The 72,089-nt window shown below is 42.5% G+C and overlaps 1 protein-coding gene and 1 non-coding gene across 2 annotated transcripts; both read right to left on the minus strand.

Annotated features, from left to right (window-relative positions):
- Positions 1–7,926: 7,926 nt before the first annotated feature.
- On the minus strand, positions 7,927–8,117 carry LOC129706572 (U2 spliceosomal RNA). Its single transcript, XR_008725075.1, has one exon. It is a non-coding gene; the product is annotated as a U2 spliceosomal RNA (small nuclear RNA).
- A 3,734-nt stretch (positions 8,118–11,851) lies between these two features.
- Positions 11,852–56,032, minus strand: LOC129706510 (F-actin-capping protein subunit alpha-2). The gene is made up of 10 exons (XM_055650865.1): positions 55,926–56,032; positions 35,002–35,065; positions 33,771–33,822; positions 33,026–33,089; positions 31,049–31,255; positions 26,666–26,745; positions 25,988–26,066; positions 23,538–23,609; positions 15,479–15,541; positions 11,852–12,800 (listed from the first exon to the last, which is right to left on the minus strand). Exons 1-10 carry the CDS (start codon positions 55,962–55,964, stop codon positions 12,660–12,662), a joined length of 861 nt encoding a protein of 286 aa, XP_055506840.1. The 5' UTR covers positions 55,965–56,032; the 3' UTR covers positions 11,852–12,659.
- Between the last annotated feature and the right edge of the window lie 16,057 nt (positions 56,033–72,089).

Raw genomic sequence — 72,089 nt, forward strand, 5'->3', positions numbered from 1 at the left:
TCCCGCCCCTCCCTCCCCACCCCCTGTCCCCTCCTCTCCCCCTTCCCCACCACTCCCCCTCCCTCCCCTCTACCCCTCTCCCCCCTCCCCTCTCTCTCTCTCCCTCTCCCCCCCTTACCTCCCCCTCTCCCTCCCCTCTTTACACCCCCCCCCCCTCCCTCCTCTCTTTCCCCCCCCGCTCCCTTCCCCAACCCCCTGTCCCCTCTTTCCACCACTCCCCCTACCTCCCCACTCTTCCACTTCTCTCCCCTTACCCCACCCCTCTCCCTCTCCTGCCCCCCACCTCCCCCCCTCTGTCTCCCCGTCCCTCCCCTCTCTCCCCCACACCCTCCCCTACACCTCCCCCCCCTCTTCCACCACCCTCTGTCCCTCTTCCTCCACCACTCCCCCTAGCCCTCCCTCCCTCCCCACGCTTCCCTCACTTCTCTCCCCCCTCCCCCACCCACCATTTCCCCTCTCCCCTACCCCTCTCTCCCTCCCTCCATACTCCATACTCTTCTCCCTCCTCACATCCCTCCCCCCACCCCTCTCCTCCCATCCCCCCCCCCTCCTCCTCCTCTCACCCCTCCCCACCACTCTCTCCCCCCGCCCCCATCCTCCCCTTCCCCCCTCTCTCCTCACCTCCCCCTCCCCCCCCCTCCCCCCCCCACCCACTTCCCCTCTCTCTTGCACCACTCCCCGCTACCTCTCCCATCCCCCTACCCCTCTCCCCCCTTCCTGCCCTCCCCACTCTCCTCCCCCTTCCCATCTCCCTCTCACTCCCCCTTACACTCTGCTCTCCCTCCCAAATCGCTCCCATTTCCCCCTCTCCCCTCTCACCCTCCGCCTACCTGTGTGTTTGGGGGGTGGTTAGTGTGAGTGTGATGCCGCAGCTCCCCCCCCACCCCCACAAACGCACGTTGGGGAAAGACCCAACGGGTCTGCACTTGGTCTAGTCAATACTAAAATCAAGGATTTATTCTGAACTGAGAAAAAACAGAATGGGTCAAAGTGCAAAGAGTTTTGGCAATGTGTGGGAAGTTGTCTATTTCTCCAGTGACTAATTTTAACCTAACATTCTTGCAGAAGAAATTTATCCCATAACGCAGGGAATTCCTTTGTAAACAACTCAAGTTAACACATGACACAAAGAATGTCAAATGTATCCAGTCACAATCAAGCAGCTGGTTTATCTACCATTGTCACTTTTATCTCATCTTTTTTTTACCTTAATTTTATCCTTGTAACATCATTGCTGAGGTGACCTGTTGTCTTGTCAAACACATTTCATTGTACCGTTGACCCTGTGTTAACCAACATATGATAAATAAAACTGAACTGAACTGGAAGAATTCAGCAGTTGAGCATTAGTGGAGGAAAAGGAATTGTCAACATTTCTGGTTGAAATCCTACCTCAGGATCTCCCAAAGATTTTTTTGTGACATTTTATCACTATTTAGTAAAGATTCAGTAGGGGCTGTGGACAGGTATGAGGAGTGAACCTTAAAATAACACGATCATTGGAAAATGGCTGGTTTCTACAAGGATGAATTAGACAGGTTCAGTTGATTTGTACAATTTTGCACCACATGGTGGAGCTGCAGTTTCAGTATTGTAGAAAACGACACCATTCCTCAACATCAATTGTGATTTGTTGCATTGTACATCCATATCCATCAATACCTTTAATGAGGAAAATGTTAGCAATCTTTGAGCATTTAAAGTTTCTTATAGAAAAATAGTTCCAAGATATTTGTGTGAATTCATAATTTCACTTCATTCAAATATCCTATTTTCGTGCAATTTGATTTCCATTTCTAACCGTGCCATGTTAGAAATACAACATTGCCACAGAAGGCTGTGGAGGCCGTCAATGTATATTTGTAAGGTGGAGATAGATAGATAGATTCTTGATTAATATGGGTGTCAGGGGTTATGGGGTGAAGGCAGGAGAATGGGGTAAGGAGGGAGAGATAGATCAGCCATGATTGAATGATGTAGACTTGATGGACTGAATGGCCTAACTGCTGCTATCCCTTATGAACTCAAGACTACTGGCCCTGTACTGCAACACTTGGCAAAAAAAGGGTGGGAGTCCAATATCTACACATTTCCTCCCATACATCAATGCTAAAACACCAGATCTGACACGAGTCTTGCTGGTATGTTTTGTTTTGGATCAATCCCGAGAAAAATCTGATTTGCAATTTATCAGAATAACTATTTAATTATTGACTAAGATTTTAAATATTGAGACGCCTGTTAAATTATTTATTATTCTTTGATCAACATTCATTTGGAATAAATCATGTTTAAGTAACTAATGATATTAGAATATTAAAATAATCTGTCCCATTTCCAGCAGAAAACAATGTTTGAGGTCAATGACCAGGATGCATGTTACAAAATAGAAAAGCAATAGACAGGATACACATAACCGGCCAAAATATGACCTTTAGTGCTGAAATAACTATTTTGGCCCAGGGTCGACTCTTCTAGGCAAATTATTCTATAATACAGAAGATCTTGAATTTGTAGTGGTGGCTTTTGCCCCTTTTACAGTAGCTCATGTTTTTGCATTTACTTAAATCTTACTTAAAAGTATTTACAAATCACAAAAATGTACTTAAGACCAAGAAAGTTTTAACACCGTGTGTTAAGAATACCTAAAAAAGTGGTATCTGCAAATAGAAATTGAATATGGATACACAGTGTGAACATTGGATGTAATAATACTGGATACACTAAATTTGAGAGCATATTTAAATGTCATCCGTCATAGAGTGCTATCAGATGACTTTGGACCTGTGCCTGGAGAAGTTGTAAACTACGATGGTCATGAATAGTCACCGACTTATTACATCATGCCAGATGGCAGAATATGAAACAGATGGACCCAGGGTCCTATTTTATCCAGCAACCTATGTGCTTCTAAACATACTGTACCAATGCCTCTCAGTGTAACTTCATATTCACAAGTTAAAAGATAGCACAAATTACAATGGGCATTTGAATGCTGATGCTTGGGTGGTGGATTTAGAGGTTAACATCTGTAAAAGGCCAGCAACATGAGGATGGTGATCCTGGGACTAAGCATTAGTTGAACTGTTGTTCACCTGACCGGAAGATCCTATGAGCAGAGGGTTTCTTCATTAAATTGGTATGTTGATCGCAACTGTTGCGTGCAGCCATTTACAACCACATTTAACCTTTCATGGAGCTAAGGTTTCTGTCAACATGTGATCATTTTGCCCATATTGGGCCAAAGTTGGCCACACTGGACTGCAATCACACTCCTGCACTCTGGGACGTTGTATTTAGAATGGAACAGCATGTTTTTTGGCAATATGTACTGTAAAAAATTCTTCAATATTTATTACCAAGTATGCTTCTGGGAGATGTTCTTGTTACGGTACATGTTATCCATTTCATGATCTTTGTAAACAGCCAATTTAAACTTCACAAGCTTAGAAAGAAATGAGAGGGAATTATGCTATCCAAATCCAAAAAGTCATGAATAAAATTAAATTGCTGACAGTAAAGCCACGCTATAGGGGAGAATATTACTGTTTTGAAAGCTAATAAGAGCAATGGTGATAGGGTACAGTAAAAGCTATAACTGGGACACCCAAGTTTTAAGACCCTTCAATTACTAATTAATGAGTTGCTCATTCAAAATGAAGAGAGCAGATCAGCTCGCAATTGTTTAAACAAGTTATACAATGGGTGGTAGAGGCAATTCAACGTCAGTATAGAATATAATTTGCAATCATACAACCTCCAATACATCAGAACTTTTCAAAATGCTTCAAGTCAGTGAAGGATTATGATTTTTCAAGTTCCAGTGGTAAAACAGCTAACTTTTAAAACCAAATCCCACAAATAAGATACAGATTAAACATAGAAAATAGGTGCAGGAGGCCATTCGAACCAGCACCGCCATTCATTGTGATCACATGGCTGATCGGCCCCAATCAATAACCCGTGCCTGCCTTCTCCGCATATCCCTTGATTCCACTAGCCCCTAGAGCTCTATCTAACTCTCTTAAATCCATCCAGTGGCTTCCACTGCCCTCTGTGGCAGGGAATTCCACAAATTCACAACTTTCTGGGTGAAAACGTTTTTTCTCACCTCCGTCTTAAATGGCCTCCCCTTTATTCTAAGAATTTAATAATTCATTAAAAGAGATTGAGAATCCAGGAACAGCAGCTGCTGGAATCTTGACCATGTTGCTGCAGGTCAGCCTGCATCTGCGGAGAGATATGTAGACATTGCTTTGGTTCAGGACCCTTCAGATTGCTGATGTAATTGGACATTCTTAGGAAGTTCGGCGTGTCCCCGATAACTCTCACCAACTTCTACAGATACACCATAGAAAACATTTTATCAGGATGCATCACAGCGTGGCTCGGAAACAGCCCCATCCAAGACCGTAAGGAATTGCAGTGAATCGTGGACACAGCCCAGACCATCACACAAACCAACCTCCCTTTTCCAGACTCCATTCATATTTCACGCTGCCTCGGCAAGACCAGCAGCATAATCAAGAACGAGTCGCACCCTGGCCATTCACTCTTCTCCCCTCTCCCATCAGGCAAAACGTATAGAAGTGTGAAAACGCACACCAACAGATTCAGGGACAGTTTCTTCCCAGCTGTTATCGGGCAACTGAATTATCACATCGCAACCAGAGAACAGTCCTGGACACTGATCTACCTCATTGATGACCCTCAGACTATCCTTGTTCGGACTGCTGACTTTACCTTGCACTAAATGTTATTCCTTTATCATGTATCTATACACTGTAAATTGCTCGATTGTAATCATGTATTGTCTATCCACTGGCTGGATAGCATACAACAAAAACATTGTACCTCGGTACACATGATACACTAAACTGTTAATTTGTTGCGTGATATACCTTATCCAGGCTTTCCCTGTTCTTTCATAATATCAGGATATCTTTTGAGTACATGTTAGAAGGACAAAGCCAGTGGTCTAGTTTGTGTACTTATATTCTGGAGAAGGTCCCCTGTGAATTCTGTCATAGAGCCAACCTGATTATTTTAAAGTCAATTGCAGCAAAAACAGACAGAAAAAGTCAAAATGCATGTCTGGCACATTCTGTAAGCAAAACATAAGTTGGCCACACTATATAAAACTAGTCGAGTTAGACTAGTCAAGAGCTCAGATATGCAGTCAGAGGACTTTATTTCAAGGAACAGGAAAGGGCTATTTAATGAGCTGGTCAGTTTAATTTTACAGAGACCCTTTAAAATCATGCCAAACCCATTTTGAAAATGACCATTTATACAGTCTGAAGAAGGGTCTCGACCCAAAACGTCGCCTATTCTTCTCTCCGTAGATGCTGCCTCAGCCGCTGAGTTTCCCCGGCATTTATACAATGGACTTTGCATTTACTACCCAGATCCAATCTTTAATCTGATCACTAGAAAATAAATCTTGTAGCAGAGAATACAATCAACTGTGTCAATTTTATCAGATATTTTTCTGTAAAGCTTCCGTCCCCAGAAAAAGCATGAAATCATTGTAATGTCTTTCTAGAGTACACAGTACTCAGATTTATTTTGAATAACATCACTCAATCTGTGGGGTGGGAGATTGCATTTGTCGAAACAGGGCGGACCACGAAAGTTGCAATCAACCCGGCGTGCACAATCAAATAGTAAGATTAAACGAGAACATACCAGTTTGAAGCTTGATCTGTATTTTATGAGGAGTTACGATGAGGGATTACGTGAAGAACCCGCTCAGTGCGCAGGCGCGGCATACTTCAAAGCAGCGGTGTGGAATCAGATAGACAGTTATTGAAATAAACATAGTAAGACAAGGAGACATCAGTTTATCAGTTTGATCCATATTATTGAGGGTGGGAGCGGAGGGCACGTAATCCCTCATCGTAACTCCTCATAAAATACAGATCAAACTTTAAACTGGTAAGTTCTCGTTTAATCTTACTATTTTACTTTGGAGTCACGTGAGTGACTACGTGAAGACTTCAAAGCTCTGTGATTTCAAACCGTGTAACAGTTCATACTTCACTCGCTGCCAAAGTCATTCGAGGGAGGAAGTATGTTATCGTAATCAACCATGAATCTGTTTGTAAAAACAATAATGGTGTTATTAACAACAACAAGACCAATTGCTCCCCCGGGCTTAAATTATATATTTTTTGCAGATTCTTTTTCTGCAAATGATACAGGTTCTGTCAGTGGTTTGTTATAAAGGTTTGGAACGTATACTCCCTAGACCACCCTGCAGTCGCCAGTCCATCCTCTTAGTTACCAACGTGGAAGCTGCCCTGGTGGAATAAGATGTTATACACGTTAGTATTTACTCCAGCAACTCCCAGTACCTGCTTGAGCCACTAAAGATAGTTTAGCTCATCACTCAACCATGAGGTTTATTGTGGCTGACCCATAAGGCTTTTTTCTCTCCCTCGGTATTCCTTATTGTGTCGATGTAGATCTCGAAGTGGGTCATGACACATAAAACGTGGTTCAGGTGGGTATGCCCGGAATTTCATGACTGGACCTGATGTTCCTGGTCTGTTCTGTTTGGCCAACCCTTGAATGGGAATGTGACACTATCTGGTGTTATAACCATGTTGTCCAATCGCAGTAGATGGGAGAACTGGCTCATTGTGTTGAGGTAAGGCCACCAGCATGTCCATCTTCAGGGTAGGCTGTTCCAGGGTGAGTGACCTGGCTGGTGATCATCCGCTAAGGTATGTCAGGATTTCACTGACATCCCAATTTGGGTGTACCTATTTCTGGGGAATGGATTGATATACCTCTCCTGTATCTGATCACCAGTGAGCGGTACCCAAGTTGAGTAGGCTGACAGAACATTTCCTTAATTGTGGTGAAGACCTGCCAGGAGCTCCAGTACAGTTTTTTGTTGTAGTTGAATGTGTAATTCCTGTTTTGGAAAACAGTGTCCCATTTCTAATGTTCCTCAGGTATGTTCCTTAGGATATGCGACGGAATGCTGTCATCATGTTGATAGTGCTGCTGATCCAAGCACAGCAGTGGTCTTCCCAATTCTGCAATTCTTTTAATGACCATATCGAGGATCACTGGGAACCATGCCTGTGGACTTGGTCCACTGTAATTTGCGTAGTACCCGACTGATGAAGCCATAGTACCTATTGAAGAGGTAGAAGGAAAGGAAAACATAGAGATTAGGTTCCCCCCACCCCTCAATACGCGGGAATGTCTCCCTTGCCGCTGCCTTGAGATTGGTTTCATTTGACGCAAGTTAGTACGTGGTGATTTAATTGGATATAAGGAATCGATATCTGGTGTCCATATTGCTTAGTAATTTCAGCAAATATTTTTGGTTTAAATGTATGTTTACAGTATTTAGCTCACCTGATAGGTGAGTTACTGATGGTCAAACATGTTTGACGACATACGGTTTCCAATTGTTAATAAATTGTCACCTAATATCGATGTTCTCCGCCCAAGTGGTTTGGTATATGCCACCACTGTGATGTTGTTAACTTATAAACGAACATGCAAATTTGGTGGATTACTGAGCAAATGCTTCACTAGAATTAAGTAAGTTAATATATAACACATTTAAGTCAATTCACATTGGCATTAAGTATTACAAGCTCAGTAACACATCAGGACACATAAGATGTTACTCAAAACAGGTGGAAGTGTACAACCATAATCCTTCCTGCCGAAAAATTCCATGATAACACTCCAGATTAATCCATTTGACCCCATATTACAGGTATGGAGATAGTTTTGAACACAGCTCATAGGAAAGGTACAATGTTCAGTAGCTGGTAATGCTGCTATTATCCCAATTACTTTGCCACATAGTTGATTGGTGGTTAATGCACCATAACTGATAGTCTTAATGAATACCAGATAACAAAGTTGTGGATGGTCAACGTAAATATCTGGATATATATTTTGTGCACCGTTCCAGAGGCACTGCAATACTGGGTCGATGCGTGGAGTGGACGGAGCAAGCCCTTATTCCATCTCCCTGTTCCAAAATTCAATTTAATATATGGTCCCTAGATAAGGGACGTATCAGATTATTAAACTGATAAGAACAGATACTACACTTGATCTTAGCCAAAAGGCCAAGAAGCGATGCAGCTAAAGCTGTATCCAAGGATAGTCTGTCGTTAATATATAGACATGCCATGACGGAATGTTTTTAAGTGTCAGGGCTAGTTGATTCTGGATAGCTTCGACTTAAATGCCGCAACGCTCACCATGGTTACTCCATCCAGGTAATTGCGGTATATCCGAAACTTATACGAGAAGGTAATGAATAGTATGCATCTTCAAGGCCGATGTCTACCATAAAGTATCCTTGGATCCATGGTAGTAGTTACAAATCCCATGAATGGGTATACCTGGTGAAATACTCAAGTGGTTTATCAACGATGGTGCGACATTCATCATCGTGGGAGGGTAGACCCCTTGGGGTGCTTGCTGAATTGGTGGCAAAATATTAATTCTATTCCCCTTGTATTTATTTTTTGGTATATAACTACCAAGAATGATAGCTTCCTAACCAGGCGTGATTCACCCACCCCTTGTTAGTACAACCCTTCACCTTTATGTGATGGTAGGAACCATACTTATCTGTCTTCATTATTGTTTTCTTCGGTTTCTGGTTCCTTGTTCTTGTAGGGAAGATGTTTGTTGGGGGGGTGGTGCATTTTCCATGGGGCCCGCTCTGGGCCGTGGCCTAAAAATGCTACGGGTTTGGCATGCAGGCCCCGAGCTTTCACCAGTACCATGAGGTAGACACCCCTGGTGGACGCGTAGAGGTACTGCTGTCTGGTTTAGTGCGGTGCTCATTCCAGACTCTGCCCTCTTGTGCCGAATAGTTTGAACACTTCGTCCAGTTTTTTAGGACTGGTTTGGTAAGTGCCAGGTAGCAGGATCTGTGCTTGTGAGGTCGGCATTCTCATAGTCCTGTTAATTTCATAGATTGAGGGCAGGTTTGTGACTTCACTTGAGAAGTTATGGGGTATACCGTTGAACAGTAGGGTCAGGTGTTTTGCCATACTACCCTGCCCTTCTGGAATGAGCAGGTGGACATGATAGCCGACGTCAGGGTATCAAATGCATTTTTTAAATATTTAGGTTAAATGCGCTGCTCAATGTATCCCCCAATAATGGCGGGCACTTTGAGTAAATGCAATTTAGGGGAGGCGTGATAAAACCAACGCCTCATGGCTACCTGTCTTGGAGAGGTTTTTTGGAAAAGACAGGTAGTAGGCTGGCCATCAGTTGAGACTGAAAAGCCATCTCGTTAGTGGTGGAGCCACATAGCGGCCACACCCAGCAGCTCTTCCTGATCCTGTACCTCAAGCATACTCCCGATGTTGTTCAGCCAGTGACCCCTCTTCATGACCAGCCCAGCCACTGGTCACCCCAAAGCTAACCGCACTAAGGAGGAAGCGATGGGCAGTGCCTAGGCACTGTGGAGGGTATGCCTGAACCCTCCAGCGAGACTGCCCCTCACATAGCGTGTCTTGCAGGAGCTCCTACTCCAGCGGCTCAGGCGGCTGTCTCTCTCCCATGTGGGTGGAGAGACGTTCCCTCCGACAAGTCGGAAGCCACTGGCCGGATGGCTAAACATCCAAGCCGCAGCTCAGGTACTAGTGGAGCTCGGCGCGGTGATGGGGATAGCGGAGCACCCGGTAATTGTTCCTACCGCCTGTTGCTGCCCCCGCTGCAATGGAACACTCCTCCGCTAGAGTCGAGCGTGGGACAGGTTCTTCTAGAGCTTTTGTGCCTTGTAGAAGCGAGAGCGCCCCATAGCAGCGCGTCTCGCAGGCACCTGCTCCGAGAGCCGCTTCAGCGGCTCTCTCCCCCCGTGCGGGTGGAGAGACGTCCAGTCCAAAATCGGGAACACCTGCCAGATGCCTCTTCAGGTGGCTATGCATCCAGCCCGCTGCTCAGGTACTAGCGGGCTGGGCTCGGCACGGTGTCGGAGAATAGCGGAACACCGGGTAAACGCTCCTACCGCCTGTTGCTGCCCCCCGTCACTGACGGAAAACGCTCCTCCTCGAACAGGGGCAGTTTTGTTCCAGAGCCTTTTTCTCTGCCTGTAAAACACAAGCAGAAAAAAGGCTCCCCTGTAATAGAAACCCGACCTCAGGGTACTCACCTGACGGTCCGTTTCATTCTGTAGCGGGAGCGCCTAACTCCCGCTGCAGCCGCTGTTGCACTGCTGGCGTTAATGCCGCACCTGCGCACCGAGCGGGTTCTTCACGTAGTCACTCACGTGACTCCGAAGTAAAATAGAACAAGTTGTCCTACAACATTGGGCTGTGCACGCCATTCGCAAGTTGACTCAATCTGTACTGCTGCAGTTTTTCCTCCTACTCACTTCCCCCTCTGTTCTAGTCATCTTCCCTCCCTCATCCTTGAAACCATCTCTCCCCACACTGCCATCATATGCACACACGGTTTGTCTCTTCTAGTCTTTGTGGTGATACTGTGGTGGGAAACTTGTATTACCCAACTCTGGTGGAGTCAACTCTTTGGTTTGTTAAACACAATTTTGGGAAACTAGAATGCAAGTCTACAGACTACTATTAGTTTTGTGGACTAGAGAAACACTCACCCTGGAACAGAACTCAGTGGGTGAGGCAGCATCTATGGAGAGAAGGAATAGGCGACGTTTCGGGTCGAGACCCAGCAGTATAGATCAAGTCTGAAGAAGTGTATCGACCCGAAACGTCGCCTATTCCTTCTATCCATAGATGCTGCCTCACCCGCTGAGTTCCTCCAACATTATTGTCTAACATTTTTTCCAGCATCTGCATTTCTTTCTTAAACAACCCTGGGACAGAGATCAGTTTCACATTAGGCAATGTTATTCCCCACTTAATGCATTACTTTGCTATTTAATTGTCTGGTTTTATTTAAATTGAAGGTTGCACATAGTTTGCATTTTTCAAATGCACTTTGTTTTCAGTGCATCTTGTTTGCCGTCATTTTTTTAGGATTGGCAATATTTAAGTAATGTAGGAGCGAAGTGGGGCCTTCAGCCAGCATGCTTATGCTGACCTTTTTTGCCCATTTAAAATAAAATTTCAAGATTTAATAGAAGTGCAAACGGGAAGGTTAAACAGTAAGCCAATAAGGACTTAAGTGGCAGTTAATTTATAATGGTTTTGTTATTTTGCTGCGGTATTATTTGGTGCTAATAGTCAGGGTTAATGTAGCGCCATTTGCAATTGTCAAGCTGCTTGTATACTATTTTAACAGCCAAAATCAAAGATATACTATTAGCCATGCTTCCTTTTACATTGACCAAAGCAAGTCAGCACACGGCTACTGTGTAAAATCACAATGCCAGCACATTTTCACATATTGGCAAATAAGCCCAACTTATTTACAACCATAACACTATTCCGATTCATATAAAAGACTCATGGACTACCTTTATACATACCGCTTCATTCTAGACCAGAGGGATAGAGTGTAAACCAAGTTCTTCGTTGCAACCTCTTCAAGGAAGTTTCTTTATCTCTTAGTTGAAAATTACTCCAGTAATATTGGGACAAGTTTCCCGATTTTATTAAAACAGTCAAGGTGCATCCTAAAGTCTTTCATTAACAGTACAAATTCAGCCTTGATTTCTAGATTGCTAAAATAATATTTACATCAAACTACAGCAAACTTGGGAAAGGGTACTTGGCACTGCAATTGTTACCATGTCCATGCATTTCTTTCAGAAATGTATTCTAGATTTATCAAATGACATTTTTAATTGTCATTTACAAATGTATTATATACAAAGCACATTTAAGGGTAATTGAATGTCATTGCGATGAAATAAAACAGGCTGGCACACAAATTAATGAATACAGGTTTATATTACAATGTGTCTTGTTCTGGTACAGTTGTGTCTGTTTCATAAAAAATAACTCATGGGTAACTTTTAATACACAGCTCATTGAAGGAGGAGTTTATGTGGGTACAAAGCAGGAACTGCATTTTATGTATATTTTTGCAAGAAATATTAACTACATCTGAGACAGTTCATGTCAGTAAAGCGTAAACATTACTAACCATCTTGAATTATTTGCCCATTAATTCAGTATTTTCTGCCCCATGTCATTTACCCCTTGAACAGAATATCTCTATGGAGAATAAAGGCAAGTTCAGAAATTAACGTGGAAGTAACTGCAATCTATGATGGGATACATCTTAGATATAAATGATCAGTAACCGTTCACCTAAATAAAGTTCCTGGGAAGAAGTCGGCCAAATCTGTTCAAATTAAAATTTGCTTCCATCCTCAGCAACATAATGTAAAGCAGGATCAAAAAAAAGGCATGGTCTCACCATGGTACTGTAAACAAATATGGCAACTAATTGTGATGCTTAAGAAAGGAACAAACATTAAAAATGAAAAGAGTCACATTGAGTAAACCATAAGTATTTTAACATTGTTAGAAAGGAAAATGCTGCTTTGAAAGCCATGTGCTTTGTGCACAGTAAATCTGTCATGAGCGCTAATGGTGTTCAACTGAAAGTGTATTAAAAAAAGGTTATGAGGCAATTTCCCAAATTATTTATAAATGTAATTCAACAATTTCACACGTGAGACCAGACCTTTTTAAAACAGACACGAAAATTATCCAGTCATGCGAAACTGCCTCTTAAAGATTTTGCATCTCTTTGCCAATCTTGTAGCTCAGGATCTTGTTCCAGTCGATTTTGGTGCGGGTGACTGGGAGTTGTCGGCGCAAGGCTTTAAATGTAGTGTCTGACATGGTCTGATAGTTTTCATTGATGGCAGTCTGAAAAAAAAAAAAAAAAAAAAAAAAAAAAAAAATTTAAGGTTCCACAAATGAAAGTAGTCCACAAGAATAATTTGCCAGGTCATTTACAAATAAAGTATGAATGATGGGTCAAAATGGACCAATCTACAAGCCAATGTCCTATAGAGAAGCACCAACTAATAGCAGTGTGCCAGCCAGTGGCCTTCTGACATGTGTTGAAATGTACAGGTGCCGAGCTCAGGAATGTTCCAGATGTCAGAGATTGGTACATCTCAATATTTGTTCAGCCACTCAACTCAGCATTGAATCTAAGGGTGAATCACAAACATCCTGATGACCATGGCCAATGCATGAAAAGCTTATTCATTTGAAAGAGGTTGCTGGCCTTAAGTTAAATACATTTTTATTTTATTTTGTCTTCATGCCCAATAGAATATAGAGCAGAGCAGCACAGAAATGGCCCTTCAATCCATAAGGATTGTGCCGAACATGATCCCAAGATGACATATCTAATCTGCCTGCACATGGTCCATTTCCCTCAATTCCTTGAACTTCCATGTGCCCATCCAGCCTCTTAAAAGCCACTATCATTTGTGCTTTCACCACCACCCCTGCCAATGTGTTCCACGCCCCAACTTGTCCCGCACAACTCCATTAAATTTCCCCCCTCACCTTATAGCTACGCCATCTAGTGTTAACATTTCCACCAAGGAAAAAGGTTCTGACCGTCTATCCTATCTATGCCTCTCATAATTTCATATACTTTTATCAAGTCTCCCCTCAACCTCCAACGTTCTAAAGAAAACAATCCAAATCTGTCAGACCTCTCCTTGTAGCCGAAACCCTCTAATCCAGGCAGCATTCTGGTAAACCTCTGCACCTCTCCAAAGCCGCAACATCTTTTCTGTAATGGGGTAATCAGAACCGCATGCAATATTCCAAACGCGCCCTAAGCAAAGTCTATAGAGCTGCATCATTACCACTCTATCCCATTGTGCTGCCACCTTTAGTGAGCTATGAACTCCATGCTCCCTCTGAACCTTGATGCTATTAAGGGCTTTGCCATTAATTGCATACACTCTCCTTATATTCAATCTCCCAAAGTGCAAGACCTCACACCTACACGGGTTAAACTCCATCTGCCATTTCTTCACCTATTTGTGCATCTGATTATATCCCACTGCATCTTCCAACAACCTTCCTCACTGTCTGCACTCCGTCAATGTGTGTCATTAGCAAACTTATGCTGCTGGCTGGGCCGAGGCAGCGCGAGGCATAATTGAATTCAATGGAAAGGATGTTCGATCGTATGGTTGTCTGGGCTGCGTCTACAATTCTCTGCAATTTCTTGCGATCTAGGATGGAGATTTGAGAGTTGTTGGGGAGAAAAACTGAGTTAACATTTTAGTTTAAAGAACTTTTTATCACAACTGGAAAAGTGAGAAAATAAACTAGCTTTAAATTGGAGACTTTGAATCTCTCCGATCAGGTGAAGCCTGGATGGCTGAGGTGATCCTATTGTCTATAGAGCTATCTAGACGATTAGAGAGAAATTAAGGGGAGGTTAAGGCAGTGAAACACAGGTAAAACAAAACAAAGAGAAGAATGCTGGAAATGTGCAACAAATCAAACAGTGGAGAGAAAAACTGGGTTTATATTCCAGATGGATACAGTCCTAATTCTGATAGAAATTGAAAAAGCAAGCCGTCTGAAATTTTTGAATTTGATATTTGGTCTCAAAGCTGCAACATGTCCAGATCAAAGATGAGATGTTGTTCATTGGGATAGCACAGGAGGCCACAGACTGACAGGTTAATGTGGGTGTGTGATGGAGAATTAAAGCGACAGCCTACCAGACGTTCAGGGTTGCTCTTTGGACCGACCAGTGATGGTCTGCAAAGTAGTTACAGGACAAATATTGCCCGACTTGCTGGGAATTTCCAGCATTCCCTTTGGGTTTCAGGTATTAACAGCTCTGACCCCATTTCACAGCTTTAACATGATAGCCAGTTTGTTTTCTCAAACTTCCCTCACCATCTGATTTCAGAGAGGGATCACTTTGACGACCCTGGCCTGCTCCTATTAGGTTGTATCTATTCCTACTCCACAGCTTTAAATTAACATTTTCTCACTGGCCCACTTCTGATTGAAGTGGCTTCAACCTGAAACATTAACCTCTTCCTGCAGCTGTATTTTTTAAATTTCAGATTTCCAGCATCTGCTGTCTTTTCATTTTCAGTTTATCATGAAAATTCTAAAAGTTAATCATGCAAATAGAAAGAATAAATAATTAGAAAATCAGTTAAAAATGCTCATAAGCACTACTTATTTCCACTCATCACTGGAAGACAAAAATGCTGGAGAAACTCAGCGGGTGAGACAGTATCTATGGAGCGAAGGAAATAGGCAACGTTCGCTCCATAGATGCTGCCTCACCAGCTCAGTTTGTCCAGCATTGTCTATCTTCGATTTTCCAGCATCTGCAGTCCCTTCTTAAACATTACTCATTATTGCCCCAGATTTAAAAAATACAGAGGCAAGTTCCAAACAAGTAAAAGCTTGACAACTGCAAAATTTGTGTTTTGACTGTCTGGACAGAATGTCAGCCAGAAATTGATGCCAAACAGATCTGCAACAAGAAGAAATCAGTTCAAATATCTATTGCGATGACCAAATATTCATTTAATCATTCATACCTGGTATTCATTTTCTACAGCTTCTACAAGTTTTGTGAATTCTTTAGCCATCTGGGCTTCATTCTGTAAAAGAGAGCAAGACAATTTAGATGTTTACTAGAAGCAGCCAGTAGATAAAGTCACGATTTTGGCAGGTGCCCCCAAAGAGAGCAGGCACCCACAAATAGAGCAAAAGGCAGTGATATGGATTACAACAGAAGAGGATCTTAGAAGAGGTAAAATGGTGAGTATAGGTCACGTAGTAATAGTGGTGACTAAGCAGAGTGTAAAAACATGTACAGCCAGGATGCTATTATTATTATTTGGGGTTTGGGGAAGGGGATACAGTGGGGAGAAGACCAAATTACAGACTGGATGAGGAAGGCTAGCTCATGTTTGCTATTTAAGATTAAGAAACTATGAAATTCTAGACAAATTAACGTCTATTTTCAGGATATTACATGCATAGAATGTTAGTTATTGAACGCTTTGAAAGTTTTCAGTTGGTCACATTATGTAAGCCTTTATTTGTAAATGGTAGGGCAAAACTGGCTAACCACATTGAATTTTTGATCTTAAGTCTTTGAAAAAGCAGACAAGAGAATGCTTATGGTTGTAATTTATAAGAATATGCAGAAAATATATATTTTAAATTGAGATTCCTAACCAATATTGAACCAGAGGGAAAAGACAACATATTTTTTGACCCAGTTAGAACAATGGTCAAGCAGGTGACAGTAGAGCTAAGCAGATAATGAATTTACAGGATGTCAATGTTTACGATTTAATAAATAATAGCAGCTGTGAATGAAAGCTAATTATAACAGTTTGTGAGCAAGACAAAAAGTTTCATTTCTTAGAAACCTTCTGTATGGAAAATAATGTTACAAAGATGAAAATCATGTTACAAATACATGTTAATAGAAAAACCAGGGTTTAGAGGCTTCAGTTTCAGATTTGCAATAACGAATATATAGGTATTATCCCGACATAGACATTACGTTAATTTGTTTATAATTTCCTGGTTTCTCAGTCATCTAAAATAGCCATGATGAGACACTTCACATGTGATAAAGTGCAATTCATTCAGTCTATATATTCTCCGTGGATTGCCACCTTGTCGTGGTGGAGCTACGCTCCTGGTAGGGCCACCCATGGCAGTAAGGTCGAGGGGGAGGTCTCTGACAAAGAGCAATCCAACCAAGACATCAACGGTGGAACAGGCGGAGGACAATGGCTGACCTTAGTGGAGAGTCACAATGGCTGGGAAGGCGGATGAAGGCTGCAGCAGAAAAGGGTCTCGGGTCGTCTTGTACTACATTCCACCAGGTCCTGACCCAGATCTGTCAAGGACCGTGGGGTGGCTGCCTGTACACCAGTCTCCCCACGTTAAACAAAGTCACGCACAGGCGTCCTCCATATAGCACCCTGGAGGGGTGAAGGTAAACACCAAATGCAAACCTCCACTGCCTTGTGGCTATTACCTTATTCAGGAAAGGTGAAGACTGGATACAATACAATACAATTTATTTGTCATTGTCATCTTGAATAGGCAGAGGAGACCACCATTTGGGTAGGAAGGTGGACCCAGCAAAGCGTCGCAGAGCACAATTAGGGCACAATGATCACGCAGAACACTGGTGGCCGTCCACTGCATCCTGACCTGTCGCCAGCCGCCTTGACTATGTCTTGCCACTGGATCCAGATAGGCCGGGACGAGAGAGTGAGGCTGACGATTTGCGCAACTCTCCCTCACTTTAATCCAAGTCAAGCGCACGTCATAACTTCAGGACCCGTACCGCCCAACTGGGCGAAGCAAGATCACCACAGGAGCACGTGCAGCTGTGAAGAAGCGCACAGCAGAAGCTCAGAACCGTGCGCATAGATTGAAGTGAACAAAACTATGCCAAATGGATTTCCGAGAAGATCATGAAGATATAATTATCTTTGGATCATAGTGCTTTCTATGTAGTGGCTGAAATGCTAGTGAACAATGGAGGTCCAAAGAAATTTCCTGATTTGTGTAACTGGATACCATGTAATATTAGAAAAAGGCAATGGAATGCTTGCTTATACTACTAGGCAACATTTGTCCCCTTGTACTCTAGTCACGTCACAACCAAAGGCCAGCTTAGACTACTCCAGGAATATTGCAAGTAGCTGAGCACCACATTGTCAGCAGATGTTGCCCTTGGAAGAATCCAGTGCAGAATTACTAAAATTAAATCAGGACCAGGACCAAGACCTATTGTACGCGAACGTTTCACTGAACACCTCTGCTCAATCCGCCTGAACCCATCTGATCTCCCGGTTGCTGGACACTAACTCTTCCTCCCATTCTCACACTGACCTGGGCCTCCTCCATTGTCAAGAGTAAGGCCGAGCGCGAATTGGAGGAACAGCACCTCATATTTCACTTGGGCAGCTTACACCCCAGCAGTATGAACATTGACTTCTCCAACATCAAGTAACCCTTGCTTTTCCCTCTCTCTATCCCTCTCCCTTCAGTTGTCCAACATATTTCTGTCTCCAACTACATTATCTCTGTTTGCTTTCTTGTCACCTTCGCCCAGCTAACAATGATCTATTCTACATTTTCCTTGATCTCCATTCCTTTGCCCTGTTTTCATACCTTCACACTTCCTTATCTAGCTATCTCCCACCTGACCAGTCTGAAGAAGGGTCTCGCTGTGACGGGATCAGTCAAAGTCAACATGGATTTATGAAGGGGAAACCATGCTTTTGGAATTTTTTGAGGATGTAACAATTCGAATGGATAAGAGAGAGCCAGTGGATGTGGTGTATCTGGACTTTCAAAAAGCCTTTGACAAGTCCCACACAAGGGATTAGTGTGCAAAATTAGTGCACATGGTATTGGGGGTAGGGTATTGACATGGATAGAGAACTGGTTGGCAGACAATTTCCCTCTAACAGTCTACTCTGCTGGTCCTCACCCTCAACAACTTTTCCCTTGACTCCTCCCACTTCCTCCAAGAGCAAGGCATAGCCGTGCACATCAGGATAAAAGTTAAAGCACATCCACAAAACAAAGTAGTAACTGATACAAAGTTGATTTTTAATTTTATGATGCAGTATATTATTGACAACAACATTTACAGAAAATAGAAAAATCAGAAGTAAAATTAGCACAACATTCATAATTTCATTAAATGGGTAACTGGTTTCAATAGGTTAAATGATCTATTTTCATTCCTATGTCAAAAAAATATAAAATTACGTCGACCAAAGGTACATCCTGGAAATGTTAAATAAAAAGATCTTAATTAGGTTCAGAGACATTCCTGATAATCCAAGTTGTACGTACTACCCAGATCGATACTCAGATAGCTGGTTTAAACATACAGTGCCCTCCATAATGATTGGGACAAAGACCCATCATTTATTTATTTGCCTCTGTACTCCACAATTTGAGATTTTAAATAAAAAAAAAAAAAAAAAAAATCACATATAGTTAAAGTGCACATTACCATTTTTATACATAGAAACATAGAAATTAGGTGCAGGAGTAGGCCATTTGGCCCTTCGAGCCTGCACCGCCATCAATATGATCATGTAGATCATCCAACTCAGTATCCCGTACCTGCCTTCTCTCCATACCCCCTGATCCCCTTAGCCACAAGGGCCACATAACTCCCTCTTAAATATAGCCAATGAAGGCCTCAATACCCTCTGTGGCAAAGAGTTCCAGAGATTCACCACTCTCTGTGTGAAAAATACATTTTAGTTTCACCATGTAGAAATTACAGCTGTTTTTATACATAGTCCCCCCATTTCAGGGCACCATAATGTTTGGGACACATGGCATCACAGGCGTTTGTAATTGCTCCGGTGTGTTTAATTGCCTCCTTAATGCAGGTATAAGAGATCTCTCAGCACCTAGTTTTTCCCCCAGTCTTTCCATCACCTTTGGGAACTTTAATTGCTGTTTATCAACATGAGGATCAAAGTTGTGCCAATGAAAGTCAAAGAAGCCATTTTGAGACTGAGAAACAAGAATAAATCTGTTAGAGACATCGGCCAAATCTTAGGCTTACCAAAAATCAACTGTTTGGAACATCATTAATAAGAATGAGAGCACTGGTGAGCTTACTAATCACAAAGGGACTGGCAGGCCAAGGAAGACCTCCACAGCTGATGACAGAAGAATTCCCTCTATAATAAGGAAAAATCCCCAAACACCTGTCTGACAGATCAGAAACACTCTTCAGGAGTCAATGACCACTGTCCGCAGAAGACTTCATGAACAGTAATACAGAGGCTACACTGTAAGATGCAAACCACTGGTTAGCCGCAAAAATAGGATGGCTGGGTTACAGTTTGCCACAAATGTACTTAAAAGAGCAACCACAGTTCTGGAAAAGGTCTTGTGGACAGATGTGACAAAGATTAAATTATATTAGAGTGATGGCAAGAGCAAAGTACAGAGGAGAGAAGGAACTGCCCAAGGTCCAAAGCATACCACTTCATCTGGGGTTATGGCCTGGGCATGTATGGCTGCTGAAGGTACTGGCTCATTTATCTTCATTGATGATACAACTGCTGTTGGTAGTAGCATAATGAATTCTGAAGTTTATAGACGCATCCCATCTGCTTAAGTTCAAACAAATGTCTCAAAACTCATTGACCGGCGGTTCATTTTACAGCAAGACAATGATCCCAAACATATTGCTAAAGCAACAAAGGAGTTTTTCGAAGCTAAAAAATGGTCAATTCTTGAGTGACCAAGTCAATCTCCCGATCTGAACTCAAATGAGCATGCCTTTTATATGCTGAAGTGAAAACTGAAGGGGACTTGCCCCCAAAACAAGCATAAGTTAAAGATGGCTGCAATACAGGCCTGACAGAGCATCACCAGAGAAGACACCCAGCAACTGGTGATGTCCATGAATCACAGACTTCAAGCAGTCATTGCATGCAAAGGATATGCAACACAATACTAAACATGACTACTTTCATTTACATGACATTGCTGTGGCCCAAACATTATGGTGCCCTGAAATGGGGGGGACTATGTATAAACCAGGGCTCGAAATCAACAGTTGCCCGGGAGTCACTGACCACTCAAAGCGCCGCCGGGCAACCTAAACACCGAGTCATTTTGCCCGGCTTGGCAACCAGATACTGGTTTGTACCGAAGACAGACACAAAAAACTGGAGTAACTCCGCGGGTCAGGCAGCATCTCTGGAGAAAAGGAACGCAACGTTTTGTGTCGGGGGTGACGGCTGTATTTCATGGGAAAGATACTAGGTGCGGGGTGAGGAAGGTTGGAGTGAATGACGGGCCCTGCACAGCGGCTCCATCTCCTCCTCCCGCTCGCCCTGATAGCGGCCGCCGTTTGCAAATCCGCTAACGGATTCAATACAAACCCTCCCGCACGCCGAGGCCGGGAGGAGGGAGGGAGGGGGAGGCCTCGGCGTGCGTGCGGGAGGGCGTGCGTGCGGGAGGGTTTGTATTGAAAGCGCCGTTAGCCCATTTGTAAGCAGCGGTCCTTATCAGGGCGGGTGGAGTGCGGGAGGAGGAGGAGATGGAGCCGTTGATTCTCCTGCCACCCTCCCCCCATCCATCCTGTACTGATCACCCATCCATCCTGTATTAATCCACGCATTCATCCCGTACTGACCCACCCTCCATTTACTCTGCACCTTCCCATCATTCATCCTGCAGTGATCTCCCATTCATCCTGCACAGACCCTCCGATCCACACTGTACTGACCGCCCCCCCCCCCCCTCCATTGATCTCCCCTCCCCCCATCCATCCCTCACTGATCCTTCCATTCAAGAAGAATGGGGGGGGGGGGGGGGGGGGGAACAGTCTGAAGAAGGGTCTCGACCCGAAACGTTGCCTATTTCCTTCGCTCCACAGATGCTGCTTCACCCGCTAAGTTTCTCCAGCCCTTTTGTCTACCCCCACCCATCCCGTACTGAACCCCCCCCCCCCCCATTCAACATCACTGACATCCCCCGTGTTCTCCCCTCACAATTTTACCTACTCCAACCAACACGTACTAATTCACCTGCCTCAATCCATCTATTCTGCACCGACTGCCTTCTCACCCCCCCGCCATCTATCTACCCCGCACTGATTCACACACAACCCCCTCCCTGACCCTATTATCCTGGAAATGTCTTCAGAGCGAACATTGACGATGTTTGATAAAGGAATGCAATCTAATGAGTTTTAATTCCCATTATTTGTTTTAATCCATAAAGATGGATTAATTAAATTGTGAACACGTGGAACATTAAAACCGCAGTGCTCGATTGTCACTGCTGCCGTTGATACATTATTACAGAATTCATTTTAACAGCAAATCAATGCTCTCAATATGGAATATCAGTACTGTAGTTATTTAATGAGCAACATTCACAACTATACGTACGCATATATGTTACCATGGTCCAGGATTTATTGACACAGGTTGATCATACGCTGAATAATCCAACCACATTTTTGTTTGGAAGTGGAAAGAACTAATAGTAATTGCATTAATTGCAATGTGTAAAAAGAGTTGAGATACTGTCTTATAATTTTGCCGCATGTCATTGTGGGACATATCATGTCTTGATTGATGAATATGTTTAGTTTGTGACTTTATTTAAAGCAGAAATAATATGCGAGTGCTTCATTTGAGTATAATTCAGACTGGTAACTACGCACTTCGTCCGAGCACATTATCGCACACGTCATGCAAGCCATCTTAAATGATACTTTTCTTAACTACTAAACCAGGTTCGCTTCTTAATAAACAGACACCACACAAACTGTTTGGTAGACCAGTTCAAAACTTTACTTAACATTGGCCGATGGAAGGGAGCGAGAATTCCAGCTAAGTGACCAATGTAGACACTTAACTGTGCTCAGCCACCTTCCCTTAACAACAGAATTACATTGCCTTAAATAGGTTTTTTTTTTGTCCCCTTAGCACATTCCACAGACATTAGTCATGGTCAGAGGTACAGGAAAAGGTTTCCACAGAATGCATCACATCAAAGGCCTTTTGTTTACATCGTACAAGATATACTAAAAACATTGGCCATTTGCTTTATTGCCTCTTGCTTCAAAGATGTGACCAGCTATGTCTCTCTTCCTCTATCGCATCCTCCCCCATAAACATTGGTCATTTGGTTTATGGCATCTTACTTCAAAGATATCTCTAGCTTCTCTCTGTCACTTCCTCACTTGGGAGACAATGTTATAGGATTTATTATCTCACACACACCGCAACCTGAGGAAAGCCTAATTTGACACTAAATATAAGCTGTAAGCTAGCCCAGAAGTCAATTTAATATCTTCTTATATTTTTAACTAAAATTCGGCTTCATCAAAATGACCACCTAAACTGTCATTTGACAACCTAAAAAGCTGCCAAGGTTGCCCGGCTGGCAACAGGGAAAAAAAGTTAAGCGAGAGCCCTATAAACTCTGCTGTAATTTCATGGCGAAACCAAAATGTATAAAAATGGCCTTTATTAAAATCTGACAATGTGCACTTTAACCACGTGATTTTTTAATATTACAAATCTTAAATTGTGGAGTACAGAGGCAAATAAATAAATTATAGTTTTTTTGTCCCAAACATTATGTAGTCTGTTCTTGATCTAAAGGCATGGGGAAAGGATAAGATCAGCAACAGCTACAATTTCCATTTGCTATTTCTAAATCCTATTGGAATACTTACATAGGGATAGCATTGGGTAAGGATTGATGCTTTTCCCAGCAGAGTTTTCAGGCAATATATCATCTATGTTTACTTGGGTGATGAATCAGCCTTAGGGCAAGGTTTCAGAGATCTGCTGGCACTCCTTAACAGCTGATCACAAGATTATGCATTCAATAAAATAGTATTGTGGAAGAGAAAAGGCAGCGATAAAAGGTGTATGGCACAGTTGTGTGTGGCAGGTAAATTGCCAGTATATATCTCTCTTTATGCAAAAATATATATGTAATACACAAATAAATATATATGTAAGAGAAATTCTCAAACCCAAGATTTATGCATGTTAAGTATCAAAGATACAAAGAAGAAAAAGCAGTATAGCAAACCATGGTCTTACTTACAGTGACAGACAAAGTTTCCTGTACATCTTTATGACTGACCAGTTGAACATTGCCATCTTCATAATAATGAACCTGAAAACAAAACATAAGGTTTGGATGTCACATTCCAATTTGAAATTCTTATTAGATACACCAAAATTTGACCAAAGAAGAAACACATTCCTTCTCCCAACCTACCCCCACCCTATACACCCTTACAAATAAAAAGGGAAACCACTCTAAATTTAGCTCCAGCAAAACTTGAGAACCAAAAACTTAAAACCAAATTTAATGAAAAGGAAAACACCCAGGTTAAATAACATTGAGGAGTGTTTCAGGTCAATGGCCTAAATTCTGATGTAAGGGCATCAATCTGAACTCGATTTTGTTAACCAGACAATGCTTGATCCAAGTACCTTCAACTTTTTTTGTTATTTTAGTGTTCCAACATCTACAGCGTTTTACTTTTGTAAATCTGCTTTTTAAAGGGACAATTTCAAGCATAATAATTTTCATTATCAAATTTTCTATGATAGAGATTTCTGTGATATATCCTGACCACAGTACCACAAACTGACCTTGGAGCTAAATAATATAGATGGGTCCTCATTTCACGTTAAAATGTGGTGCAAAGTGTTAACAGGTCATTATCTTCTAATTAAAGTACAACAGATTTAATAAACTAAAACATCCATCGTTGGCGATTCAATAATCATAGATTAAAAGCACTTGATTTTAAGGTTCATCTAAGACAGTAACACCTCTTACAATAGACAATAGGTGCAGGAGTAGGACATTCTGCCCTTCGAGCCAGCACCGCCATTCACTGTGATCATGGCTGATCATCCACAATCAGTACCCCATTCGTGCCTTCCCACCATATCCTTGACTCCGCTATCTTTCAGAGCACTATCTAATTCTCTCTTAGAAGCATCCAGAGAATTGGCCTCCACTGCCTTCCGAGGCAGAGGAATTCCACAGGTTCACAATTCTCTGGGTGAAAAAGTTTTTCCTCATCTCCAATCCAAATGGCCTACCCCTTATTCTTAAACTATGGCCCCTGGTTTTCGACTCCCAACATCGGGAACATGTTTCCTGCCTCTAGCGTGTCCGATCCCTTAATAATCTTGTGTTTCAATAAGATCCCCTCTCATCCTTCTAAATTCCAGAGTATACAAGCCCAGCAGCTCCATTCTATCAACATATGACAGTCCGGCCATCCTGGGAATTAATCTTGTGAACCTATGCTGCACTCCCTCAATAGCAAGAATGTCCTTCCTCAAAGACCAAAACTGCACACTCCAGGTGTGGTCACACGAGGGCCCTGTACAACTGCAGAAGGACCTCTTGGTCATTTATAAGCAGAGCAAACATAAATGGTGTTATTATAACTCAACTGAACATTGTCCCACCCTGAAGCTAGAATCTATCTTGCTATTTCCCCTTTTTTAATAACCCCAGAGACCAAATATTGGCGTTGATTTTTGTTAAGATCAAGTTTTTAAAAAAAAAATCAATTTCTGCATAAAGATACTCTGGAATATACAGGAGAGGAGACCAAAATTAATACTACACCTTTGTGCAGCCCATCATTTGGGAGCAAGCTGGGGTAAAGAGATTCAGAACATGCAGCAGCTTAATTCGGTTTTGAAAATGACTGTAGATAGAGCCCCAATGCAATTTGTGCATCAATGAGATTAAATGAAAAGCAACATTAAAATATGACCCTAATAGGAGGTTTCTGCAAAAATATTTAAGTATGATTTGTTAGGCAAGTGAGCGAGTTACAAATATCTACATGCCCAGTACTGAGCCCACATTGACTCCACCCTCACTACCTATTCCCATCCCACCAATGATCACCTGGCCATTTAAAGGGATAATCTCCATTCACCAAATCAACTTGTAGATTTCTCCCTACTTCACTTCAGCTTGCTGGAACTTTACATGTAATACTTTAATACTCATGACATCAATTAGATTAGTTTGCATTGGAAGGTCAGTGAAGTCACATAAAGAAAATGATCTCATAAAATATTCAATAGGACATATTCAAATACTAAATACTAAAGTAACAAGTAATAAAGCATAAAAAGTTGGACGAGTGTCTCGTTGTAACACAGTTAATATTAAAAGTATCAGAATGCCATAATGTTTGATCTGGATCTTCATGCCCATGAAAGATCCAGGAAAGGCAAATCGGTCTGAGACAAATGCAAGATGTGAAAAAATTATTAAAAAAGCATCATTTTTTAAAACGATAGTTTTAACAGAGACATTTCGCAAGCTTTTTTTTAACATTTTCAGGATTTATAAATCAATACCACTGAATTATTCAATATTTGGGCGATCCCATGATTTGGATGCCAAGAGCCTTTTCCTCATTACAGCAAGCTCGTTTTGTCTTCAAGAACAATACTTGGAGTTAAATATAGGTTATGAATGATCCATAACCATTTAACATTACCAACCTGAATCTTCAAAATGCCTTCCACCTGAGTTGATGAAGAAGTGATAGTAAACTTCCACTCTGATCTCCAACGTCCATTCCTTAATAAATTAACAGAAATGAAGATAACATTAGTATTTCAAATGTGCAAACTGCAATCATTTCTCAAAAGAAAAATGCAGTTAGGATATTTGGAAAGTCAACATATTTATTGTAAAAAATATTGAACACTTGGATTGTATCAACAAAAAAAATAATTCAGTTTACCAGATAATTCATATTAAAACCAGGAAACAAATATAAAATGTGGCATAAGCAATATTTTTAAATTTTCAATGTTGTGTGCGGCTGAAGGGGCCTTCATTGTCAAATATTCATTATACGACCTACTTACTCCCCCAAATAGATGTGAAAGGTATTCAGTATATAAATGCTATAAAATCCCTGACATGTATATTGCTTCCAAGGAATCTAAATAAAACCAAAAAAGGACTGCTTTATGCACCACTAATAAATGTATTAAAATGAAATGCAAGATATAGCATAATTTGAACATTCATAGTCAGGCAGTCAGATTAGCAGATAAATTCCCTTTTCTGGAGCTTTCATTAATTTTCTATTCTTTCTCTGCCTTAATGCCTTTCTTATAAAAGTGATAAAACTTATCTGGTATTACTGCAGCACGATGAGATCAACATACCAGAAATTTTTGGGTTGGAACTGATGGCTCTCAATGCATACTATGATAGTTTGATGGCCACCAATCGTTTTCCCATATACCTGGAAAGAGAACATTATTTAGGACATTCCAAGTTACATTAAGTGACTAACACACTAAGCAAATGCACTAAAACCAAAAGTTTCTCTCATGATTACATTTGTTTGGTGATCAGGTGTTAAATTCAAATCTGCTGGATTGCCTGGAATGATTTTTTTTGGATGAAAATACAAATTGATGCACTCCAACCAAAATGTGCTTTGTTGATGAGGAAAGCAGCAAATGCACCACATTCTACGAAGAAATAAGATTTTCCACTGGATGCATTTCAGCTGCTGATTATGTTTGAACAAACCCATGATAAACAAGAAATTTAGTTTAAGCCAAGTACCATAAATGTTGTAGATATGAAATTTATAATGTGTTAGGAATAATAAGAAAATCCAGAAAATGGTGATGTTCTCTGAGAAAATGAGCTAATGTTTCATGTCAATGATAGAAACATTAGAGATACAGGTTCTAAGATCAAGAAAATCAGATAGGACCATAGAGAACAAAAAGAAAATATGATAAAATGAAAAGCAGGGAGATTAAATAACAAAGAGGCAATCTTGGATCTGGTCCTGTGTAATGAAGCAGGATTAATTAAAAATGTCAAATATCTGGGATGTCAAAATAACGAGTGGTTGAGTAACTCAATGGGTCAGCAGCATCTCTGGCGGACATGGAGAGGGGATTATGTTTCATGTACCTGACTGATCAAACATTGGTTGGGATCCAGACTCCCCCAAAGAAGTTGCCATGACCTGGTGATTTACTCCAGCCCTGTCAAGAAAAATTTATTCATGAGATTCCAGTATCTGCACAGTTCCTGGCTCAGTGAAACTGGGATGTCAAAGTAGGGCATAAAGCACCAGAGATAGTGGGAGGGTAAGGATCATGAAATGACCCAAAAAATAACTAAAATTAATTAGATGCTAGAAATTTCAAATGAAGTTTGAAAAGTTGTCCAAATAAACCTCACTGTCACTAGTAAATGTTGAAGCCCTGGACAGTGGGGTGGACAGAGGGAAAATGGTAGCGATTGTATCTCCTGCAGTTGAATTGATGGAATAAGGAAAAGGAGATGGTGTTGACACAAATGGAGTGATGAGCAGTTCACAAGATAAATAGTTCCTTTAGAACACTGAAGGGGAGATGAGACCAGTGATGTTATTTGGCAAGGCATGCAGGACATTGTGGCGAGGAAGATACATTAAATTTGCTATCTGGCAAGGCGAAAGGCAATCTTATCCTGCTTCTCAAATGGACAACAGATAAAGAAAGGAAGAGCAAGAAATAGTTGATGGCTATGTCAACATCAGTTGAAGATAAAGACAAGCCAGAAGCACAGGTATAGAAATGGAATCATAACAAATGCAGAAGCTTTCAAAAATAGAAAGAAACCTTGCAGAAGTAGGAAGTGCAATCAAGGTAGTTCAGAGAGGAAGAGAGCCAAAAGCATTTGATTGATAATGCTCGCTCTTTTATCACTGAAAAGGAGATAAAGTTACAGGAAATAAAAGCTGGAGACAGACTTTGCAAAAACTAAGGATGGAGACTGGCAGCAAAATCATCCAAATATTTTAGTTAAGGATGAGTCAATGTACCACACATGATAGGAACCCAAGTAGGTTAAATATCCAACAAAGAAACAAGCATGGTATGAAATGAAGGTAGACAAAAATGTTGGAGAAACTCAGCAGGTGAGGCAGCATCTATGGACGGAGGAAATGGGCAGCGTTTCGTGTCGAAACCCTTCTTCAGAGTCTAAAGAAGAGTTTTGACCCAAAGCGTTGCCCATTTCCTTCTCTCCATAGATGCTGCCTCACCCGCTGAGTTTCTCCAGCATTTTTGTTTACCTTTGATTTTCCAGCATCTGCAGTTCCTTCTTAAACATTGTATGATTCTCATCATATGGTTCTCATAGTAATAGTTTATTTTGAGGACAGTGACTGGAATTAAGATATGTTACACAATATCAGAACAAGTGGCAGTGGGAAGCAGGTTAGGCCTCTGACAAACTCCTTCCAGATGTCTGGATAGGGGATGTAAAGCTGCAGAGGGATTGGCCATCTTAGACAAAAATGAGAAACTTGCAGATATGAAACACAAAGAGCAAAGGATGTCAGAAATGGGCCATACACTGGACTTGGACAGGAAAGGAGAGAAGAGATGAGCTCTACAGGAAAAGGGCATTTTAGAACATTGGGTCTACGAGGACAGGCCTGCTTTCTGATCTTGGAGAGAAAGTGCAGGGAGGCTATGGATGGTAGCAGAGACTCTTGAAGTTAGAAGCGATGGTAGAAAGATGAAGTTAAATGGAAATGTACGGAAAGCCATGGCCTGGTATTCAAAAGTTGGCTCATTGTCAAGAAGGAGGTATGAAATGGTTTCAAGAAAGATGGCAATCAGCCTCTACAAGGTAGATGCCACTTTCTCCATAAAATATAATTGACCCTTTAGGCAGATTTAATCATAATGTTGTGGCATGTCCTTTGTGAATGGAATGCTACAAGTTGTAGTCAATATCAATTGGACAATGTCAATGGAATTTAATTAGAAAATATGAATAGAGATGCATTCTTCAAAAGAAAATGAATACAAGGTACTGATTAAATATGAAAAAGGTAACAGCACAGTGGAATTGCAGAGATAAAAATGATCAGCACAGGAAATAAAGCATTTTTGCAACATGATTAAGATGATAACATGGATTATCTAGGGTTTAAGAAGGAACTGCAGATGCTGGAGAATCGAAGGTTACACACAAAAATGCTGGAGAAACTCAGCGGGAAATGCAGCAGCAAGTCTATGGAGCGAAGGAATGTAGGCAACGTTTGGACGGGGAAAATGAAATTGTTCTTCAGAATGAATCGGGGGTGGGGTTTGTGGGCGGGGACAAGAAAAATAGAGAACACTGAAGGAGGAGGAGCCCGAATTTGCTGGGGGAAATGGGAGGAGACAGAAGGGGGATGAGGAAGGGAAAGGCAGGAGACAGCTTCTCAAGGACTAACAAAATTGGGAGAATTCGATGTTCATGCCCCCAGGGTGCAGACTCCCCAAACGGAATATGAGGTGCTGTTCCTCCAATTTCCGGTGCTGCTCGCTGTGGCCATGGAGGAGACCCAGGACAGAGAGGTCGGAGACGGAGTGGGAGGGAGAGTTGAAGTGCTGAGCCACCGGGAGGTCAGCTTGGTTATTGCAGACCGAGCGGGGGGGTTCGGCGAAACGATCGCCCAACCTCCGCTTGGTCTCACCGAGATAGATCTGCTGACATCTAGAGCAGCGGACGCAATAGATGAGGTTGGAAGAGATGCAGGTAAACCTCTGTCGCACCTGGAACGATTGCTTGGGTCCTTGAACGGAGTCGAGGGGGGGAGGTAAAGGGACAAGTGTTGCATCTCTTGCGGTTGCAAGGGAAAGTGCCCGGGGAGGGGGTGGTACGAGAGGGAAGGGAAGAATTGACAAGGGAGTTATGGAGGGAGCGGTCTTTGCGGAAGGCAGATATGGGGGGAGATGGGAAGATGTGGCGAGTGGTGGGGTCACGTTGGAGGTGGCGAAACTGACGGAGGATTACTTTTTGTATGTGACGGCTGGTGGGGTGAAATGTGAGGACTAGGTGGACTCGGCCCTTGTTGCGAGTGGGGGGGATGGGGAGAGAGAGCAGTGTTGCAGGGTATGGAAGAGACCCTGGTGCGAGCCTCATTTATGGTGGAGGAGGGGAACCCCCGTTCCCTGAATAATGAGGACATTTCAGATGTCCTGGTGTGGAACGCCTCATCCGTGGAGCAGATGCGGCGTAGACGGAGGAATTGGGAGTAGGGGATGGAGTCCTTACAGGAAGCAGGGTGGGAAGAAGTGTAGTCCAGATAGCCATGGGGGTCAGTGGGTTTATAGTGTATGTCGGTCAGAAGTCTATCACCTGCAATGGAGATAGTGAGGTCAAGGAATGGTAGGGAAGTGTCGGAAATGGTCCAGGTGTATTTGAAAAAGTGCCGGATGGAAGTTAGTGGTGAAGTGGATGAAGTCAGTCAGTTGTGTGCGGGTGCAGGAGGTGGCACCAATCTAGGATTATCTAGGAATGGAAACTGCTCTTGGATGAAGAATATTGAAAGGAAATGATCTTATCCAGAACACATTATTTTGAGGTATACTTTGATGACAATAATAGTTATCTCATCTTCAACTGAAAAACAAAATCACAGCCACAAAGTGTCAGTTGGATAAGTTAAGAAATTGGTTGAACACAAACGTAAATAGGTGTAATAAATAACATGGATTCAATACTACTAATTCAGAGCAACTACTAAATGAAATACTTACAGTGCAGACACCATTTGCATAATGTTCTTTTACATATGCTCTCATTGCAATATCCACGGCACTTCGCCAGGATTCCAATGCATTCTCAACATCATGGGGCTTAGGATCACTTGCTTCTTTTCGTAAATGGTCAAATTTGAATGAGATCTTGTTCCTGGGATCCAAAAATCTACCATTGCCAAGATCACCGTGCTCCGTTATTAACACCTATAATTAAGTATTAACAGCACCATATTAAGAGCAAGAAAACAACAAGGGGCTGATTTTCTTAACGTGTAAATTAAATTTCATCATGAAATGATCAGTTAGATCATGCATTAAAATATATCGAATAATTAGAATATCAGTCCTGGATTCATGTCAAATTCCACCATTATATTTGGGAATATAAATTAATTGAGATTTTAAAGAGTGCAAGTGATATTTACTGTGAAATAAACCTAGTGATCCATTTGTTTAAAGTTTATCCATTAAAAAAAAAATTACAGAATTTGAATATTAAAGGCCAGGAATATTAAATTCAAAGCGATCCAGCCGACCTGTCATTGCTAATCCATAGCAAGCAAGGAGCTTAGCTCTGTCTCCTTTTGAAAATGTGCAAATTACTCAAGTGCATCATAGCACAATAACAAATATAATAAAAACAGGAAGAACCACCAAAGGTCAATATTGACATTAAAGAAACCCGAAACAATTCACACATTCCTTCTCTCCATAGATGCTGCCTCACCCGCTGAGCTTCTCCAGGAACTTGCTAAGTCGACTTCAAACCAAACTTGAGCTTGATAAGTGAAATTGCAACAGATATGTGGAACCTACACTTGCAATAACACTGCCAAGTCATACTTTGTTCTGATTTGGAATTATATCATTCTTCCATTATCTCTGGAACAGACTCTGGAAATGCTGTATCAATTAACAGCATGGAGCTCTTGCACCACTGGGTCTGCAACTGTTTAAGACAGCAGTTGTCTGGTACCTTCTCCACGAGCATTATAGGAATACATTGGATGCTATCTTAAACAATGCCTCAAGAGTGAATATTAAATCTGGCATATCACTTTACCACTGATGTTACTTTTTTTCCAAAGTGTTGGCACTTTACAGATAATAAATGGTACCAGAAAAAACGAATTTACAAGTTCAAACTACAGTGTTAGTTAGGAATATCCTGCAAAATTAACTGCTTTTATATTCAATAAATTAATCAAAGTTTATCTGTAGAATCATAAATTCTAATTAAGAGCAGAATTTCACAATATTATTTATTCTCATCATCATTGAGTTTCAACCAAGTGGGTAACAGAATAGTAAACAATTTTTAAAATGTTTAAATTGTCACAAAAATATACAGTATTCAAAATACCCCCTAGAGGATAAATATTAATAGCAAAAACAAATGGAAATGATCATAAATATCCTAGGTAAGTCAGATGACGAGGGAGCTGCTCTCTCAGATGCTACCTAAAAATAAAAGCCATCGGTGACCAACAAATTCAGTTCTTGATCGGGAATACTTATTTAGGATCAAGCTGGAGTGCGTTAAATTTGTTTCGCTTGGAACAGCGATGGCAAATGGGGGCACCTCAGTAATACAAATTTCTGAATAGCATGGATTAGGTAGATAAGAGGAAACCTATCCCCTTACCAAAGGATTCTCAAACTAAAAGACATGGGTTAAAGCAATGGATTCTGAAGAAGAACCGTCTCATCCAGAGAGCGATTGGAATCAGAAATGAGTTGCCTGAATGGGCACTCACAACATCCAAGTCTCTAGATAAGCTCCTGAAATGCCAGTCCATAGAAGGCAACAGACCAAAGGATAGCTAAATAGGTTGCGATTAACAATACTTAATGGTTGGCATGTACAGTTGGCCGAAAGTGCCATTTGTGCTGTATGAATCTATGACATTTACATTACCAATTACAGTTCATGTTATTTCAACATCAGTTGCAAGACCACAAATTATTTCATACCTGATCATCATAACCATCAATTTTTGCTGGAGTAAACTGGTCCACATTATACTGTGCAAAGGCACTGGAATCAGATTATGAATAAAAGAAAAGGTTACAGAAAGTCCAAATCCCTAAATACAGTTAATTTCATTTTTTTTTTAAAAGATCTGTGATGGGAAAAAATCTGATAAAAAGCAATAAAATTCATTAAATACATTAAAACAGTCATCAGGATTACACAGAGGTAGAAAGCTTTAATCTCAAATTCAGGAGACAGAGAAACAATGATCAAGTGTAAAATCATGAGGGGTAGAATAGACTGAGTTATGTCCCTTATACAAAATTATATGTAAAGAGTGATAAGGCATTGCATTGACAGGTGCAAAATATCCACAAACAAGTCTCATTTTTGCTACTTTTCATGTACGGTGGCAGGCAATATGTATCTAATACATTAAATCTGCAAAAATCATTGTAGTACTCCGATCTTTTTACTAGGTCAGTTTTATGCAATGAAAATACTGCAGTGTCCTGGAGCTCCAAGCAAATTTGTAGATCAACTGGCCGAAACCCAGCAAAGGCTTACAGGCACATCTTTTTATAAACTTTCCAGTGTAATCAGAAAAAAAAAAAGCAAATTTGAAAAAGAAAATTTCCCCAAATTCAAAATACAGTTTGCATTGATGATCAGTTTGTCAAAAATCCTACTAAAATTGCTACAATTACTCAAGGTTCACTTATACCAAACCATATTTCTACTTACTGCGCTGTACCCTCCCTGAGAAGATTGTCCTCATTGAGAAGCAACCGCACATCTGGAAGAAAATTTAATAGATGTGATAATGTCATTAATAGACAAAAACATTCATTCAAGGATTAATATAGACAAGTTCAGCTAACTGTCTGCATTTATAGCAGTAATAAGCATTCAAATTAGTACCATACAATTATACATAGCAAAATATAAATTCATTATTTAAATATATTGCCTGAAATTGCATTTTCAAAGTATCCCAAAAATAAATGCTCTTTACATGGTCAACATCCCCCAGGGGTTTGCAGTGAGTGCCTTAAAGAAATGGCTAAAGGCCCTGAAACTCTAGAATCAAGGCTGTTTTTTAGCATAGCAATCCCACCAGGGACATAAACAGTGATAGAAGTGAGATGAATGAGAGACTGGGTGAAATGTGAATACAGAGCAAGGTAAAAACGTATGAAAGAAGCAAATGACATTTGAGGAGCCATAGATCAAATCTCAATAACAGTCATAGTTATAGATGTACTACACGGGCAATTATTACTTTCCTTCTGCAGGGCCAATAGAAAAAAAATGGAGACTCACTGGAAATAAATACTCAAATAATGGCATACATGCATGTGCTATTTTTTATCATGACAATTTACCAACAAAAACAGAGGTGTCAATTGTTGCATGGGTAGGATGAATACTTAAGCACATGAACTAAAATTAATTCAAAAATAACATATTTGGATTAAAGTAACAGAACACCTATTGTGAAAGATGTAGCATTAATAAACTACTGGTCAGATGAGAACACAACCTATGTCCTCGTTCCAGTGGCACTTTGGGAGCTTGGACCTCTTCAGTATATGTTGCAATGCAAGAAAGTAAGCAGCATGCTGATTTCTCCAGCTCAACCCACACACCTCTTCCCCCCCCACTTTTCTCAAAATTGTGATCTTTGGTGTAAATATTGAATAATCATGTTTAGTCACTACTCGATTATTGATTCTTACTTGATTAGTACGGGTATCAGAGGTTATAGGGAGAAGGCAGGAGAATGGAGTTCGGAGGGAGAGATAGATCAGCCGTGATTGAATGTCGGGAGTAGACTTGAGGGGCCGAATGGCCTAATTTAACTCCTATTCCTTATGACCTTACTTGATTATAATTAAATGGAAATGATCAAACTTTCAAATTGGGATCCAAAGAAAAAAAAATGTTACATTATCAGCAATTTAACAAGACTTACCATTAAAAACTTCATTGAATTCTCCTGGTGGAGCATGAATAATGAAGTTTGCCGCTATGCGTACCTGTAATTAAAAGTGTGTTTCTAATTAATTTTCATCCTCAACTTAGGCAAGGTCTAAAATAGCTTAATTTTTACCTCTCCAGAAATGTATATACAAGATTTTTTTTATAATTGGGGTAGAAATGGCAATTCTATTAAAACTCCAGATGAAAATGAACCAGATTTCAGTTGTATTCCCAATACAACCAAAACCACTGCTTATCTTTATTTGTGATATATCAGCACTAGATACTACACAGGTTTAGGTCTAGAGGGGAAAGATTTAAAGGTGACCCGAGAGGCACACTTTTCCATAGATAGTGGTCTATGCAACAAGTGGCCAGAAGCAGTTACAATTACAATGTTCAAAACATATGTGGACAGGTTAACGGATAAGCATGTTTTAGTGGGATATGGACTAAATGCAGGCATTTGGGACTAGCATGATAAGACACCCATTACTGTCTTGTATAATTGCATTTATGATCTATAACACCATCCCAAAGTTACCTTCCTTTTTTTGGCTTCCAAAAAGAACTAAGGAAAAAGGCATAACACAAATGCGATGCATTTAATGTTGTTATAAGTTCCAATGACAATTCTGTTTAAAAAAAAAATAGAACTTTGATATAGGGCAAATATTGTTAATTACCAGTAATCAGCAAATTGGCCTTGGTTGAAATTCACAACGTTGTGTTTTTGTTCTCCCATCCCATTGATGATTTTAATTCTCTATTTGTCAAATTAAAATCAATTATGTGTTGCAATTAAAATTAGTAATTAGCCAATTTAGCCAAGTGTGGATCAGCACTACTATGTGACATCTCCAGATGATAGAAATGCATTATTACCTCAGTGCTGGTACTGATTTCAGTCTGTGGCACACTGCTTAGAGGGGAAGAAAACCTGCAATGTCTTTCAGCCAACAAGTGGAGTTTTGTGTAAAGGTCAGCCAGCCAATTTCTACATAGAGCTAGACCTATCACTACAGATGAAGTTGTTTGAGAGACAAGTACTGGCCAAAGCATCGGTATCTACCAGTTCTTGTTCATATGGCGCAATGGAATAACATAGCACCATTGGAGGGAAGAGGATGGGTTCTTATTCAATGTGGAAGCTTTGGAGAGGGCACAGAATAAGTTTACCAAATTGTTGTCTGGATTAGAGGGCATTAGCTAGAAAGAGTCATAAAATATTAGTGTGGAAACAGGCCCTTCAGCCCAACTTGCCCACACCGGCCAACAATGTCCTAGCTACCCTAGTCCCATTAGGCGGAGGTTGAACATATGAATATTTTTCTAGAGCCGAGGGAAGATTTGAGAAACAAAAATTATGAGAGGAATAGACATGGTAGAGAATCAGAATCCCCCCCCCCCCCCCCCCCCCCCCACACCCACACACCACACACACACACACACAAGTGAAATAGAGGGCAAAGGTTTGTGAGAGGGACAATGTTTAAGGGAGATAGGTAGACAAAATGCTGGAGTAACTCAGCGGGACAGGCAGCATCTATAGAGAGGAATGGGTGATGTTTCAGGTTGTGACCCTTCTTCAGATAAGTTTTTATTCCCAGTGTGTTGGGTGCCTGGAATGCACTGCTAGGGGTGGTAGTGAGTGCACACACCAGGATCATTTAGGAGGCTTTGAGAGAGACACATGAATATACAGTGAATGGGAGGGGGGCGGGGAAGATAGGGATCATATGGAGACAAAAGAGATTGCAGTCTCTCACAAATACCGAATAGATTTGTGCGCTAACTTGAACCAGCAAGTTTGAGCAAGAGTTCTACAACTGAATTATGGTCAACATCAGCACTACTTCATAATAAACAAAAACACAAAAGAGCATAAACTTAAATTCTCATTTGTGAATTCTTAGATTTAAAATCAATTTTTCAATTAAATCTTGAAAAGCACTCTACACTTGATTTTTGTTACAAGTACAGTATGATTTGACTAGAACGTGACGAATTTGCACATTAATTTTGGGCTGATTCTTACTGGTTACAAGCAAGCTCAGGACAGGTGCATACACTCAGTGCAGAAGTCCTAACCTTGGATTTCAGCTGATGCATCTATAACTATGCTCCACCACCACGTAACACATTTTTAACAGTTGTGGGTGAAGTGCTTCCAAATATCAGATTTCAAAAGCATCCCAAACTCTTTAGTTTTGACGGACATCATTGTTGGGAGGTGTGGCTTTAGCATTTGTTAATTGTCTCCAAAGCAGTTTCATCAATGGGCTTTTTTTGAACCTCGTAAATTAATGGTGTTGCACGAGCCCCATAGAATCCCTTGTTGCACAATTCCTTGCATAAAAGCACTCGGATTCACTGCGCTGACTGTGATGGAAGCAGTGTAATAGCATACCGTCTAGATCCCATTCCAGATCAACTAAAACAACTGACCCCTACATTACAGAAATAAATATTGTTGAAGCTTGCAGTTTTAGTTATCAAACCATTATTAAATCAATCCTAATTATTAAAAGGCAAATTCTATCCTTAGCACTCATAAAACAGTGCTTGCATCAGAAACATGATGATTCTTGTGTTATGCCTCAGTGTAATCTACTGTTCTTACACTTGTACTTGGGTATGATTGTACTTATGTACAGTAAGATTTGCTGAATTGTACGCAAAAAAGAATTTCACTGTGCCTAGTTACGTGACAATAAAGTACCATTTGACCATTAAAGTTGAATAATTTATACTTTTATATTCTGTTCTCTAAGCCTCAAAAAAACAATAAAACCCTGGGTAGACCATACAGCTACTCAAGCCTGTCCCGTCATTCAATATGATCATGGCTGATCTCTGCTGACCTCAACTCCTTGTGGCTCTCAATTCCCCACTCCTTCAGAAATTTACTCATTTAAATACTAATAATCTTTCCTCCACGACCCTCTGGACTAGAACATTCCAGAGATTAACCATCAACTTGCAAAAATAAATTGATACGTGTCTACTTTAAATGACTGGCCTGTTATCTTGTAACATGCCCCTTGTCCCATTCTTGAAAACTCAGCTATCTTTTGCTATAAAAGAGATCATCCATGTAATCCTATTTTTTGTCTATTTTTTACTTTTATAAAGGAATTAATTTTCCATCAATTTAAGAAATTATTTTGATGGAATGGCAGAACAGTTGCCATCTTGGCTAATTGCAGGTAGTTAGACTCTCCAACTACCAAAGCTCACTTTTCAACAATTCTAGATCAAGGCAAGCCTGATACACAGCATACCTGGAGCAAGTTATCTTAAACATTCACTAATTCTATTCAATGGGATTCTGTTCTTTCAATAAAGTCTCAGTATTTGTAAATTGTATATAATATCTTATGATCATTGCTTTCAATAGTCTTTAAACAATTGACATATGTTCCCAACCAGACACCATATCACTATCAAAATTATTCAAAACATAAATATTACCCAAATTAAATTGGTTAGTTAATTTTAGAAACAAATACTAGCAATGTTAATCCAGGGCAGCATTGCTCGTGCATAAATGACAACAGTGAAACGATTCAAAAAAGTCTCCTGAAGCAAACATCAAAGCAGGAAAAAAATTCTGACCGCTACACTGCTAAAAGAAAAAATGTAAGATGATACTGAAGAAAATTCAATTGAAACTAGTTGCCCAAACATGTTGCAGGATGTGCCCACTCATGCCTTAGTTGGTGGGGATTCACAACTTTTAAATTAAATGCTTTTTAATAAAAACAGGATTATCCAAACCCAGTATTTTTATTGCGTGGGGATAACATTGCAGTGATGTCCAAACGTACAATATCACACATACCAGATGTTACACAAACCAGAGGTGTTGAAATCCCTGTTTTTAAACTTAAAGGTTTTTTTATAACAATACAGCAAATAACATCTCGACCCTTAGTCAGTTTTTAGCCCACGTACTGCGCTCAGACCATAATTCCCTCCCAGAAACCAATGATAAATGATAAAAACAACCCCTCCACCACCTAAGACTTTAAAGAAGTTCCCCCTCATGTTACCCCTAAACTTCAGTCCCTTAATTCTCATGTCATGTCACCCAATAAAACTTTAGAATTAGCAGATAATGATTCAGTGCCGGAGGACAATTGCCCTGACCATGCGCAAACTTGACTCCTCTCTCTTCACTCAATGGTGCCATGAGATCTTTTGTCCATTATGTTTTGCAACAAGTGATCGGATCAATATTTAAAGCATAAGCCAAACAACAAAACTACCAATTTTGATTCAATTATCCAAATCAAAATAACCAAATTACAGCTGAGAGCTAAATCAACAACATACAATTGATATTCCAGAAACGCTGCTGACCAAATTGGTCATAAAAATTCAATGATGGCCTGATAACTCATAGAGCTAGAATTGTTGGGAAATGAGCTTTGGTTGTTGGAGAGTCTAACTACCTGAAATTAGCCAAGATGGCACCATAGAGGAGCTTGGAGAGGACCCGACAGCAATAGTGGAGAGGTTTGGTGTGGCGGTCGATGGGGGCACCAACCGACAGACGAGGACGTAAGTGGTAGTGAGGACTCCGCTGCCGAGGGAAGGAATAAGGGGGACCCGGTGTGGGGGGGGCGCGACTGCCGTGAGGGAGGGGGGAGAGAACAATGGACATCCGGAGTGGGGGACCACCGTGGTGGAGGGGGGAAGTAACTATGGGGGGGGGGGGGGGGGGGGGGGGGGGGGGGGGGGGGGGGGGGGGAAGAGACAAAGGGGAACCTGGTGCGGTACTGTGCATACTGTCCTAACTTTGTCAGCACCCTGATGTGAAGATTTTTGCATACCTTGGGTAAGCAAGTAAAGAATTTCACAGTGACTTGTCACATAACAATAAAGCATTAATTCATTTATTCATTGTTCATCAGTACATATCCTTTAGTAGAACGGTTTCTTTTTTAGATTGGCTTTATTAAGCTATATTGTCACTTTTAATGATCTGCGTATCTAATCTGAAGTCCCTTTGCTTTTCTATCCCTCGCAATCCGAGAGGTCAGTGTAGCTTCCTTCTATTCAAAATGCATTCCACATTTGATATTGAAGGTCCATCAATTACACTTACATTCTACAAGTCTGTTATCCCATTGATCACATCCACCATTTGAAGTAAATATTGAATTTATCCTTTCAATTGTGAAAACGAATAGAGAATAACATATACTCAAAATAACAGTCATATCATAATATTATCACATTAATTATATTGTTACGCAGCCAATTAGTTATTCATTACGCTACTGGTTCTCTGGCTCCACATATATATTGTCTAGATAATGGACAATAGGTGTAGGAGTAGGCCATTCGGCCCTTTGAGCCAGCACCACTATTCACTGTGATCATGGCTGATCATCCACATGCAGTACCCCATTCCTGCCTTCTCACCTTATCCCGACTCCGCTATCTTTATGTCTACTATGTAACTTTAACTCCATTACTCTTTCAAAGAATCCATTAAGGTTGATTGGGTCAGTCCTCATCTTTTGGAATGATTTACTAAATGATTTGAAAAAACCTCTGCTAGATCTTTAGCACCACTGCAGGACCTCTGACGTTCAAGATTCACATTAGTTATCTCCTACTTTTCATGTACAATTCCATTAAGTATATGCACACGTAAGCAACTCTGCCAATTCTGCATTGTTAATATGCAATCCATCCAAGGATTCACTTCGTTTAATAATTTTATTGAAAAAATCTAATCCTAATCGAACACGTTTTTCAGGTTTTTGGATGTTAGGGAAGAAAGAAATACATGGACAATGATGCAACTTGTGCATGTTTAAAGGAGGCCGAGTAGAGCAGCAACAAGGTTAGAAAAAGCAGTTTGATCGGCTCATTGAGGCACAACAGCCAATGTGTAAAAGTGCGGTGGAGGGGCCATTTGAGGCTGTGCCCTGACATGCAAGTATTGCGCTTTAAGGTCAATGTTGAAACTTTCACTTGAGGCTTCGTTGGGGATGCTAGGTGGAAGGTGACAGAAGGATGAGATTAGATCTTTTTTGTGACTTTCTTCTTTCGTCTAACTGTAGGCAGGATGGCAGTTATAATAGTGGTATGCTCTTACTACAGGATATAGAAAGGCAGGACTACATCTGTGGGAAGGACGCTCAGCTGCAGCTTCTAACTGACTGCACGAAGATGATTGTGCTGGAGAAAGCAACAACCAGGTTTACAGCATTTAGTCTGACGAGGCAGAGTGGGCTACGGTGAAGAGGTTAAACAGCAGGAATTCAAGAGTGGTAATCTCCAGATTACTCCCAGTGCCATGTGCGAGTGAAGGTAGGAATAGAAGTCAAGTCAAGTCAAATTTATTTATATAGCACAATTAAAAAAAAACAAATCTCGTTGGCCAAAGTGCTTTACATTTGTTATAAGAATCGTATAAACATACAAACTACATACATATATACATATAGCCCTCGCTCAGTGAACGTCAGGAAAGGCTTGGGAGTCAGATAAGATTTTAGTCTTGACTAAAAGGAGTCGATGGAAGGGGCAGTTCTGATGGGAAGGGGGATGCTGTTCCACAGTCTAGGAGCTGCAACTGCAAAGGCTTGCCTAAGCTTATGCCTAGACGTCGGGATATTCAGCAGCCCCAAGTCGGCCGATCTGAGGGGCCTGGAGGTGGAGTGGTGGGTGAGAAGACTTTTAATGTAGGAGGGGGCAAGCCCATTGAGGGCTTTGTAAACATAGAGTCTTGAAATGTGTACGGAACCGCACAGGGAGCCAGTGGAGAGAGGCCAGGATCGGGGTGATGTGGTCCCTTTTTTGGGTGCCCGTCAGGAGTCTCGCTGCAGCGTTTTGGACCAGTTGCAGGCGGGACAGGGAAGATTGGCTGATGCCAGCGTAAAGAGAGTTGCGGTAATCTAGGCGGGAGGAGATAAATGTGTGGATGATCTTTTCGAGGTCATCAAAATGGAGGAATTGTTTTATTTTAGCAATCGTCCGAAGCTGAAAGAAGCTAGCTATTACCACGGCATTGACTTGTTTGTCAAATTTCAGTGCTGAGTCAAATATCACGCCAAGATTTTTGACGTGAGGTTTGAGTAGTGGGGTAAGACTTCCAAGACTGCCTACTATCATTTTGATTGAATCCGAGGGGCCGAGAAGGATGACCTCAGACTTACTCTCATTTTGTTGGAGGAAGTTCTGGGCCATCCAGCACTTTATATCCTCGAGGCAGCGGGTAAGGTTAAGCAGATTTGATTGGTTTTTGGGCTCCAGGGGGAGATAGAGTTGTGTATCGTTTCCGTAGCAATGGAAGGAAATGCCGTGCCTTTCAATTACTTGGCCTTAGGGGAGCATATACAGGGGGAAGAGAATGGGGCCAAGGATGGAACCTTGTGGAACCCCACAGCAGAGATTAGCTGGGGAGGAGAAAGAGTTGCCTATGTTAGTCGAGAAACTCCTACCTTTGAGGTAAGAGATGAACCATCTCAGGGCAGCGCCATCAATACCAACCTCGTACCGGAGACGGTCAATTAGAATGGTGTGGTCGACAGTGTCAAATGCTGCGCTGAGGTCAAGAAGGAGCTGGATTGCAGTCGCTGGAGTCAACAGTGAGCAGTAGGTCATTGTGTACCTTCAGCAAGGCAGACTGTGCAGTGGTGAGCACTGAAACCTGATTGGAAAGTTTCCAGGATAGTGTTTTGGTGAAGGTAAGGCATAAGTTGACTTAAAATTACCGTTTCAAGGGCTTTTGACGAAAGGCAGTTTAGAAATGGGTCTATAGTTGCTTGGCAAGGTGGGGTCGAGGTTAAGTTTTTTTCAGGAGTGGCTGGACCACCGCATGCTTGAAGCAGGTAGGTACAGTGCCACTGGCCAGAGAGCTGTTGAAGATGGCGAGGATGCTGGGACCAGCTGTTGTAATGATATCCTTTAGGAGGGCAGAGGGGACAGTGTCGAAGGGGCAGGTAGTAGGTTTCATGGTGGTGATCAGTTTTACAAGGGAGGGTAGAGTAACGAGTTGGAAACAATCTAATTTTGAAGAGCAGACCAATGAGACAGCCACATCACAGGTGGGAGGGGAAATATTTGTTCTTATGTTTTTTACCCTGCTGGAGAAAAATTTAGTAAATTCCTCGCACTTAGCAGGGGACCCAGTTAAGCTGGTGCTGGGGGCAGGACAAATGGAGGTGATGGTGCTAAAAAGGATCTTGGAATTATGAGCGGTTTTGGAGATGAGGGTGGAGAAGTATTTAGTTCTAGCGGATTTTACCGCTTCCAGGTAATTGTGAAGATTGTTTTTCAGGAGTTCAAAGGAAATTTGAAGCTCATCAGATTTGTACTTCCGTTCTGATTTTCTGCATTCTCTTCTTAGGGCTCTGGTGGTGTCATTGAGCCACGGCTTGCCTTTAGGCTTAGGCTTTTTCATTTTAAGAGGAGCAACAGAATCCAGGATGGAAGAGCAGGTAGTATTGAATAGCAAAATGAGGTCGTCGGTACTGAGATGGGGGGAGGACGCGTCAATAGTACAGATGTCGGGGTGGCTATGAGAGCCTCAGAGAACTTACTGGCCGTCGTGGAGTTAACGTAACGGGAGTAGCAAGCGGGGAGAGATGGGATTTTGAGGGAGAGAATGGCAGAGATGTATCGAATATAATAGCACTATGATCAGACAGACACGCATCAATAATATCTGTGTTGCAAATTGGGAGACCAGACGAAAGCACTAGGTCTAGTGTATGGCCAAGCTTGTGCGTGGGTCCAGTGGTGAGTAAAGACAGATTGAAGGACTCAACCAGGTTCATAAATTCACTCACAAGAGGCTTCGTGGGACAGCAGACATGAATGTTAAAGTCACCAAGAATCAGGACCTGGTCAAATTTGGGCAACAAGCTAGCGATAAGATCACCAAATTGTGAGAGAAAGTCCTTATTCATTTTTGGTGGGCGATACAAAAGAACAATTAAAAGCGGACAGATTAGACCAACTATGATTAGTTGATGTTCAAAACTGGAGACGTGATCAGTGTTCAGAAGGCGGCAGTTGAAATTCTTCTTAAACACAGTGGCTAGGCCCCCACCACGACCTGAGAGCCTAGGCGAGCTGAAAACGTTACAGGTATCAGGGCAGAGTTCCACAAGTGGAGCAAGCTCACCAGGATTCAGCCAGGTTTCTGTGATCAGTAGGACGTCCAATCCACGTGCGGTGAAGAAGTCATTGAGAAGGGCATGCAGAATGTGGTTGAGGAACTAGTACAGTACGCAGAGGTTTGGGTTTTTGGATCATTGGAATCTTTTCTGGGGCGAGCAGAGACCTGTACAACAGGGACAGGTTGTCTGTAAACTGGAGGGAACTAATATCCTGGGAGGGAGACTGACTGACTAATATCCTGGGAAGGAGGACTGGCTGAACTTTGTTGCCTTCTACCACAGTGAAGAATGCTGTGGTGGATGTTTGTATTAAATTTTATTGTGTATTGTGTGCTCTTTTTAAGTGTATCGCTGCTGGCAAATTCATTCACCTTTGGGTGCATGTGATGAATAAAATTGACTTTGATTTTGCTAGTGCTACAGGGAAGGGTATAAACCAGACTGGCAGGTGATGGGGGAATTCTAGAGCAGTAAGGAGGCAGATGAGAGATTGAGGCAAATACTATAGTCATAGAAACAAAGGCTGGCAGACACGACAAAATGTGTAGGAAGGAACTGCAGATGCTGGTTTAAACCGGATAGACCCAAAATGCTGGAGTCACTCAGCAGGACCGGCAGCATCTCTGGATGGGAATGGGCGACGTTTCTGGTCGAGGCCCTTCTTCAGACTAATGTCAGGAGAGAGGAAGATATAGATAAGGACATGTAAAGTGTGAAAGTAGGTCAAAGGGAATTAGAGATCAAGGATAGATCATCATTAGCTAGGAGAAGATAACAACAAAGTAAACAGAGATAAAATGTAGTTGGAGACATTAGGTCTTGTCGGAGAACTGGAGAGGGATGGAGTGAGAGAGAGGGAAAGCAAGGGCTACTTGAAGTTAGTGAAGTCAATATTCATACTACTGAGGTGTAAACTGCCCAAGCGAAATATGAGGTGCTGTTCCTCCAATTAGAGCTGGGCCTTACTCCGACAATGGTGACAATAGCAGACAGGACAGGCAGACTATGTGGGTACAGTGCAGGTACGTCGTTCTCTGAAATTGGCACCACAAGTAGATAGGGAGGTCAAGAAGGCTTTTGTTACATTAGCCTTCATCAGTCAGGGTATTCAGTTTGTGATATTATGTTACAGTTGTACATGACATTGGTGAGGCCATATTTGTTCAGTGTTGGTCATCCTGTTCATAGGAAGGATGTTGTTAGGCTGGAAAGGGTAAAGAGGAGATTTACAAGGATGTTGCCAGGACTCGAGGGCCTGAGCTATAGAGAGAGGTTGGGAAAGCTGGGACTTTATTCCTTGGATCATAGGAGGCCGAGGGGTGATCTTATAGAGGTGTACAAGGTCACGAGGGGAATAGATAGGGTGATAGAGTCTTTTCAGTGAGAGGGGACTGATTTATAGGAACCCAAAGGGCATTTTTTTCTCCCAGAGGTTGGTGGGTATATAGAACGAGCTGCCCGAGGAGGTAGTTGTGGCAGGTAGTATAACAATATTTTAAAACCATGTGGACAAGTACATGGATAGGAAAGATTGAGGGATAAAGGTCAAACATAGGTAGATGGGATTAGCCTAGATTAAACATATTGGTCGACATGGGCAAGTTGGACTGAAGAGCTTGTATATTCTCCCTGTAACCGCATGAGTTTCATCCAGATGCTTTGATTTCCTTCCACATCCCAAGCTTGAGCTATATTGAGAAGTTGGATAGGCTGACACTTGTTCTCTTTGGAGCGTAGGAGGCCAAGGGATGAGATTCTGTGGTGCACAACATCGTGAATAACTTGAATGGTCATTTTTTTCCCCAGGGTAGTGGATAGGCTTACAAGGTGAGAGGGAAGATATTTAACAGGATGTGCTAGCATTGGATTGGGTCCAGAAGAGATTTACGAGAATGATCCCAGGAATGATTGGGTTAACATATGATGAACACTTGACAGCATTGGACTCGCATTCACTGAAGTTTAGAAGGATGAGGGGAAACCACACTGAAACTTAGCGAATAGTGAAAGGCCTGGATGGAGTGAATGAGGCGAGGATGTTTCCACTAGTGGGAGAGCTTAGGAACAGAGGCCACAGCCTCAATAAAAGGATGTACCTTTAGAAAGGAGAGCAAGAATTTCTTTACCCGGAGGGTGGCAAATTTGTGGAATACATTGCCACATTAGGCTGCAGAGGCCAAGTTAAAGGATATTTTTAAGGCAGAGATTGATAGATTCTTGATTAGTACAGGTGTCTGGAGTTATGGGGAGAAGGCAGGAGAATGGGGTTGAGAGGGAAAGATAAACCAACCAAGATTGAATGGCGGAGTAGACTTGATGGGCCGAGTATCCTATTGTCCCAAATGCAGGCAATTGGGACAATACCAATTTTACATTCCTTTAGGCATGCATCATGGGAACAGGCCCTTTGCACTCACTAGCGATCACACCGTACACTTGTACTATCCTTAACACCAGGGCAATTTACAGAAGCCAATTAACTAACGTACAAACCTGCACGCTTTGGAGTGTGGGAAGAAACTACAGCGCACCCGGGAGAACATACGGACAGCACCCATAGTCAGGATTGAACCCTGTTCTCTGGCACTCCAAGGCAGCAACTCTACCGCTGTAGCATTGTGCTGCCCTTGGTCGACATGGACAAAGTGGGCCAAAGAGCCTATTCCTGTGTTGCATAGCTGAATGACTCTTGAGATGAAACTATGACCTCCGGTCCGATGATCAAATCATTGATCTCCACATTGCCATGATTTCTTAATTGAAGGAACTGGCCAAAGTTGACTGGAAAGATACCCTAGCAGGGATGACAGAGGAACAACAATGGCAGGTATTTCTGGGAATAATACAAAAGATGCAGGATCAGTTCATTCCAAAGAGGAAGAAAGATTCCAAGGGGAGTAGGGGGTGACCGTGGCTGACAAGGGAAGTCAAGGACAATATAAAAATAAAATAAAAGTCCAACATAGCAAAGATGAGTGGGAAGTCGGAGGATTGGGTAACATTTAAAGAGCAACAGAAGATAACTATGTATAAAAATAACTATGTATAAAAATTAAAGCAAAGAAGTACAACGTAGCAAAGATGAGCAGGAAGCAAGAGGATTGGGTAATGTTTAAAGAACAACAAAAGATAACCAAAAAGACAATACGAAGAGAAAAGATGAGGTACGAAGGTAAGTTAGCCAAGAATATAAAGGAGGATAATAAAAGCTTCTTTAGGTATTTGAAGATGAAAAAATTAGTTAAGACCAAAGTTGAGCCCTTGAAGACCGAAAAAGGTGAATTTATTATGGGGAATAAAGAAATGGCAGATGAGTTGAACAGGTGCTTTGGATCCGTCTTCACTAAGGAGGACACAAACAATCTTCCTGATATAGGAGTGGCCAGAGGATCTGGGGTGACGAAGGAACTGAAGGAAATCCACATTAGGCAGGGTGTAGGATAGACCGATGGGACTGAAGGCTGATAAATCCCCACGGCCTGATGGTCTGTATCCCAGGGTACTTAAGGAAGTGCCTCTAGCAATCGTGGATGCATTGGTGATAATTTTCCAATGTTCCATAGACTTCGGATCAGTTCCTGTGGATTGGAGGGTAGCTAATGTTATCCCACTTTTTAAGAAAGGCAGGAGAGAGAAAACAGGGAATTATAGACCAGTTAGCCTGACATCGATGGTGGGGAAGATGCTGGAGTCAATTATAAAAGATGAGATAGCCGCACATTTGGATAGCAGTAACAGGATCGGTCCAAGTCAGCATGGATTTATGAAGGGGAAATCATGCTTCACTAATCTTCTGGAATTTTTTGAAGATGTAACTAGGAAAATGGACAAGGGAGAGCCAGTGGATGTAGTGTACCTGGACTTTCAGAAAGCATTTGATAAGGTCCCACATAGGAGATTAGGGGGCAAAAATTATGGCACATGGTATTGGGGGATTCAAAGTAACATTAGCAAATTTGCAGATAACACAAAGCTGGGTGGCAGAGTGAACTGTGAGGAGGATGTTATAAGAATGCAGGGTGACTTGGACAGGTTGGGTGAGTGGGCAGATGCAGTTTAATGTGGTTATATGTGAGGTTATCCACTTTGGTAGCAAAAACAGGAAGGAAGATTATTATCTAAATGGTGTCAAGTTAGGATAAGGGGAAGTACAACGAGATCTGAGGGTCCTCGCTCATCAGTCAATCAAAGTAAGCATGCAGGTACAGCAGGCAGTGAAGAAAGTGAATGGTATGTTGGCCTTCACAATAAGAGGAGTTGAGTAGAGGAGCAAAGAGGTCCTTCTGCAGTTGTGAGACCACACCTGGAGTATTGTGTGCAGTTTTGGTCTCCAAATTTGAGGAAGGACATTCTTGCTATTGAGGGAGTGCAGCATAGGTTCACAAGGTTAATTCCCAGGATGGCGGGACTGTCATATGGTGAGAGAATGGAGCGGCTGGGCTTGTATACTCTGGAATTTAGAAGGATGAGAAGGGATCTTAAGGGAAGCATATAAGATTATTAAGTGTTTGTACACACTAGAGGCAGGAAGCATGTTTCCGATGCTGGTGGAGTCCAGAACCAGGGGCCACAGTTTAAGAATAAGGGGTAAGCCATTTAGACCAGAGATGAGGAAACACATTTTCACACAGAGTTGTGAGTCTGCGGAATCCTCAGCCTCACAGGGCGGTGGAGGCCGGTTTTCCGGAAACTTTCAAGAGAGAGCTAGATAGGGTTCTTGAAGATAGTGGAGTCAGGGGATATGGGGAGAAGCAGGAACCATGTGGATGGTCAGCCATGATCACATTGAATGGCAGTGCTGGCTTGAAGGGCCGGATGGCCTACTCCTGCACCTATTGTCTATAAGAGTTGGAATTAAGATATCTATCAATTGAGTGCAACCTAAAATGAAAAGGAAAACTGGATGAGCAGGATAGTGAAAGAGGTGTCCTTTAATGTATTTTGATAAGCTAAAATCAACACTTAATAACCTTACAACATACCATTCGTTTTTTTATCAAATGATTTGTGGATATAATAAGGTGGTGTACCACAAACTGGTTTCAAATTAAACCTCTAATTTGAGCTGTATTTCCTGATTTGCCTGGCCATTTTATTTTTGGTGCAAATGCAAATTTTTGTACAATAGGTATTCTTTTTAAAGAAAATACACAATTTTCCATTTAACGTACTTTCTAACCAATTTTCAAAATTAGTTTACCAACCTCCACTGAACCCTGCTCATTTTCTCAAATAGGTTATTGTACAGTAAAATGTCTTGAGCCCTCCAAACATGTCCTATCAACGTACCTGTCTAACACTTAAAATTCTTGAGCTTTAACTACAACAATGGAGGTAAGTAAGTTTTTTGGTCAAGTATTCACATACAAGGAATTTGCCTTGGTGCTCCGCCTACAAGTAACAACATGGCATACAGTGACAGTTTCGAATGACTCCGAAAACACTAAACATTAATAATAATAGAACATTAATGATAAAACACAGGTTTGTGATAATGTCAATATCTAAATGTTTCTGCAAAATGGTTTCCAAGTCTCCGTTTATTTGCCATTCTTCAATGGCTGCAAGACTAATCATAACCTTTTATTTTTATAAGGATTACTTTCCAAATTCTTTACTAAGCTATCTTTACTAGTGACTATTCCTCATATACAACTTCATTGCCTTTATTTCTACACCACGGATGATTATCCCTAAATGTTTCTCTCTTCACTACTGAATTGGTTTGATTTGTTAGCCATCCCGTCCCGCCTAATTTAAATACAGTCAACTGTTGTCTAACACCAGATGTGCAACACCATGACACCATTCCTGTTTAAAGACCAGCTACTTGCATACATAATGAAGCCACTACCCAATGTGAAATCCGTTCTCCAACACATATCAACTATAATCTCTATAGGCTACCCTACTCTACTTAATGATTAGGACAAGTACTTAAGATGTAGCCCAAGTGCTAGCTACCTTAATTCTTAATCAAGAGACGGCATGATGGAGCAGCGGTAGAGTTGCTGCCTTACAGCACCAGAGACCTGGGTTCGATCCTGACTACGTGCTGTCTGTACAGTTTGTATGTTCCCCCCGTGACCGCATTGGTTCTCGCTTGACCGCATCTCAGAGATCTTCAGTTTCCTCCAACAGTCCAAAGACGTACAGGTTTGTAGGTAAATTGGCTTGGATCTATAAATTGTCCCTAGTGTGTGTAGGATAGTGTTAATGTGCGGGCATCGCTGGTTGGTGCGGACTCAAAGGGCCAAAAGGCCCTTTTCCGCGCTGTATCTCTAAACTTAAAAACAAAACTAAAACTAATCTTAAATAATCTTCCAGAACCACAGCCCTTTAAAAAAATCTTCACATTAAGTAACTTGCAGCTCCATATTTTTTCCAGTCTATTCAAATACAGCCCCTTCCCTAGCACTTGGGACACAAAGCATCCAGGTCAGGCTGTACTGAAAACACTACCAGTCCTCCATAATGAATGCATTTCTTGACCCATTGCTAATCTTTTATCCTCATGCTTATTTTTTTGTGTCATTTTAAATAATATGAAAAAGAAAATTTGAATATAAATTTATAAACATACGCATTATAAAAAATATCCATAATAAAATATGCCACCTAGTACTCACAATAAAAAGCATGTTTTTCCCAGGAACTGGGTCAACTATGCTCAGGACTATAAATGTCACATGACACATTCCAGACAGAAAATACAGCTCTATTACTGCAAATCTGATAGCAATCTTCAAATTAATTACAGTTGGTAGTTTTAATTAATATATATTAAAAGTACAAAACAGTCTGAGTAAAAAACAAATATTCCATTTACCTTCTATTTCAGTTTAAGAAGTGAAGGGATATATTTGTAGTGTAATCAACTACCTAAATTCAGAGGGATGAAAGATGACCCCACTTGCCCAACTTCAGTCTAGTCAAGATGTATTTAGTCTATAATCCAAATGTTGGATTAACCCAGTGGGACAGTCAGCATCTCTGGAGAAAAGAATTGGGTGATGGTTTTGGGCGAGACCCTTCTTCAGACCTCGTGTAAAACAAAAAATGATCCCATTGAAAACAGCGGTGTGGGGGGGGGGGGGGGGGGGGGGGGGAGGAGAAGCACTGCAAAATTGCCCAACCTTCACTCCCCCCCCCCTCCTCCCCACCCAAATGCTCAGAGACAAAAACATCTTGCTTTTGAAACTATGGGTAGGAATGAGATGAAAGGGAAAAATTAGTCAAAATCACACCATGACACCAAGGAAGGGGTAACCCTCGATGATTTTTCTTAATCCGTTCATTTCAATGCATCTTGGGTTCCTTTGGCATTTTGTGCCTGGGGCTAAATAGAATTATAAAGTCTCTTTCAATGTACTTTGCCTACAACTGTAAAAAGAGCATCTCTGACAAACCATTTTGGCCGATAGCATTAAGTTGATATGAATGTAAAAGGGAAGTATTATTTGTGGCAACCGAAAGCAGTTCTTCACAGCTAGTGACCTTGGATGTAATCTTCATAGAGTTTGCACATTCTCCGTACAACCACAAAGATTTTCTTTGGGTGCTCCGGTTTCCTCCCATATCCCACAGATGTGTTGGCAGATTCATTGGGAATAGTAAATATCCTTTGGGTGTGGGGAGGGGGGGTAGGCTGGCAAACATTGGGAAATATCAGGAGTTGAAGGGCACGAGGGTGAATGGGTTACCCGGAAATAAGTTAGGAGGAAGACATACAAGGAAACAAAGCAGCATAAATCCAACAGGCCTCTCAATCTGATTGTTATAGTCTGAGTGCCAAGAGTGTGGAAATAGGCCCTTCGGGCCAACTTGCGCACACTGCCCAATATGTCCCAGCGACACTAGTCCCACCTGCTCACGTTTGGTCCATATTCCTCCAAACCCGTCCTATCCACGTACCTGTCTAACAGTTTCTTAAATGTTGGGATAGTCCCTGCCTCAACTACCTCCTCTGGCAGTGTGTTCCATACCCCCACCACGCTTTGTGTGAAAACGTTATCCTTCAGATTCCTATATTTTCCCCTTTCTTAAACATTGATTGTTCTACATGATAAGAAAAAGAAAATGTAATTTAACAAAACTATTTTTATTCTTGAGAAAATGGCAAGCAATAGTTCATAAATGAAGTCTATAACCTTTGGCAGCATTCAATTCCAACATCAGATTTGATTACAATTCATTCAGGTTACAATCTTAAACCCAAAGACCTACATTTTGAAACAACACTTGGAGAATCCATAAGCCTTCAAACCAGCACATCACCAAATACCTCATTAAGACTGCATAGATCATTTTGTACATTAAACATGGTTTTAGTATACTATAAAAGTATAGTGCTCAGAAAAATTAAAACAAAAAAAATAGTATATTAAGGGTGTAGAGATTCTCTTGAAAATTCAGAAGAGGAATTACCAGTTTCACTCAGCAACACAAAGTGGTAACTGATGACTAAAATATGTTTATAGCTAAAGAATGCAAATAAAGTCACTTTGAGTGCACAAGTATATTTCAAACTAAAACAAGAAAGAAAACATGTGGCATCAATGCAATGTGCCAAGCAGCAAACAAAGTTCATCAAATTCCAGGACATCCCACTCTATCCAAAATTCAATCTAAATAGTCACGTGAGTGCTAATTATACCCATAGATTATAACTTTATTAGAACATTTCACAACCTTTTTTTCCTACCACAAAACAAATACTGTAAACTTAATGAATACGTTTATTAAAACAAACATTCTTTAGATCTTTGGAGTGAAGTTACTGCACAGACACAAATTTTCAGGTGTTATGAGCAAAATCTTCAATTTAGTTATAAACAGTCATCTAATAAGAACAAAATAAAGAATATGCTATGGTTCCTTGATGCTGTTCTAGTCTAGTGTTGATCGTGGCTAACATGCCTCCTCACATCTCAATTGCATTCTGTGTAACTGCCATGACTTTGATGGTCCTCCTTCCAAAGATGTTGCCTAACTTGCGGGGTATTTCCAGAATGTTGTTTCAAGACTCCATATCCAATTTATGTTCTTAAAAATCAATCCCTCCCAACTTCGAATACACTCAATGGCAGGATAGCCGTGGTTCACTAGGGAGGAAAACTAAAAACTTTAGAACTCAAACTTCTACTCTATAAATAGCTCACCCTTTTACCCAACTAATTCCAGACTATGACTACGAGACACCAGACTTTCAACATTTACTTTTTCAAGCCCTTAAATGCATTCATATTTCAATAAGATCACTTTAAATTCAATGCAGTTTAAACCAAACAGAATCCATCCTATTCAATCTCTGTCCATAGGTCAAACCATTGCAGAAACCATTTAAATCTTTGTTATACCGCCTCTAAAGCATGAATATTTCTTAAGAGTACACAGAATGAAAATTAAAACAGCATTTCTGATGTATTTTCAAAGTTAATTGCAACAACTTCCTTACTCTTGCACTCCAATAATAGCCATCCAAATCACTCACGGTACCTGCATGTTAATTTAGTGTCCCCGTTTATCTAACAAAGTAACACAACTAATCAATCTTTGAATAATTCAGATTAAAAAAATATATATAGAAAGTAATCAAATATCAGTCGGTCAACCATTTCATCACGTCCTTTTAAACTTCTTGATCCATGTTTTGTTCTTTTTCCCTCCCAAACTATCATGGAAAACTGTCAATTAGATTTCCTACCACTCTGCTTTGCATGTAACTTGTAATGAAAAATGTACCTTTTGCAGTACATTTGCCTCACCAAACTAAATGTAAAGCAAAATAGCTTCAGTATACTTTGAACAAAATGGAAGTTTTGACAGCTGTGCAATTCATCATTCTCTTTACATCATGCACGAGGAACAAGTGTACAAGACTGATGAAAATTGTAAGTGACAAGAACAGTTGTTCAGAAAAAACTGTATTAGCTGCATTGGTAATATTTTTGTAGGCCTTAAATAAAAGACAACACATTGCAAGAAAATGTTACTGCTGTGGTCAATGCTGAAGTCGCTTTTTGATGGAAAGAAAAATGAAGTGTCTGGTAATGTTAAAATCCAGCAAATAAATCTCAAACTATTTAAAATGTATCAAATCATGTAAATTGGCTAACTGAGAGGAGAAAGATGATATGGGAAAGATTTGACAGCTCATTCCACATACCCACCCTCACTCTGGGCATAAAATGTTTCCCTTCTCACCTTATTTATTTGTCCACAAAGAGGGTGGGCATACTGAACAAACTGCCAGAGGCAGTTATTATAACATATAAAAGACAGCTGTACAGGTACAGGTAGATAGGAAAGGTTTAGAGGGATGTGTCAGATGCAGGGAGGTGGGACTTGCACAAATGGGGCATCTCGATCAGCACGGGCAAGTTGGGCTGAAGGGCCCGTTTCCACACAGTATGACTATAACCCAGTAAACAGGAAAAATCTGCAAGAATTGCCTTGTACTCCTAGTCACTTTAAAACTTGTAAGAACATGTTAATTTATGTCAAGTCCAAACAAAATTACAAAGTTATTTTCAAGGAAGAATAAATTGTGTGATTACAGGTTAATTAACACAGCATTCCTTAAAAAGTCATCATGATTCAGACTGCAGGCTGCGTACTGGGAAACAATTTTAAGCAGCTTATTTCTAGCAACTAGGAACAAAAGACGTGGAACCCATAGTGTGTCGGACCTAATCATAACTTTGCAATCTTTATGCCAGCAGGAAATGCTTGAAAACATACGATTGGAACGCTGGATATTCGCTTCAACTAGCATGAAGGTGTTTTAGGTGGCTGGCCGAGAGATTGGGGGAGGTGTTTGAACATACAGTCTCTGCCAAGATTACAGCTGGTCGCTGCCGCATCGGGAAGGGCAACGGCGGGACCGGGAGGGCGGACACGGGCCATTACTCAGCCCCACGTCCCGGCCCGGACTCTGGACAGCGCCGTGGGGTCAGTGACAGATTGTGGGGCTGAGGCCGAAGCGGGAAGGCGGCCCGGCCCGGAGCAATGAGAGAGAGCGAGATAGAGGAGAGGGGAGGGGAGGGGACCCCACCCCAGCCTGGCCCCGCCCCAGCCCAGGTCCTAGTCCCGGCCCCAACCCCGGTGCTCGTCCCATCGCCCCAGTCTCCGTCCACACCCCCAGCCCCCGGCCTAGACCAGCCCCAGCCCCCGGCCCCGTCCACACCCCCAGCCCCGGCCCCCAGCCCCAGCCCCCGTCCACACCCCCAGCCCCCGGCCAGCGTCCCAGCCCCCGGCCCCGTCCACACCCCCCAGCCCCGGCCTAGACCAACCCCAGCCCCCGGCCTAGACCAGCCCCAGCCCCCGGCCCCGTCCACACCCCCCAACCCCAGCCTAGACCAGCCCCAGCCCCCGTCCACACCCCCAGCCCCGGCCAGCGCCCCCACCCCGGCCTAGACCAGCCCCAACCCCAGCCCCCGGACCTAGACCAGCCCCAGCCCCCGACCAGCGCCCTGCCCCCACTCACTCACTCGCTCGCGGCTTTATTTGGGTCGCCGACCCTACAAGGACTGCGGGCCGCTGCGCCGAGCTAAAAATAACAGCGGCGCCGGCCCAAAAACCTTCCCGGGCCGCGGGCGGGCGGGTGGAGAGAGGAGCGGAGAGGAGGAGGACAGCGGCCCGGGCGGGCAGGCAGGTGGACGGCCCGGCCGGCCCGTGGGGTGTGGGTGGTGAGAAGGAGGGAGCGAGGGTGGGTGGGTGACGCGGGGCCTGTTGCCGGGCGGGGGACGTTGAGCTGAGCTGCCCTCACCTTCTCCTCCTCCGAGACCTGCTCCTCATGCTCCGCCATCTTGGGCCGGCCGCGCTGTAAATAACTCCGCGCGCCCCCGCGCACGCACACGCGCCCCGCATTCTGGGTAACGCGGGCGGGCGCGCGCACGGGGCGGGAGCGCGCTTGGATGGGGAGCGCGCACGGGGCGGGAGCGCGCACGGGGCGGGAGCGCGCTTGGAAGGGAGGGGGGGGGTAGCGGAGGAAGAGATTCCAGCGCGCCCCCTACAGCCGGCTACTGCCACAACACCCTGACAGTATATCAGTCCATAACAATTATATAACTCTTTTCAAATGAAATCTTCAGTTGAAAACCAGAAGGATCAATAACGTTATAAGAATAAATAAAACTCATCAAGAGTATAAACGTACAAACAGTACAACATTAAAATGAGCAAATAAGCTACAGTTTTGTGGACCTGAACATCTCCAGGAAAGATGTCTCTAGTCTCAGCCTCGCCTGACTCAGTCTGAGGAAGGGTCTCGACCCCAAACCTCACCCTTCTTCTCTCCAGAGATGCTGCCTGACCCACTGAGTTACTACAGCTTTTTGTGTGTCAATCTTCTGTTTAAACCAGCATCTGCGGTTCCTTCCTACACACTCTGACAGCAACACTGAGTGCAGATCAGAAGTTAAAACACAAAGTGCTGGAGTGACCAAATGCCACTGGCTGCATGTCTGCAGAAGATGAAAGGATTGTGAAGAAGGGTCCCTACTGGAAACGTCACCACTGGAGCACGTCTGAAAAACATGGATAGTCGACAATTTAGATCAGGACCCTTACAGAGTGGAAACAGGCCCTTCGGCCCAACTTGTCCACACCGACATTTACACCTGTCGCACTTGCCTGCATATGGCCCATATCCTTGCCTACATATGGCCCATATCTTATCCATGTACCTGCCTAATTGCTTCTTAAACATTGAGATAGCCCCTGCCTCAACTACTTCCAGCAGGTCGTTCCATACACCCACCACCATTTATGTGAAAAAGTTACCTCCTCAAATTCCTATAAAATCTTTCCCCTTCACCTTAAACCTATGTCCTCTGGTTCTTGATTCCCCTACTCTGGGCAAAAGACTGTGCGTCTACCCGATCTATTCCTCTCATGATTTTATACACCTGGAAATAATCATCCCTCATCCTCCTGTGGTCCAGGGAATAGAGTCCCTAGTTAGAGATACAGTTTGGTAACGGGCCCTTCAGTTCAACAGATGCACGCCAACCAGCAATCACCAGCACACTAGTTCTATCCTCTACACCAGGGACAATTTACAGAGACCAATTCACCTAAAAACCCGCACGTCTTTGGAATCTTCAGACTAATTGTGGTGGGGGAGTAGGGAGTGGAGAAAACAAGAAGAGAGGTGGGGGTGGGACCAAGCCTGGCCTTCCCCACAGCCAACAATGGACCATTGTGGACTCCATCTTTCCTTGATCATCATTGCTTTGTGCATATCTTTCATTCACTTGGTCTATGTACCTTCTATATCTCTCGTTTCCCTCTCCCCTGACTTTCAGTCTGAGGAACGTTCTTGACCCGAAACTTCACCTACTCCTTTTCTCCAGAGATGCTGCCTGACCCCAGTTACTCCAGCATTTTGTGTCTATCTCTGGTAAGACATAGATGAATACAGGTTAGGGTGGGGGGTTGAGTTCATTGGCAGTTGGTTGGATGAAGACAGAGATGTAAAGACAAAAAGTGTGAAATAAGAATAGAAGAGGTGTGAAATGCGAGCCAGAGGAAAGAATGAAAGTGGAAGGGGACAAGGGAAGGGGAAATGGAGAAATGGTTGCACATCCAGGTGGGGCACATGGAAGAAAGGGGAGAAAAAGGGGGAGGTTGGTTGTAGGCTGGTTAGCTACAATTGAAGAATTCAATATTGGTGGTGTTGAGTTATAGGCTATCCAGCTGGTACGTTGCCTCAGTCTGGCAATGGAGGAGGACCAGGACAAAAAGGTCTGTTTGCGAATGGGTTTTGAAGTTAAAATGGGTGGTAACCAGGAGATCCAGCAGGCCTTAGCAGACCGATGCAAGTGTTTGGTGAAACAGTTGCCTGGTCTAAGCTTGGTCACACTGATGTAAGGACGGCCACATCGGGAGCACCAGATGCCGTAGATGAGGTTAGCGGAGGTGAACGTCAACCTCTATCTCACCTGGAAGGACAGCTGGGTCCCCTGAATGAAGGTACAGGGACAAATATTACACCTCCTGTGGTTACAGGGGACAGTACTTGGAGAGGGTGTGGGTTGGGTGGGAAAGGATGAGTGAACCAAGGAGTACCAGAGGGAATGGTCTGTGTAAAAAGCAGGATGGGATAGGGATGAGAAGATGACTGATAGTGGGATCATGCTGAAGGTGGCAGAAATGTCTGAATGATGCTCTGGATGTGGAATGTAGTGGCATGAACTGTAAGGACCAGGGAACTCTATCCATGCTCTGCCATGGGTGGTGGGGGATGAAAGCAGAACTTCAGGACTTAGGAGAGACAAGATTGAGGGATCCATCTACGACAGCAAGGGGGCAACTAAGTTTACTTAAAAAAGAGGACATCTCGGATGTTCTCAAATGCCTCATCCTTGGAGCAGATGGGGCAGAGACTGAGGAAATTGAGAGTTAGGGATAGCATCTTTGGAAGAGACAAGGTGGGATGATGTGTGGTTCAGTTAACTGTACGGACATCTCGGATGTTCTGGTGTTAAAGTTTGCATCTTAAAAACAGACAAAATAGAATGGGTTAAGGTAAACAAGCTTTACTTTTATGTCAAGACAGGAGTGGCCGGAGATATTACAGTCCAGAACTATTCAGTAATGCTTCTGTAATTCAGTAATACTTCTGGTTATCCCAAGATACCACTCACCTTAACAAAGTATCCTGGGGTCTTTTATACAGCAAAAGTCACGTACGCAGAATACCAATGGCATTAAGTAATGTCCCAAGAAGGTTCAGCCAAGTCCTAACATGGAGTTGGTTTTCACCTTTTACTCAAAACCAAGCATTCTGAAGACATTGGTCATAGTCCCAAGATGCAAGTCCTAACATGGAGTTGTTTTTCTGTGCCAGTTTGTCTGTCCCTTTATCAGTACTGGCTTCTCTAACTGGCCCCTTTTACCTGCTAGTACTTTTCCACTAGAGAAAGCCTGCTTGAGAGAAGAAATACAAATCCACAAGATCTGGTCAAGTATCCCAATACAATGCCGTTTATTTGTCATTTGAACCTTACATGAAGTTCAAACGAAATTTGGTTTCTGCAGTCATAAAAGAAAAGAAGCAAGACACACACCAACACAATTTACACAAACATCCATCACAGTGAATCTCCTCCTCATTGTGATGGAAGGCAAAGTCTTGTCTCTGCCCTGCTCTCCATTCTTCTCCCAAAGTCAAAGCCAGCAAGCAATGCAATAGCAATTAGCTCTTTCATTACAGAAAATGGTTAAATATGGCTGCAAATGATATAATAGTGATTAACTCTTTCACTGGTATGGAACACCTCATCTTGAGCGCAGATGCGGTGTAGATGGGGGAATTGGGAGTAGGGGATAGAGTCTTTGCAGGAGGCAGGGTGGGAAGAAGTGTAGTCCAGTTTGTAGTGGGAGTCAGTCAGTTTACAATAGATGTCAGTCAATAGTCTATCTCCTGTGATGGAGACGGTGAGATTAAGAAAGAGGAGGGAGGTATCGGACTTGGAACAAGTGAATTTGAGTGCAGGATAGAAATTGGCGGTGAAGTTGATGAAGTTAACCAGGCCCTTATCAAAGGCCTTCTGAAATTCCAGGCAAACAATATCCACTGACTCGTTTGTCTGTCCTGCTACTTAGTTCCTCAAACAATTCCAACAGATTTGTTAGGCAAGATCAAACCTTTACAAAACATTGTTGACTTCGGCACATGACTACTTTATCATGTGCTTCTAATATCTCGGAAACCTCATCCTTTATAATGAACTCCAAAATCTTACCAACCACTGAAGTCAGGCTAACTGGCCTATAGTTTCCTCTCTTTTGCTTTGCTCCCTTCTTGAGCAGCAGAGTAACATTTGCAATTTTCCAATCCTCTGGAACCATTTCTGACTCTAGTGATTCTTGAAAGATCACTACTAATGCCTCCACAATCTCTAAAGCCACCTCTTTCAGAACACTAGGGTGTGGTCCAGGTGATGTATCAGCTTTTGACCTTTCAGCTTCCCAAGCACCGTCTACTTAGTACAGGTAATAGCATAATTTGAAGCAACTTTACAAATCACAAATGTGATTTCAATCTGAGACGGAGGCAGATCTATACGCAGTGAACATCCTACAGTTGCCTGTGGTCGCCCAAACACCTGCAACTTCTTTCTTCCCAGTCTAGAAAGCGAGCGTGCAGACACCGCATGCAGGATTTGAGAGGTTGTGGGTCTCTGCACTACATCCACAGTCTTTGACACCTGAAAACATTGAGCAACACATTACATTTCTGATTAAAAACATTAAAACAAAAGTAGACAACGCAAAATGCTGGATGGAGTAACTCCGCAGGTAAGGCAGCATTTCTGGAGACCAAGGATGGGGAACGTTTCCGATTGGGGCCCTTCTGCAGACTGATTGTAGTGAGGGCAAGGGAGGGTGGGGGGTGGGGGGGAGAAAGCAGGAAGAGAGGTTGGAGCGGTGCAAAGCCAGGCAAGTGGATGCAGGTAAGAGATGTTTTTGATTGGCAGACGGGTAGACAAAGTCTAGAGGTGGGAAGAAGATAAAAGGCTATGAGGTAAGAAACATGAAACATCAAGCTGGAGGAAGGGATGTAGGTGGAAAGGGATGAGGGTAGGGAAAAGGGGGGCAGGACAGTGGGAAAAATGGGTGCACATTCAGTTGGGGGCACAATCAGTCTGAAGAAGGGTCCCAACCCAAAACATCATCTATCTACGTTCCCCAGAGATGCCACATGGCCCCCAGAGTTCCGCCAATACTTTGTGTCTCTTTTTGTAAATCGACATTTGCCGTTCCTTGTCTCTGCATCTTGTAATAAAATAAAGCAGGTATGGTGCACCGGCCTTCGTTGGCACTAAGTTAAGGTCTGGATGGGAAGTGGAACTGGAACGTCTCTTGAGAAGTCCCTGAACCATTGCTGAGCACTTTGATACATGCCATGGAGGAGAGGATGGCGGAGTGCACTGACAACTGGGAACTGACAGCTGATGACTCCAGCTGTAAATTAGCACAATCTGGCCCATGAATGATCGCACAAAACCGACCGTGACTTGCATTTAATATTGCTTTTGCCTTGGATAGGTGTGTAATGCTGAAACCTGAGTGGAAAGTTAGCAGGGAACAAGTGTAGAGCCTACCCTGCTGTTTCTACACAGAGAGTGGTGAATCTCTGGAACTCTTTGCCACAGAGGGTAGTTGAGGCCAGTTCATTGGCTATATTTAAGAGGGAGTTAGATGTGGCCCTTGTGGCTAAGGGGATCAGAGGGTATGGCGAGAAGGCAGGTACGGGATACTGAGTTGGATGATCAGCCATGATCATATTGAATGGCGGTGCAGGCTCGAAGGGCCGAATGGCCTACTCCTGCACCTAATTTCTATGTTTCTATGTTTCTATGTTTCTATGTTTCTAGCGAATGCATGAGGATTTTTTACAAGTTTGCTCCAGTGTCTTAAGATAGCACATATCCATGTCACTTTTATTATTGTGGGTTTAAAAATAAAACCAATGCTTTTCGTTAATATGTAATCTTCCATGTACCTATCCTACATCATACTTCCTGCTTCAAATGGTCAGATTCTAGGCTCACCATTAGCATTCAAACATGTCTTAAAAATATCTCAGTGAGGTTGGGAGTTGCGTATCAAAATGTATCAACATCTGTATTTGAGTATGAAGGAGCTGAAAATGCTGGCTTAAACTTTAGACACAAAATGCTGGAGTAACTCAGCGAGACAGGCAGCGTCTCTGGAGAGAAGGAATGGGTGATGTTTCGAGTCGAGACACTTCTTCAGTCTGAAGAGTCGAGACCCTTCTTCAGTCTGAAGAAGGGTCTCGACCCGAAACGTCACCCATTTCTTCTCTCCAGAGATGCTGCCTGTCTCGCTGAGTTACTCCAGCATTGTGTGGCTGTCTTCTGTATTTGAGTAATTGGCTTTGACTTTAAAGAGGATTTCAGTAGTAAATAATCATGTTAGCAGTTTCTGTATGTCTGATATCTTTTCCTCTGTAATACTTAAAGTTGATGAACCTGCTGTGTAAACTTAAGGAATATATTCATCCTCGGGTATCAAGTAAGTGATCAAGATACAGAGGGTTGGAGTGCCCAGCAGGTCAGGCAGCATCTATGGACAATATAGATAGGGATCATTTTGGGATAGCAACCTTTTTCACCCAAATTAGTCGCCCATCTGTGTCTCCCAGAGATGCTGCCTGACCTGCTGAGTAACTCCAGCACCCAGTGTCTTGTTTTATAAAGCAGCTCTACAGTTCCATGTGTCTACAGTGAACATATGTAGCATTTTGATTTGTCCTTGTGTGCTACCAAAACATCAGATTCATATTCAGATTCAATTTTAATTGTCATTGTCAGTGTACAGTACAGAGACAACGAAATGCATTTAGCATCTCCCTTGAAGAGCGACATAGCAAACGATTTGAATAAATAATAATAAGTGTCCGGTGGGGGGGGGGGTGATTGGCAGTCACCGAGGTACGTTGTTTAGTAGAGTGACAGCCACCGGGAAGAAGCTGTTCCTCGACCTACTGGTTCAGCAATGGAGAGACCTGTAGCGCCTCCCGGATGGTAGGAGGGTAAACAGTCCATGGTTGGGGTGAGAGCAGTCCTTGGCGATGCTGAGTGCCCTCCGCAGACAGCGCTTGCTTTGGACGGACTCAATGGAGGGGAGGGAGGAACCGGTGATGCGTTGGGCAATTTTCACCACCCTCTGCAATGCCTTCCAGTCGGAGACAGAGCAGTTGCCATACCATACTGTGATGCAGTTGGTAAGGATGCTCTCGATGGTGCAGCGGTAGAAGTTCACCAGGATCTGAGGAGACAGATGGACCTTCTTCAGTCTCCTCAGAAAGAAGAGACGCTGATGAGCCTTCTTGATCAGAGTAGAGGTATTGTGGGTCCAAGAGAGGTCATCGGAGATGTTGACTCCCAGGAACCTGAAGCTAGAAACACGTTCCACCTCTGTCCCGTTAATGTGGATGGGGGTGTGCGTGCCGCCTCTGGACTTCCTGAAGTCTACAATGAGCTCCTTGGTCTTCTTGGATTTAAGGGCCAGGTTGTTGTCAGCGCACCATGCTGCTAAGTGCTGGACCTCCTCCCTGTAGGCCAGCTCATCGTTGTTGCTGATGAGGCCAATCACCGTTGTATCATCTGCATACTTGATGATGGTGTTAGTACCATGTACAGGTGTGCAGTCATAGGTGAAGAGGGAGTAGAGGAGGGGGCTCAGCACACAGCCCTGTGGAACTCCGGTGTTCAGGGTGAGGGTTGAAGAGGTGTGCTTGTCTAACCTCACAGACTGGGGTCTGTTGGTTAGAAAGTCCAGTATCCAGTTGCAGAGGGAGGGGTCGATGCCCAAGTTACCGAGTTTGGTGATCAGTTTTGATGGTATAATGGTGTTGAATGCTGAGCTGTAATCGATGAACAGCATTCTTACGTAAGTGTCTCTGTTGTCGAGGTGGGAGAGGGCGGAGTGAAGTGCCGTTGAGATGGCATCCTCCGTACTCCTGTTCTTGCGGTAGGCAAACTGATAGGGATCCAGTGTGGGGGGTAGGCAGCTTTTGAGGTGTGCCAGGACCAGCCTCTCGAAGCACTTGGTGATGATGGGGGTAAGTGCAACTGGGCGGAAGTCTTTCCTGTAATGGGGCTGCCTTCTAAATATAAGCCAATTCTGAATCCATACGACCAAGTCATCGTGAATCCTGTACATCTTAATCTTCTGGATCAGTCTTGCATGAGGGACCATGCTAAAAGCCTTACTAAATCCATATATACACCATCCACTGCCCTGCCTTCATCAATCTCCTTTGTCACCTCCTCAAAAAACTCAATCAAGTTAGTCAGGCACAACCTGCCACATACAAAACAATGCTGACGATCCCTAATTAGTCCATTCTCTACAAGATAATCAATTATATCTCGATGAATACACACCATAGACCTTTATGTGCTGGGTCTCCTCCATGGCCAGAGTGAGTCCCACCGTACATTGGAGGAACAGCATCTCATATTTCGCTTGGGTAGTTTACACCCCAGTGGTATGAACATTGACTTCTCCAATTTCAGGTTGTACTTGCTTTCTCCCTCTTTCCCGTCCCCTTCCCAGCTCTCCCACAGCCCACTGTCTCTGCCTCTTCCTTTCTGCTTCCCGCCCCCCCCCCCCCCCATCCCCTCATCAGTCTGAAAAAGGGTCTCGACCCGAAACGTCACCCATTCCATCGCTCCATAGATGCTGCTTCACACGCTGAGATTCCCCAGCATTTTTGTCTACATTCGATTGTTCCAGCATCTGCAGTTCCTTCTTTACCATTAGTTTCCCCATCACTGACATGAGACTCATTGACCTAGTGGCATATAGAGGAAACTTTGCTACTTAAACAAAAGGAAAACATTGGCCACTCTGCACTCTCCTGGGACCTTACCTGTGGCTAGAGAAGACAGAAAGATCCTCATCAAGCCCCCCGCAATCTCCTTTCTTGCTTCCCTCAATAACTGGGATAGATCTCATCTGGTTCTGGAGACTTATCCTCATTAATGCTCTTCCAGAGCCTCAGCACCATCTCCTTCTTGATCTCCAACTGCCCCAGCATTTTGTATTCTCCACACTGATCTTGCTGTCTTCCAAGTCCTTCTCTTTGGTGAATACAAAGTGCAAATGCAAAGTACTCGTTTAGCATTGCAACTACATCCTCTGATTCCAAGCATACATTCTCTCCTTTATCTTTGCATGGTCATGCCTTCTTCCTGGTCACCCTCTTGTTTTTAACGTGCATGTTACAAATCCTTGGGATTTTCCTTAATCTGACTCAACAATGACGTTAGACAAAAAATGCTGGAGAAACAGCGGGTGAGGCAGCGTCTATGGAGAGAAGGAGTTGCGATGTTTCGGGTCGAAACCCTTCTTCAGACGTAAGAATGAGTAAATGTCATTAAATGATACGCAGCCAATATTTGGCCTCTGTCAAATCATATTTACTTAAATTAAAATCCAGTTCTCTAAAAAGTATTCATCCAGAATGCTCGGTAGATATTTGCATGTTAATTGTAAAAAATAATGCTTATCGTTTGTTTACATTATTTTCCTTTATATTATTTTTCAATATTACTTAAATAGTTACAATTTAACTTTCAGTTTTCACGAAGGCACTCACCCAAAACTTTGGTTCCCGTTCCCTTTCTCGATCAGGGCGGCATGGTGGCGCAACAGTAGAGTTGCTGCCTTACAGCGCTTGCAGTGCCGGAGACCCGGGTTCGATCCCGACTACAGGTGCTGTCTGTACGGACTTTGTACATTCACCTCATGACCCCGTGGGTTTTCTCCGAGATCTTCGGTTTCCTCCCACACTCTAAAGACGTACAGGTTTGTAGGTTAATTGGCTCGGTATAAATGTAGAAATTGTCCCTAGTGTGTGTAGGGTGGTGTTAATGTGCGGGGATTGCTGGTCGGCGCGGACACAGTGGGCTGAGTGGGCCTGTTTCCGCGCTGTATCCCTAAGTAAACTAAACTCAGATTCCTATTAAATCTTTTCCCCTTCACCTTAAACCTACAGTATGACCTCTGGTCCTCAATTCACCTACTCTGGGCAAGACACTCTGTGCATCTACCGGATCTAGTTCTCTTGTGATTTTATACACCTCTATAAGATCACCCCTCATCCTCCTGCGCTCCAAGGAATAATCCCAACCTACTCAACATAGAAACATAGAAAATACGTGCAGGAGTAGGCCATTCGGCCCTTCGAGCCTTCACTGCCATTCAATATGATCATGGCTGATCATCAAACTCAGTATCCTGTACCTGCCTTCTCTCCATACCCCCTGATACCTTTAGCCACAAGGGCCACATCTAACTCCCTCTTAAATATAGCCAATGAACTGGCCTCAACTACCTTCTGTGGCAGAGAATTCCAGATTCACCACTCTCTGTGGGAAAAATGTTTTTCTCATCTCGGTCCTAAAATATTTCCCCCTTATGCAGATGATACCAAGATAGGGGGTGTTGTGGATAATGAAGAGGATTTCCAAAGTCTACAGAGTGATTTAGGCCATTTGGAAAAATGGGCTGAAAGATGGCAAATGGAGTTTAATGCTGATAAATGTGAGGTGCTACACCTTGGCAGGACAAATCAAAATAGGACGTACATGGTAAATGGTAGGGAATTGAAGAATACAGTTGAACAGAGGGATCTGGGTATAACCGTGCATAGTTCCTTGAAGGTGGAATCTCATATAGATAGGGTGGTAAAGAAAGCTTTTGGTATGCTAGCCTTTATAAATCAGAGCATTGAGTATAGAAGCTGGGATGTAATGTTAAAATTGTACAAGGCATTGGTGAGACCAAATCTGGAGTATGGTGTACAATTTTGGTCGCCCAATTATAGGAAGGAAGTCAACAAAATAGAGAGAGTACAGAGGAGATTTACTAGAATGTTGCCTGGGTTTCAACAACTAAGTTACAGAGATAGGTTGAATAAGTTAGGTCTTTATTCTCTGGAGCGCAGAAGGTTAAGTGGGGACTTGAAAGAGGTCTTTAAAATGATGAGAGGGATAGACAGAGTTGATGTGGACAAGCTTTTCCCTTTGAGAATAGGGAAGATTCAAACAAGAGGACGTGACCAGAATTAAGGGGCAGAAGTTTACGGGTAATATGAGGGGGAATTTCTTTACTCAGAGAGTGGTAGCGGTGTGGAATGAGCTTCCAGTGGAAGTGGTGGAGGCAGGTTCATTGGTATCATTTAAAAATAAATTGGATAGGCATATGGATGAGAAGGGAATGGAGGGTTACGGTATGAGTGCAGGCAGGTGGGACTAAAGGAAAAAAAGTTGTTCGGCACGGACTTGTAGGGCCGAGATGGCCTGTTTCCGTGCTGTAATTGTTATATGTTATATGGTTATATGATTATCCTTAAAGTGTGACCCCTTGTTCTGGACTTCCCCAACATCGGGAACAATCTTCCTGCATCTAGCCTGTCCAACCCCTTAAGAATTTTGTAAGTTTCTATAAGATCCCCCCTCAATCTTCTAAATTCTAGCGATTCTAACCTCTCCCCATTCTAACCTCTCCCTATAGCTCAGAGCCTCTAGTCCTGGCAACATCCTTGTAAATCTTCTCTGTGCCCTTTCTAGCTTGATAATATCTTTCCTTTAACATGGTGCCCAGAACTAAACATAATAATATCAATAACAGATATGGCTCCATTTGGCCCTTCTAATTGCCCACTTGAGTTATTTTCTGCTCCTGATATTCCTCAAACCCTGTCTGATTTTGTCTTTCTAAACCTTCTTTTTCCTTGACCAAATTTACAATCTCTTTGATAGATACGAAAATCTGGAGCATCTCAGCGGGTCAGACAGCATCTCTGGAGAAAAGGAATAGGTGACGTTTCGGGTTAAGACCCTTCTTCAGAGAATCTCATACAACCTCTTTGTTCATCCAAAAACTCATCTGCATCGATATTTCTGAACGCTCAGAGGCCAACCAGAAACCATCACATGACAATGAAAAAAATGTGGAAATTGGAAATCTAAAATCAAAAAATCAAAATTTCTGGTTATACTCAACAGGTCAGGCTGTATCTGTGGGATGAGAAACAACGTTCAAATTTCAGTCAAAAACCCTCATCAGATGTCTTCGACGTGAAACGTTAATTCTTTTAGTTTTAGTAAAGATATGCAGAGTGGAAACAGGACTTTCAACCTACCATGGACAAAAATGCTGGAGAAACTCAGCGGGTGCGGCAGCATCTATGGAGCGAAGGAAATAGGCAACGTTTCTGCCCGAAACGTTGCCTATTTCCTTCGCTCCATAGATGCTGCAGCACCCGCTGAGTTTCTCCAGCATTTTTGTCTGCCTTCGATTTTCCAGTATCTGCAGTTCCTTCTTGAAAACGTTCAACCTACCGAGTCTGCGCCAACCAGCAATCTACAATACACTAGTTCCATCCGACACACTCGGTACAATTTTCAGAAGCCAATTAACCTACAAACCTACTCCTCTTTGGAATGTGGGGGGAATCCGGAGCACCAATAGAAAACCCACGTGGTCACGGTGAGGACGTGCAAACTCTGTACAGACAGCACCTGTAGTCAGGATCGAATCCGGGTTTAGGCGCTGTAAGGCTTCAACTCTACCGCTGTGCCACTGGGCCAGACAATTTTGTTTCTCTTCCTTGAGATGCGGCCTGGCCTGGCCTGCTGGGTCTTTCCAGCAATGTATATTTTGTGGACAAAAACCCCACGTCTGAAATCTGCCCATAAGCCGTGCCTTCAGTGACTTTATACTCTCAGTATTGAGAATAAGAGTTAAGATGATGAAGGTTATCATCAGGGAGCACTGAACTGATTTGTAAGTCCTCCTTACAAACTGTGAACACTAATGTTGAGTTCAGTTGTAAGTGAGTGGAGAACTACAGGCCCGAGAGTGAGAACACAGAAAACCTTTGCCAATATAGTGCACATGGGGTGCGAGATTGGGTTCAATGTCCACAATGCACATCAATTCAGTCTGAACTGGAGCAAACTTTAATAACTCTAGATAGATACAAAAAGCTGGAGTAACTCAGCGGGTCAGGCAGCATCTCTGGAGAGAAGGAATAGGTGATGTTTCGGGTCGAGACCCTTCTTTAGACTTTCATAATTATACACAGGCATGCCTTCACCTTTTTTTGAATAGGTTCTTTGCCTCTGTTTTTGAGTGTGTCTTGCTGGTCATACCGCCATTCTGCAACAAGAGGATTCATCAAAACCATTTTACACCTGTGTGCCAAATATCAATGTCACATACCAATCCCACGCATCACCAAACTAAAGCTCCTTAAACTGGAATTGGCAGAAAGTTATGAATCTTATCTCTGTTATCAAACAATAACTGAATAAACAACCTGACAATTTCTTTCCAGGCAGCAAGACGAGCAACATATAATTGAATTTCAACATAGAAACATAGAAACATAGAAATTAGGTGCAGGAGTAGGCCATTCGGCCCTTCGAGCCTGCACCGCCATTCAATATGATCATGGCTGATCATCCAACTCAGTATCCCGTACCTGCCTTCTCTCCATAACCTCTGATCCCCTTAGCCACAAGGGCCACATCTAACTCCCTCTTAAATATAGCCAATGAACTGGCCTCGACTACCCTCTGTGGCAGAGAGTTCCAGAGATTCACCACTCTCTGTGTGAAAAAAAAGTTCTTCTCATCTCGTTTTTAAAGGATTTCCCCCTTATCCTTAAGCTGTGACCCCCTGTCCTGGACTTCCCCAACATCGGGAACAATCTTCCTGCATCTAGCCTGTCCAACCCCTTAAGAATTTTGTAAGTTTCTATAAGATCCCCTCTCAATCTCCTAAATTCTAGAGAGTATGAACCAAGTCTATCCAGTCTTTCTTCATAAGACAGTCCTGACATCCCAGGAATCAGTCTGGTGAACCTTCTCTGCACTCCCTCTATGGCAATAATGTCCTTCCTCAAATTTGGAGACCAAAACTGTACGCAATACTCCAGGTGTGGTCTCACCAAGACCCTGTACAACTGCAGTAGAACCTCCCTGCTCCTATACTCAAATCCTTTTGCTATGAAAGCTAACATACCATTCGCTTTCTTCACTGCCTGCTGCACCTGCATGCCTACTTTCAATGACTGGTGTACCATGACACCCAGGTCTCGCTGCATCTCCACTTTTCCTAGTCGGCCACCATTTAGATAATAGTCTGCTTTCCTGTTTTTGCCACCAAAATGGATAACCTCACATTTATCCACATTATACTGCATCTGCCAAACATTTGCCCACTCACCCAGCCTATCCAAGTCACCTTGCAGTCTCCTAGCATCCTCCTCACAGCTAACACTGCCCCCCAGCTTAGTGTCATCCGCGAACTTGGAGATATTGCCTTCAATTCCCTCATCCAGATCATTAATATATATTGTAAATAGCTGGGGTCCCAGCACTGAGCCTTGCGGTACCCCACTAGTCACTGCCTGCCATTGTGAAAAGGACCCATTTACTCCTACTCTTTGCTTCCTGTTTGCCAGCCAGTTCTCTATCCACATCAATACTGAACCCCCAATCCCATGTGCTTTAAGTTTGTATACTAATCTCTTATGTGGGACCTTGTCGAAAGCCTTCTGGAAGTCCAGATACACCACATCCACTGGTTCTACCCTATCCACGCTACTAGTTACATCCTCGAAAAATTCTATAAGATCCGTCAGACATGTCACTCTCCATCCTAATGAAGAACTCAACCATATTATGGTCACTCTTGCCCAAAGGGGCACGTACAACAAGACTGCTAACTAACCCTTCCTCATTACTCAATACCCAGTCTAAAATAGCCTGCTCTCTCGTTGGTTCCTCTACATGTTGATTTAGATAACTATCCCGCATACATTCCAAGAAATCCTCTTCCTCAGTACCCCTGCCAATTTGATTCACCCAATCTATATGTAGATTGAAGTCACCCATTATAACTGTATATATTATAACATTAGAACATTATAACATTATAATAGTCACCCCTTCGTGGCAGGGAGTGGCATGTAGGTTACAAGGCACAACCCAAGGAGATCACGGCAGCGCAGTTAGTTTTGTGCCACATCCTCTTCACTTTCAAAAAGGCAGGAAAACACGTCACTGACAATCTGGGAATGGTGCGAAGTGAAGATAGACACAAAATGCTGGATTCAGATTCAGATTCAGATTCAGATTGTAACGCAGCGGGACAGGCAGCATCTCTGGACAGAAGGAATGTACAATGTTTTGTCACCCATTCCTTCTCTCCAGAGATGCTGCCTGTCCCGCTGAATTACTCCAGCATTTTGTGTCTATTTTCAGTTTAAACCAGCATCTGCAGTTCCTTTGTACTCAATGGCGTGGAGTGCATGGGAGAATTTAAAACTAAATTGGGCACAGCTAGAAATTATAGATAGCAGTTAAATGATACTGGCATTCTATAAATTCTTACTCAACTTGTTAAGTCACTGCAACAAATAATTGTTTAATATGTTGCACATGGGCTTGGCAGTGTCGTGGTACTTTATCAATTTTGGTGATATACTTTGTTTTCTTGTAACTGTTTGTTACGCACGTGACATATAATCCCAGCCTTGGTAAAAGAACACAGAGGAAATTCATTGTAAGTGGGCTGGGTGCCATGATTATTATCTCCGTTGATCTTATTTGTTACATTACAGATAAACCTGATGTTGGGCATTCTTTCTACAGCAGCGGTAAGCTGACGGGTTTGAAGTTATACAACTCAATGTAGATCACTGTCAGTTTTGAACCCACAGTAAATAATGCTGCTCTTTTATAGCAGCTTGAAATCCTTTCATGCAATATGGATTTTTTTATTGTCACCAGTTTAGTCTTCTTCTTCTTTTCGTGTCCATCTTGTTACAAATGTTGACTTCACTGTCATTGTCCGTCCTGAAAAGGACGCAAGCTTCCGGCGACAATCAGTGGAAGCCATCACATGTCGCAATAGATGATGGTGGTAGCAGAATTAGCTCAGGATACTTCCAGGGGTGGGAGATTGCAACCTTCAAGTGGTCCGCCCTATTTGACTAATGCAATCAACCTGACGTGCACAAACAAATAGATCAAATAGAACAAGTTGTCCAACAACTTTAGGCTGTGCACGCCGTACGCAAGAAGATAGTAGGCATTTACTACAAAACAGAGCAGTGTGTCCATATACCATAATATAAATATATACACACATGAATAAATAAACTGATAAAGTGCAAATAACAGATAATGGGTTATTAATAATCAGAGTTTTGTCCTAGCCAGGTTTAATAGCCCGATGGCTGTGGGGAAGTAGCTATTCCTGAACCTGGTTGTTGCAGTCTTCAGGCTCCTGTACCTTCTACCTGAAGGTAGCAGGGAGATGAGTGTGTGGCCAGGATGGTGTGGGTCTTTGATGATACTGCCAGCCTTTTTGA

The sequence above is a fragment of the Leucoraja erinacea genome, chromosome 19, assembly GCF_028641065.1.
Source record: "Leucoraja erinacea ecotype New England chromosome 19, Leri_hhj_1, whole genome shotgun sequence".
In the NCBI taxonomy this organism is placed as follows: domain Eukaryota; kingdom Metazoa; phylum Chordata; class Chondrichthyes; order Rajiformes; family Rajidae; genus Leucoraja; species Leucoraja erinaceus.

Bases quoted from the DNA above. Each gene is read 5' to 3' on its own strand.
- LOC129706510 (XM_055650865.1), bottom strand. From the start codon at position 55,964: ATGGCGGAGCATGAGGAGCAGGTCTCGGAGGAGGAGAAG. The intron at 31,256-33,025 runs GTATGAAATAAT...ACTTAATTATAG, and splicing joins TTGATGGTTATGATGATCAG to GTGTTAATAACGGAGCACGG. The intron at 23,610-25,987 runs GTTGGTAATGTT...TTTTGTTTTCAG, and splicing joins AAGGCATTTTGAAGATTCAG to GTTCATTATTATGAAGATGG.